Here is a 61,108-nt window from a genome sequence, read left to right as displayed (position 1 = left end):
AAAGAAAGAAAGAAAGAAAGAAAGAAAGAAAGAAAGAAAGAAAGAAATTACAGATTGCTAAAGTCTTGAATCATTAATTAGGAATTTACTGTTAAGGAGAATACTGCATATTTGTTAGCTTCCTGATTGATTGTTTTCACATGAGTATATATATGTTTATATGGGTTCTGTGGGCCACTGGGGATTCCCAAACTCAGTTCCTTTGAAATGAATCTGGTGTGGTATGGTAAGCCTTGCGTTCTTGCTCACATTCTATTTTGTTACTTATCTTTCTCCACAGGGATATGCTATGGTCCAGAGATTTTTCTTAAGATCCTGCAATGATCCTCTACTTTTTCACAAGTAGGTGTTTGTGAACAACTAAATCCTTTATGTGGCTGTATGCTTCAAAGGTTAGGTATAAGCATGGTTAAGATCAATGGGCCACAATTGGGGCATTAGGTCCAAACAACTGGCTTACCATAAGCCTGCCATTGGCACTCTAGATAAACTCAAAGCTGATAGTCCATTATCTATGAATTTGTAGAACAGAGGTGGTTATGGGAGTTCTTTCTCATCCAATATGAAAAATTCCTTTTATTATAAAGTCACCTATTATAAAGGTTTCATCATGAAAAAAATAAAAAAGGCACTTGCATAGGGGAAGAAAATATCTCAAATACTACAGAAAGCTATAAAATGAAAAACTTCTCTTTCCCTCTTTCCTACCTTGGCCCACTCCCTAAAAGTTAATCATTATTGATAATATCCTATGTATTCCATCCCCCAGGTTTCCTCATGCCCCTTTCCAGTCAGTTCCCACTGTCCCTACTTCCTGCCCTCCCAAAGGCAGCCACGTTGCAGCTTGCTTGTTTGACTGACTCTATCTTGGATGTGATTTGGTCTCAGTGCTTACAGCTCTACCTTGTTCTTTTAAATAGTTGTATAATAGGGGCGCCTGGGTGGCGCAGTCGGTTAAGGGTCTGACTTCAGCTCAGGTCACGATCTCACGGTCCGTGAGTTCGAGCCCCGCGTCGGGCTCTGGGCTGATGGCTCAGAGCCTGGAGCCTGCTTCCGATTCTGTGTCTCCTTCTCTCTCTGCCCCTCCCCCCTTCATGCTCTGTCTCTCTCTGTCTCAAAAATAAACAAAAACGTTAAAAAAATTTAAATAGTTGTATAATAAACAGCTGTATAGTATGCATGAGATGGGTCCATCAGAATTCCTTATAGATAGACATTAAGAATGTTATCATACATGAAAAGATGCTCAACGTCACTCCTCATTAGGGAAATAAAAATCAAAACCACACTCAGATATCACCTCACGCCAGTCAGAGTGGCTAAAATGAACAGATCAGGAGACTATAGATGCTGGAGAGGATGTGGAGAAACAGGAACCCTCTTGCACTTTTGGTGGGAATGCAAACTGGTGTAGCCGCTCTGGAAAATAGTGTGGAGGTTCCTCAAAAAATTAAAAATAGACCTACCCTATGACCCAGCAGTAGCACTGCTAGGAATTTACCCAAGGGATACAGGAGTACTGATGCATAGGGGCACTTGTACCCCAATGTTTATAGCAGTACTCTCAACAATAGCCAAATTATGGAAAGAGCCTAAATGTCCATCAACTGACGAATGGATAAAGAAATTGTGGTTTATATACACAATGGAATACTACGTGGCAATGAGAAAGAATGAAATATGGCCTTTTGTAGCAACAGGGATGGAACTGGAGAGTGCTATGCTAAGTGAAATAAGTCATACAGGGAAAGACAGATACCATATGTTTTCACTCTTATATGGATCTTGAGAAACTTAACAGAAGTCCATGGGGGAGGGGAAGAAAAAAAAGAGGTTAGAGTGGGAGAGAGCTAAAGTATAAGAGACTCTTAAAAACTGAGAACAAACTGAGGGTTGATGGGGGATGGGAGGGAGGGGAGGGTGGGTGATGGGTATTGAGGAGGGCACCTTTTGGGATGAGCACTGGGTGTTGTATGGAAACCAATTTGACAATAAATTTTATATTAAGAAAGAAAGAAAGAAAGAAAGAAAGAAAGAAAGAAAGAAAGAAAGAGAGAGTTACCATAGGGGTGCCTGGGTGGTTCAGTCGGTGGAGCATGTGACCCTTGGTCTTGGGGTTGTGAGTTCAAGCCCCACATTGGGTGTAGAGATTACTTAAAATTTTTGAAAAAAAAGGCTTTAAAAAGTTTTTAAGTTTTGATTAGTCTTGAAGATTTTTGTACTTTTTCTTACTTGCTACCAACAGTGGGTTCTTCCTTTTTGCTTAACTTGAGGCTTTAAGGCAAAACCAAAAACTCAGTTTTTACTATGGAGCCTTACAGACTGAAGCAACGTTAATACCACATACTTCTGAGAAGTATGATTTGGATTGTTCCTCTTCAGTGGTTTGCGGGACTTTGTTAAAATTTTTCTTTTTCATTTGGGTAGGAGTGGAGGAAACATTAGGACTTTTGTGTGTTTTTTGCCAGTCTCCAACTCTGATCATTTTCTACAGATTACCAAGTCTGGAGGGGACAGTCCCCTGTCAGGGGAACTAGGACGGTACATGCCCATTGTGGAGCAGACGTACTAGACTGTCAGAGATGGGGCCCCTTAATAATCAAACCGTGTAACTGTCCCTGGTAGGGTGTCTGGGAAGAAGGCCAAGAGCAAGATTTGTACACAGGAGGTTATTAAAGATGACTTCCCATCTAACTCTTGGAGAGGAGGGAGGGCAGCAGGATTGGCAGAGGTTGGCCTGGGCTGCAGGTGGAGTGAAGGCCTCAGCTGATCCTACAGCAAGAAGCTTTGGAGCTGGGTGACCCTTTCCATGGGGAGGACATGAGGCAGGTCTCTCCAGCCTTGGGTAATTTCCAGAGAGAGACTTCTCTTGTCCTAAACCCATTCTACCAAACACCCTTATGATTCCATTTCCATTTCCTCTGTGTTTTATCGATAGGAAAACAATGTTCCACGTAGCTGCATGGGAAAAGTCTGAACTTCGTAAGAGTTTTATCTTTATACTTGTTTTACCTCTGTATCATTCCAAAAGAGGGTTGGAGGTGGTGATGGAGGTAAATACAGCTTTTAAATTACTATATTAGCTGTATTTTATTGAGTCCTACTCAAGGCCAGTGTACCGGGCTAATTATTTTACATATTTTATTAATGCTCAGAACAACCCTGTGAGGCAGGAACTATTATCTTATAGATAAGGATGATCATTGAAGGCAGGGTGTCTGAGAAACAGATCAAGAGGAAGATTTGTACATAGGACGTTTATTAAAAATGCCTGTGAGATTACTATCTGCAGAAGAGGGAGGGCAGCAGGATTGGGAGAGGCTGGCTCATAGGCAATTCAAAGAGGTCAAATAGCTGGCCCAAGGCCACCCAGTTGGTTGACAGCAATGCAGAAGGTTGGACAGGCTCCAAGTCTGTTGTTTAAACCATTTGGTCCTATTGAGGATGACAGGAAGATAAGAGGAAACCAGAAGGGTAGGGCCCCTATCTAAAAAATGCACACCCTGAAGTTGTGCACGGTGCTGGAATGGTGCCCCAGAATTGATTCTAACTCCCTAGGGCTACAGCAGAGAAAGAAACACAATCAGGAACAAGATTCCCAGCAGAACCTCTGCAGGAAAAGCAAAGCCATGATGAAAGAAGTCAGAACAGCAGTTACCATTGTGGGCAGGGTATTGACTGAGAGGTGGCAAGTGGGAGGTTCCTGAGAGCTGGCATTGTTCCACGCTGTGAATCAGGAGCTGATTACTTGGGCTCAAGTACATAAGGACATTTTAAAAGTCATACACTCAAGGTTTATTCACTTTTGCATGTGTATATTGTAAGTAATGTGTATTTTGTACATTGTATGTGTGTATTGTGTATATTGTGTAAAAAAAAAAAAGGTAATTAAGGGACGCCTGGGTGGCTCAGTCAGTTGAGCGTCCGACTTCAGCTCAGGTCATGATCTCATGGTCTGTGGGCTCGAGCCCTGCATCAGGCTCTGTGCTGGCAGCTCAGAGCCTGGAGCCTGCTTCAGATTCTGTGTCTCCCTCTCTCTCTCTGTCTACCCCTCCCCAACTCACACTCTGTCTCTGTCTCTCAAAAATGAATAACGTTAAAAAGAAAAAAAGGTAATTAAAAACTGTGTCAAAAGTAAAACAACCCAGTTGATCAGAAGAAGTTCAGCCTTTTCTGGTACTGAAGCCCTAGAAAAATTCCCAGAGCCCCCAAAGACAGACACTGTTTGTGATGTGGTGAAGGCCATCTTTCTTAACCACTCCTATGACAAGTTCAATCAATATTGAGACTCTTGGGACTTTTCATTATTGTCCCTCAATGAAGGCAGTGGTGTGATGCTAAAGAATTTAGTGAAGACTTGAGATGTCCACAGTGAGCTCTGGGTAGTCTTTGTCATTATTGTCAATTTGGCCTTCCCAGGGCTTATGAGGGTGCCTGAATGGGATTGCTTTCTTAGCTCTCTCCAAGACCGTTGTAAGTCTCGGGCTGCTTTGGGTCTTGGGCTTAGACCCATTGCCATAGGGAAGCTATTGCTGCACACATACTGGGGGCATGGGGTGATTCCATGGCTGGGGAGCTGGGGTCTACTTACCCTGTCCAAATCTAGGTTGCTGAGACCACAGTCCCTTCTCTTACCTCATAGATGGTGCTTCCAGCCACCAGACCTCCGAGTCACACAGCTCCAGGGAGCACCGACCCACACACGTGAACATAGTGCAATGCAGAGACCCTGTCAGCAACGGCCTGGCCTCCCCGCACCCTCTGTCTTTGGAAGAAGGGGGCTTTCTGCTGAGGAGGGAAGGAAAGGCTCCACCCCAGCCCCATCGCTCCACCGTGGTTGTGCTGTGGTGGGGGCTTGGGGGGGGGGCACTGGGAAGCCCCAAGAGCACTGTGGCCTGTGTGGCTGCCAGGCAGAGATGCTCAGGACCTGCTAGCCTATCCTCCTGCCACTACTCTGAACCTTGAGTATTAGCCAACCAGACAACCAGCCAGCCCTCAGGCCTTGTTTCATCCAACCCCAGGCCATCATGGGTTCTGGAGTCCGTTGACCTGGATTCAAATTCTAGCTGCACACCCTCCTAGTGGGGCAAATTCCTAACCACTCTAAGTTTTCTCAGCTGTAAAATGGGCACAATGATTACATGAGTGCCCACCTCATTGGGTTGGTAAGGAGAATTGATGTACGCACAATGCATGGCACATCGTATGTGCTCAGCATGAGTCAGCTTTTGGCACGAATCTCTTGTCTGCATCGTGATCAGCATAAGAGAAGGATATGCCTCTTATTATGTAATAGAAGTGGATATAATATAGAAGTGAGAAAGCTGGGGTTTGTTTTTAAATAATTACTTTCTTTTTCCATGGTTACAAAAATGTGGGAGAGGGAAACAGGAAGATGTTGGTCAAGGGGTACAGAATTTCAATTCTGCGAGATGAATACACTCTGGAGATCTAATATACAACAATATGACTATGGTTAATGAGATTGTTTTATGTACTTGGAATTCGCTGAGAGGGTAGATCTTAAGTATTCTCGCCACAAAAAGAAAAGGAAACGGTAACTATGGGAGGTGAGAGAGATGCTAAGTGGTTTAACTGTGGTAACTATTTCACAATGTATATGTATATTAAATAATCTCTTATAACATATACCATTTCGAATTGTCAGCTATACCTCAGTAAAGCTGGAAAAAATGAGTTTTTTTTTTTTAATGTTCAAAGTAATACACATTCATTAAGAAACATTTAATGAAAAAGAAAAAAGTTTTAAAAATTATCTGCTATTAACTTTCTGGGATTTTTTCTTCTATTCCTTGCCAAAAACTATGTGTATATGTATGTATATGTGTGTGTGTGCATGTTTTATCAACTTTATGCAATACAGTATTATTAACCATAGTCACCATGCTGTACATTACATCCCCAGGACTTATTTATTTATAACTAGAAGTTTATATGTTTTGCTCACCTTCATCCATATATTTTTTTTAATTTATTTTTTTTTATTTTTATTTTTATTTTTATTTTTATTTTTTTTTAACGTTTATTTATTATTTTTGAGACAGAGAGAGACAGAACATGAACGGGGGAGGGTCAGAGAGAGGGAGACACGGAATCTGAAACAGGCTCCAGGCTCTGAGCGGTCAGCACAGAGCCCGACGCGGGGCTCGAACTCACGGAGTGTGAGATCGTGACCTGAGCCGAAGTCGGCCGCTTAACCGACTGAGCCACCCAAGCGCCCCATCCATATATTTTTTTAAACAAACTTTCTACTTAAAATTTTTTTTTTTGATTTGCAGAAAAGTTACAAGGATAATAAAGAAAGTTATACTTCACACCCAGTTTCTCCTACTGTTATCTTACATTGCTATTACACATTATCATATTTATCATATGAACCAAAGTTGATACTTTTTTTTTTTAAGTAAGCTCTACACCCTGTGTGGGGCTTGAACTCATAACCCTGAGATCAAGAGTCTCATGCTCTACCAATGGAGCCAGCCAGACACCCTGATACTTTATTCTTAACTGAAGTCCATACTTAAATTTGGATTTCTTGGTTTTTACGTATGTTCCATTTCTGTTCCAGGGTATCATCCAGGATCCCACATACATATAGTTACCATGTCTCGTTAGGCTCCTCTAGAATGCAAGAGTTTCTCAGACTTTTCTTGCTTTTAGTGAACTTGACAGTTTTGAGGAGTTCTGTTTAAGTATTTTGTAGAATGCCCTACAGTTGGAATTTATCTGATGTTTTCCTCGTGATTAGACTGGGGTTATGGGTTTTGGGGAGGAAAACCATAGGAATAAAGTGCCATTTGATCACATCATATCAATGGTACTGTCAACATGACTTTTCACTGTGGATGTTGACCTTGATCACCTAGTTGAGGTATTATATGTAAAGTTTTCTTTTTTCTCCCCCTTTCATATGGTATCCTTTGGAAGAAAGTCACTATGCACACCCTATCCTTTAGGGGTAGGAAGTTCTTCTCTATGTCCTTAATGAAATAATATTTACATATATTGTTTGGAATTCTTCTGTCTTTTTCTACTTATTTATTTAGTCAATCATTTATTGGTATCAGTAGGATCTTGTGGGTATTTATTTTATACTTGGAGTTATAAGCCAGTATTATTATGCTATTTATTTTGTTGCTGGACATTGTTCCAGTTTTGGCTATTGGGAGCTCCTTCGGTTGCCATGGACATATCCTTGTATGTTTTTCTTTGAGTACTTCCTTACTTTCTGGCACTAGCAGATGTTCCGTATTTATGTTGTATATTCCATGCCCCAGCCATTTCTCCAAGGAGCTTAGTTTCTTTTTATTGAGGAATGGTATTGGAAACCAAGATCTGGGCACTGGGTGTCCTCACTGTACCTGGGTGTTGTTGCTTCTAGGCTCTAGGCTCTCTCAGTGGACAGAACTAAGAAATATATATGTATATGCTAATAGCTTTTTAGTGGATTCATTAGGATTTTCTATCTACAGAATCTTATTAATTACAAGTGGGAGATAGTTTCACTTCTTCCATTTCAATCTGGATACTTTTTATTTATTTATTTTTTCTTGCCAAGTTGCATTAGCTAGGACCTCCAGCACATGTTGAATACAAGTAGTGACAGTAGGCATCTTTGTCTTGTTCCTGATCTTAGGGGAAGACATTCAGTGTTTCAGCACTAAGTATGATGTTAGCTGTGGTTTTTTAATAAGTGTTTTTTATCAGGTTGGGGTAGTTTCCTTTCATTTCTTGAGTGTTTTTTGGTCAATGTTTATTTATTTTGAGACAGAGACAGAGTGCAAGCAGGGGAGGGGCAGAAAGAGAGGGAGACAGAGAATCTGAAGCAGGTTCCAGGTTCTGAGCTGCCAGCACAGAGCCCGACACGGGGCTTGAACTCACAAACCGTGAGATCATAACCTGAGCTGATGTCAGACGCTTAACCCACTGAGCCATCCAGGCGCTCCTGTTGAGTGTTTTTACAATGAAAGGGTGTTGAATCTTGTCAAATCTTTTTCTGGATCTATTGAGATGATCATGTGGTTTTGGTCTTCTATTCTATTGTTATAGTATATTATATTAATTGATTTTCAGATGTTAAACCAACCTTGTACTCCTGGGATAAATCGTGCTTGGTCATGGTGTATAATCCTTTTTATATGTTGCTCATTTCAGTTTTCAAGTATTTTGTTGAAAAATTTTACATCTATATTCATGGGAGATATTGCTCTGTTTTTTTCCTATAAAGTGTTTGGTTTTGGTTTGAGGGTAATACTAACCTCATAGAGTGAGTTCGAAAGTGTTCCCCCTGCCTTTATTTTTTGGAAGAGTTTGTGAAGAATTGTTGCTCTTTCTTCCTTAAATATATGTTAGAATTCACCTGTGAAGCTATATGGGCCTGAGCTTTTATTTGTATGGAGTTATAAAATTTCTATTTCAATTTCTTATTATAAGTTTATATAAATTTCTATTTCGTCTTCAGTCAGTATCCATAGTTTGTGTCTTTCTAGGAATTTGCCCATTTCATCTAAATTGTCTAATTTGTTGGCATACAGCTATTCCTAGTATTATTTTATAATCTCTCTTATTTCTGTAATGTTGGTAGTGATGTTCTCTCACTCTTGATTTTCATATTTTGAGTGAGTTTTTTCTCTCTTTTAATTTGGTCAGTTTAGCTAAAATGTTGTCAATCTTGATTATCTTTTCAAAGGACAAATTTTGGTTTGATTAACTTTATTGTTTTTATATGTGTATACTAATCTGTGCATACACATACATCCATAATTGTTACTATATTATATCCATCTGTGACTATATTAAGCTAAACACAGGTTCATACTGATATCTCCAACTCCAATCTAGTATCACATAATTCATTCTAGCCTTTCCCCTTGCCCATCTGTAACTTCATACTGCAAGAGTAGTAAATTTGGCTCCCATTACCTGCCACCCATTTACTTATTTGTTTAATCCCAGTATATGCGTATAGTGGTTTCAGGATTGTTAACCCATATCTGCATAGGAAATAACTTTATCAATTAAAGTATAGTGCTCAGGTAGAGTTCCTTTTGCCTTTGGTCTTACAATCTCCACTCATTTCCAAAGTCATTTAGGTCAACATCCACTCTCTTCAGTTAAATTATTATCATATATTTTAATAACAGATTCTTTTATCATAGTCTACATTCTACTCTGGGATTTCCCTGACCTAATTTTTTTTACATTAAGGTTGATTCCTTGTGCTATAAAGTTCTGTGTGTTTGAAAAATGCAGTCTCATGTAACATACAGAACAGTTTTACTGCCCTAAAATGCAGTTCATCTATTCAGCCCTCTCCACTCCCCACACTCCTGGCAACCACTGATATGTTTTATATTTCTATAATTTTACCTTTTTCAGAATGTTATATAAATGGAATAGCCTTTTAAGATTGGCTCTTTTCACTTAGCAATATGTGTTTCATTTAGCAATGTTTTGTATGTTGTTGCATGAATTAATAGCTCATTCCTTTTTATTTCGGAATAGTATTCCATTGTATGGGTGTACTGGAGTTTTTTTTTTCATACCTTCACCTTTTGAGGACTATCTTGGTTGCCTCCAATTTTTGCAGATTATGAGTAAAACTGCTGTAAACGTTCATGTGTGGATTTTTGTGTACATAAGTTTTCAAATCTGTTCAGTAAATGCCTGTGATTGCCATATTGAATGGTAAAACTATATGTAACTTTATAAGAAATGGCCAGTCTGTCTTCCAGAGTGGCTCTACCATTTTGTATTTCCACCAGCAATGAATGAGAATTCTTACACACTATGACAGAGGACTTTTCAACTAAAATGACTCCAAATCTAAATTTACGGCCCTCTATTAATCTTGCTCTTTACTGCTCTGATGGATCTAAAGCCGTGGGAAACCACAGGAAAGTAAGGGTGTGCCTGGGAGGGAGATACAGCCCCTTTGATTAATTTTATCAATCTCTTTGCCAATGGGTAAACTTATAAGCACCAGATGTCCAAGGACATCTCATTCTGCTAACAGTAAAGGACTATAGTCGCAAAGAGGAAAGGTTCTTTCTTTGCTAAACTGATAATCCCAACCTCTCATGTGAGATTTTCTCCAGGCCATGTATATTTTGCACCCCTTTCCAATAATCCAGATGGTACCGTGCTATAGGGAACTACAGATATTATATTTCTAAAACCAATACTTTCGTTAGCCTTTTTTATTTTGTTGTTGATAGTAGGAAAAGTATAATTTGGGTTGAATATCTTAGGATAAGATGGTCCCTTTCTTATTATCTTTGAATTCTAACTGGAGATGAATCTTAAGATACAGCTGTGATAGGAGCAAATAGTCCTGGCTTTAATGAGACTCAGTAGGACTGACAGGTACTAGGACACATTTGGGGAAAGGGGGTCAGGATGATCAGTGAACAGGAAAGACAAAAAGAATAATAATTTATTGGGGTGCCTGGATGGCTCAGTCTGTTAAGTGTCCAACTCTTGATTTTGGCTTGGGTCATGATCCCAGGTTGGGGGATCGAGCCCCGTGTCCGGCTCTACACTGAGCGTGGAGCCTGCTTAAGATTCTCTCTCTTTCTCCCTCTGCCTCTCTCCCCTGCTTGCATTCTCTCTCTTTCTCTTTCTCTCTAAAATTAAAAAGAAAAAGAATATGAATAAGAAATTATCTGGGGAAGAGGGAAGGAGCCCATGGCAGAAGTGGATGAAGGGCCCCCTGGGCCTGAAATAGAGAAAGATGAAGGAAGTCGGTCTAGAAAGTCAGGAGGGGAGAACAATTGGGGTCTGATTTGAATGGAAGCTGAGAGTGAGAAGTTTGGGGAGAAGAATCTGGGCTTCAGTGAGTTTAGGAGTCATTCTGACCTAAAGTTTTGACAATAGCATCAGCAACAGCTAATACAGTTGATGCCCCTCTAAGGTGTCCACACCATTCTAAACACTTTACTGCATTATCTCGCTCAAACCTGTGAGATGAGCACTATTTTATAGCATTTTAGAGAGAAGAGATATGATTGGGGTTTGGAGAACTTAAGATACCTGGAGATAAGTACGTATCCCTAAGACACTTATCTTAAGATGAGATTTCAATCTGAGTTTTTTGGTTCCAAAGGTGACTTCTTTTTGTCTATGGGCTCTTGAATACCTTCTGTGCTTTAGCTGTGGGGTATCAAAGTGCTCATGGCCTGCCCAGATGGAACCTTCCAGATTCCCCAGGCCTTGTTACCTCCAGGAGGCCCCCTACATCCTCCTGGCCAGTCTTCCCTCCTCTGAACCCTCAGAAATCCTTGTCTAACAGGTCCCTGGCAAGCACATGTTGCCTTGAGTTTCAGCTTTTGCATTTATTATGCAATTCCTGAATTTTTCACAATCTGCTTTTTCATTTGTTTTTTCCCCCCTAAACTTTTTTTCTTTTCAAACAGACTTTGTTTTTTTTTTTTTTTAATTTTTTTTCAACGTTTATTTATTTTTGGGACAGAGAGAGACAGAGCATGAACGGGGGAGGGGCAGAGAGAGAGGGAGACACAGAATCGGAAACAGGCTCCAGGCTCCAAGCCATCAGCCCAGAGCCCGACGCGGGGCTCGAACTCACGGACCGCGAGATCATGACCTGGCTGAAGTCGGACGCTTAACCGACTGCGCCACCCAGGCGCCCCCAGACTTTGTTTTTTAGAACAGTTTTGGATTTATAACAACACTATGAAGACAGTACAGAGTTCCTGCCTAGCCCCCACACTCAGTTTCCCCCATTATTACCTGTTAGTGTGGTGCATCTCCCTCTTGACCATTTTCGACACACTTATGTACATATCAGACAACTTCCAGAAACACAGTTTTGTTTGGAGTGTCTCAGCCTCCTCCTCACCACTTACAAACCATCACTCGACACAGGCCAAATATCATGGAGCCGGGCCAACGTGAAGTCCTTGCTCTTCTTCCAGGACAGTGATTTGGGGTGACATGCTGAGGTTTCAAAGCAGGACGTGTCAATATCTCTTTTCCTTCCTCGTGGAAACTTGAAACTCTCCCAAGAGTGAGCTCTGACAACAAACAAAAACAAAGATGGAGGTGCTGGAATCTCTTCTATGATTTTCACCAGCAGCACCCATTTTATGATTATCTCTAATTCAGGGCAACTTGTTTGGAGAAGTCACCCAATGAACAGGCTGGTTTTGTCTGAGCCCAGGAACAAACCAATGCCAAAGGAGTGCCCTTCAATAAACACTTATCGAGCACCCACCAGGTGGCTCTGGGGAGAGTCCCCAGAACCGCCCTAAATCTGTAAAACACAGTGTTCTGGAGCAGGGAAGACAGGAGGCAGAGGACCCAGCTTTGGGGAGGAGGATGTTGGGTTCTCTCTGGGACAGGTTGGATTTGAGTGGGTTATCCAGGTGGAGGTGTCCACAGGCACCTGGGAATAAAGATCTGGCACTTAGAGAGAAAAAGGACACAAACTGGTATTTGTACAGTGAGCAGAAGGAATCTCATTGTAGAGGTACAGATGTGAGCATGTGGGTAGCTAACCTTCAACTCATCACGTACCTTCTCTCAGATAATTCATGACATTTGCATATCTGTTGCCCCCCTTGTTTTATAAATCTTCTTAGAAATTAGATAATGATGAAGCACTTCTATAGATCCACTGTGCTGACCATTTTTCTGTTTTAAGTGATACGCAAATATGAAACAAGGATGCTCCTCTTAATGTTTCAAAGGCTTTTGATGCTGCAGAAGTAGAATAATAGGCTGCTGGAAGATAGATGAGTGATCAAAGAGAACTCAAGGGAAGCCTTTTTTTCTTTCTTTCATTTAAATGTTTATTTATTTTTGCGGGGGGTGGGGGGGGGACAGAGAATCTGAAACAGACTCTGTGCTGACAGCAGAGAGCCTAATGTGGGGCTCGAACCCATGAACCGTGAGATCATGACCTGAGTTGAAGTCAGAGCTACCCAGGTGCCCCTCAAGGGAAGCATTCTGAGGCAGCTGTTTATTGGCACAGTGCCTGACACACAGTAGATCCTCCATAAACATTAAATACACCATAAATAAGATAAGATGAATGGGAATGTGAACCCATAAAGGCTCACTCATTCACAGACTGATTTTCTCTATTCTGTGTACACAGGGAAAATCAGAGGTATGCTTCAGACAAGCAGCAGGGACTTGACAGATGGCCCCAAAGCAGCTCAGGCTTACAAACAGGACGATGTTATATAGTCTCTCTTGCAGAGGGATCTTGCACACAAGCCCAGATTGGTGCCCGCTGCCACTCAGACAGGATGCTGGTTTAGGGCTATTCATGACCCAGCCCAGTGCTAAGCAGCCAGAGAGAAATGGGTCAGGGCAAGGGCGGGCCTTCCAGGAGCTAACTGCACAGAGATATCCAGACAGGCTGAGTGTCTGAGGTCCTCAGGGGCAGAATCAGAGACTCACCCAAGGCTCGGTGTCTAGGGAAGGGCCTTGGTGGGTCAGGGACACCTCAGGTCTAGGCTACCCTGGGGCAGAAAGGATAGTCTTGAGAGCCCATTCCCAGGCAAGGCCCAACAATGCCACCTGCACTATGCCCGTACCAGTCCTCCACAGCTCCAAGTGTGAGAGTCCTGACACAGAGGCCACCTCCCTCTTGCTAAATCGGGTGAATAAAAGGAAGCAGGTCAAGGCTGGTGCCCCCACTACAGCCAACCTTTAACTCGACTCCAAAATTAGATTCCCAAATGTGGACGCTGTGGTTTGTTTCATCTCTTGTGAGTGTGTGATTGGGCTGGCAGGGCGGGCAGGGAGGAGTGATATAGTAAAGCTAAGAGTTTTTGTTTGTTTGTTTGAAAGATGGGGGTGGGGTATTCGTGGTGGTGTTTGATCATTTTCGAAAAATCCTACCCTTGTTCCAGCCCTGGCTGGGTCTGCAGGAGAGGGTGGTGTTCCCGGGCAGAGTCTGCAGGGACTGGCTCTCCAGCTGCTCTTTCCTGGAGTAACTCAGTGAAGTTCACAATAGGTCATTCCTCTAATTCAGTTTCAGAAACTCAATTTTTATCAGTTCCCCTATGGTTATTAAGAAATCTGCTACCCAACGGCACAAAACACTGATTCATCAGCCGTCTTCATTACTCTGTGCGCAGCAAGAGGGCTGCTGGCAAGGCTGAATCTTCATACTGGAGTCTAAACATCCTCTCAGGAGGGAAAAGCCTCAAGAATTAGGATGAGTGGGTTGTTTGGCAATTGTGGAGTTCCAGCAAAGGAGCTGAATGGTCTTAAGGGCTGTTTTATTTAAGCTGTGATCGCCCCAGGAATTGCCCTTGTCCACGGAAAAGCTTGGTAGAATATAAGCTGCTACAGTTACAGAAAACAGCTGCCAAGCAGAAACCACTTTCAAGTCAGCTGGCCACACAGTGTGCCCTCCCTGTGGGGCGTGCTGGAGAAGCAGGCTAATGAAAACCTCTTTCCTCTACAATCTACTCAAATGTGTTCTGAAGCAACCTGGGCATCACCAGGGAGCTTGTTAGAAATGCGGAGTCAAGTCACAGGCCCCCACTGGGAACTTCTGAGTCAGAATCTGCATTTTAACAGACCCCCAGGAGACTCACATGCACAGTATAGCTTAAGAAGCCCCAGGCTATCGTCCAGGCTCCATGTGGATCTCAAAATCTACTTTAGTTTGATTCAACCTCAACACCTGCAGGGAACCTGCTTTTTCCTTAGTAAAGTTAAGGGTGGACCTGGGATCTCCCTCCGTTAATGCGGACAGCACTGGGCTCAGCAGGAATGCCTCCTGTTCCCTGGATTCTCTTTCCCTTTGGAGCTCTGCCACTGCCTACATTTGAGTCCTGTGTTGGACTTCATTACACAAGCCAGTGGGTCCCTTCAGATGCTTCTTTGTTTGAATCCAGTCTCAGAAGGGTAATCTTATGAGGTTTAGAAGTGGTTTATCAAGGGGCGTCTGGGTGGCTCAGTTAGTTGGGTGTCTGACTTCGGCTCAGGTCATAATCTCGCCGTTCGTGAGTTTGAGCCCCTCATCGGGCTCTGTGCTGACAGCTCAGAGCCTGGAGCCTGCTTCCGATTCTGAGTATCCTTCTCTCTCTGCCCCTCCCTGCTCAGGCTCTGTCTCTTTCTGTCTCTCAAAATAAAGGTAAAAAAAAAAAAAAAAAAAGTGGTTTATCATGACTACATTTTAGCTTGGCTGCTTTCTGCTTACCTGGTTGTGGGCTGTGGACCTTCATGTCATCAGTTAAGCAAATTCAAAATCTCACTGTAGCATAGGTTACTTCTGGGAAATGTTCTGAGAGATTCTTATTCCAGGCACACTGCACCTAGTGAGCTTGTCTTTATATCTTAGGGTCTTTTATTTTGTGCCGGTGACATCAAATTCCGTTACAAATTGGACTCAAACCTTCCTAAGATGAGTATGGTTGTAAGGTCCAGGCTGGAGTAAGTTACTCTACTCTGGGCACAGAGCTTCGACCATCTGCCTGTTGGACAGTATTTCAAAATTCCAACTTAAGATGTAGCGAAAGGTGGTTTTCAGATAGAAGATCTCAAAGATCTGAAGCTAGGCTATACCACTGAAAAAGCATGGCACTTGAAGTCAATAGTTTTGTATTCTTTGTGCTTCCATTCGTTCACCTATAAAATGGGTATGGTGCCTATTTCACGGGATCGTTGGGAGGCTAAGATACTGTGTGTGACACAGTAGAAGCACCCCACCCAGCGCCTGGACGGGGTCTGGGCTCAGTGAATGTTAGTTGCTCTAGAACCCTGGCTCTGGGACACAGCTTCCCTACCATTTAAGAGACTGTGTGAGATGAACCAGGGCAAACCGGGCCAGCCCTCACAGATGTAGCCACCAAAAAGTTGCCTCCTTGACCACATTTCCATGTATGAGAAATAAAAATTTCATCACGATCATTTTCCAAACCAAGGGAACACTTGTCTACTTGTCTATATTAAGCTGAAGAAACCAAAAAGTTTCTGATGATACGGTATTTTTCCCGAACACTGGATGTGCTGACTTGGGAGTTAGATTTAATCATCTGCTTGCAAGTGTCTTCTGGACACATATGTTCATTTTCCCTGTTCACATCAGCAGCCACCGAGCACGTCACAGTGTTCTTTCAAAGGCCTCTTTAGGCAATGTTTGGCCACATGGCATACAGTTTACCATAAGTGTTCTTGTTTAAGATGCCAGATGTCCACCATGGAGGAAGAGAAACTCCCAACAGGAGTGAAAGAATTGCAAAGTACAGATGTCCAAAGGAGGAAGATGAAAATAAGAAACACTAAACAGATGTGCTGATATTTTGGAAACAAAGTTAATATGATTCTTTTCATTCAGTAACTCTCCTTATCAAAGGTAGCATACATTGGGAGAATTTAAGGAAATCAGGATCTTGCAAGGACAAATATGAGCACACCGCAATTCTGTTAAACATTTCTGGAGCATCAGTTATACTACAAAATCTTGTGTTTAGAATGATCTGAGATTTCCTCCTCAACATGAATATGAATCCAAATTTTGAAATGCAATTAAAGCTGAAATGAAAACTAGATGGATTCCCCAGACCCCCAAATATTGGATCTTCTCAAATTGTCCTACTTGGACAGTCTCTGAACCTCTTTAGTAAAGATTCTGCCTCGGGGAGAAGACTGTATGTATACAGTCAGCTGTGCCATGATTAGATACGTAAAGAGATAGTAAAGTGGAGTTGTTTAGAGCTGGGTTCAGAAGCTAGTTTGCCTAGGTTTGAATTCTGCTTATCACCACTTATTAGCCATTATGACCTGGGGCAAATTCTTTAACTTCTGTAGAATCCTAGTTTTTACACCTAGAAAACAGGGATAATGTTAATTGTTATTTCTAAGGATCATTATGAAGATCACATGAACTAATCCTAATACTGTAAAAGGATTAGAGTTGTTCCCAGCGCCCAGTAGATGCTCAGTAAATCCTAGCAGCGATTGTTCTGTTATCACTCGGTGCTGATGGCAAGGACACTCCCCGATGCAAGCAGGCTACGCTCCTTTCCATCATGAGCTGACTAGACTGGTGATATACTGGGACAGACAGTCTTGTACAGTGTATCAGACTGCAACAATGTATGGATATCACATTATCCATGGAAATGAGAGAAATGTGGGCTACTCGTACAATCAGCAAGTACACGGCAAAACTAGATTTTCAACTCAGGTCTCTCTGCTCCAGTGGCCAATCTGTTCCCATTAAACCCTGTTGAAAGGTCAACATGAGTTGACAGTGTGCAGTGATTGGTAAGGTAGTGAATGGGGTGGCAGACAGATGGCCTTTGTAAAGGCGGTAGCCTCTAGGACAGAGGAATGTGACGCTGTTCCACCCAGACTGGTCAAACCACGCTTCCAGGAGTGACCAGTGGGTGGGGGAGATGTGGAATTGTGTCCTGTGTTAGCCCTTGGAAGGGATTAGGATATTTAATCTGAAGAAGAGAAGACAGCTGTGGACATGAGAGCACTCTTCAAGCAATAGCAAATGGAGAAAGTAGAGGGAGCGACAATTCAGTTTAATACAAGTAAAAGCTTTCTAACCATCTGAACTATCCAAAGCTCTCTGCTTTGGGAAGTGACAGATTTGCTCTCATTGGAAAGGTTAAGGAGAAGCTGGGTAATCACTTGATGGTATGAAGCAGAGGGATTTTGTTCAATTAATTCAATATACATTTATCAAACATCTGTTATAGGCCAGGGATGGTACAGGAGTTAAAGTTCCCGCCAAACTCGAAGCTCTATTTTGCCCAGATGAAACTAAATAGAAAGAACCTCATATCTTGCTCAAAACTCCAGCCGAGAACACTGGCAAATGGGCATAAATATCCTTATAATCAATTTAGAAATTAATCATTCTGAATTCTTAATTAATTCTTATTAATTCTTCTTTCCTTGCCCTGAGTAACTTTTGCCACTTGCTCTAAAATAGGAGCAAACTTTTCCATAGTAACCTGGCTATTGCTCTTACTCTATGTTCTCCTGTGTAAGCTTCCTTTTAGTACAGGGGAAACAAAAAATGATTTAGTCAGCAGAATTAGGACAGGAAACTGAAGGTTCCCAAGTACATTTTTAAAGAAAAAAAATGAAAAATAAAATGGAAAATAGTACCAGCCTCAAATATGTGAGCTGACAATCTACCTCCATTCTCTGGAATGCATCCTGTTCCAATGTGCAGAGCTCCACATTTTTATTTTATGACTCTGGTCCTAAAGTGATTGCCCTAGGCTTAGGATTCCAAGGTAAAGAAAATGGATACAGTTTGTCAAATAGGAGATGTGGTCAGGGCTGAATGTGGGTTAGGGTGGCTTCTGTGGTGGTTGCTGTGAACACCTACTGTGCGATAGGCAGAGCTCTGCTGTGATTGGCCAAAGTGCGTGCCAGGATTTGAAAGCATTTGAAAATAGTTTATGGGTGTTTTCTAACTCATAAAACCTCAACCAATATTTGCAGAAGTGTGGGGTGGTAGAAAGTTGAAACAGTGGGCAAAGTAACAGGGAAAAACCTTGGGAGTTGAAATTTAACTTTGAGCAAGTCATTTGTCCTGTACACTAACAAGACTTGTGCTCTGAGACAGGAGATGGCCTCCGAGTGTGGTTTTCAAACATAGGTCACAGCCCATTGAGATATCAATTTAATGGATTGAAATCAACATTTCAAAAATTAAACGGAAAGCTCCATAGTGTTTTGTACATAGCAAAGGTATTATTTCATGAAACTCTTATTTCTTGTGAACACACACACATAAACACACATACACACACAAACATATACACACACATGTATACGGAGTTGTGAAATAAAATTTTACCAAAAGTTTTAGCATCGAGTGCCATCAAAAATATTTGATCCTGGGGTGCCTGGGTGGCTCAGTCAGTTGGGTGTCTGCCTCTTAATTTTGGCTCAAGTCATGATCCCAGGGTCATGGGATGGACCCCACACTGGGCTCTGCACGGAGCATGGAGCCTGCTTAAGATTCTCTGTCTCTTTCCCTCTGCCCCTCTCCCCCACTTTCTCTCTCTCTCTCAAATAAAGTAAATAAATAAATAAATTGAATCTAAAAAAACTAAAAAATTTTTTGACCCTAAGAGACCCCATTTAGCATTTGGACCATAGATATGACACCAGAAGGAACAAATGGTTTTGGATCCTCTGTTAGTGAGTTGGCATATTAATGTGTTTTTTAAAATTGTGATAAAATATACATAACATAAACAGATTAGTTAATTAATTAATTTTTGAGAAAGAGTTAGTGGGGGAGGGCAGAGACAGAGCCAGTCACAGGATCCAGAGCAGGCTCTGTGCTGATAGCAGCGAGCCTGATGCGGGCTTGAGCTCACAAGCTGTGAGATCATGATCTGAGCCAAAGTCCAACACTCAACTGACTGAGCCACCCAGGTTCCCCCAAAAAGATTAATGTTTTTATTTATTTATTTAAAAAAAAATTTTTTTTTCAACGTTTATTTATTTTTGGGACAGAGAGAGACGGAGCATGAACAGGGGAGGGGCAGAGAGAGAGGGAGACACAGAATCGGAAACAGGCTCCAGGCTCTGAGCCTGACGCGGGGCTCGAACTCACGGACTGTGAGATCGTGACCTGGCTGAAGCTGGACGCTTAACCGACTGCGCCACCCAGGCGCCCTAAGATTAATGTTTTTAAATGTAAGGAACAAAGTACTAAAACGAAGAACCTCCCACCTCCAATTTGCATCCTCTTGTACCTTTGGGTTTATGATGACTTTCCCCCTCCTCTACTCACCTTTTTTTTTTTTTTTCTTCCTAGGTTCATGGTCTATAACTAAGGTAAGAGGTGTACATTTTGACTTTGATCTTATGGGACAAGCAGCCAAAATTCCCTCTTACTGCATCTGTGCCTGAGTTAGAGAGGAGAATGTGTCTACATGCAATTGTACATTTCTGTTAAAAATAGGTTATTAAAAACAGTTAAACAGAAAGATTAACTAGAATCTACATAGGCATATAATTTGGAGCAGGATTTAGAGAACTACAGGTATGTCCTAGTGGGCACATCAAAGCCTTATGTATCTTTTCAGATCTGGACATTTCGCTGTCATAGACCCCAGGTTGCTTTTATTTTTGCTTGTATTTAACATTTGCATCCTTGTTATCTGTCTTTTAAGTATAAATTCTGTTTCCCCATTTGTCTTCTGTGTCCCCTGTCTTTTCAGAGGTATAGATTTGCTTCATATCTGCTTATGAGTCTTTGCCTGACACACAACACTACTACAGTAAATGTTAATAATAATGGCAATTAATTACCTTTTCTTCTCAGCCATTACCAATGAGTCTTTTTTTTCCTGTAATCAGGATATTGAAAGCCGTTAAAGACAACTTTCCTTTTCTTAAGTAATAGTTGCTTAGAACTTTCCCATTTCCAGGCTTTTCCCCACTCTGGCCACATTTTCTCAAGTGGCTTGGGCTCTGAACTAGCTGCACATTATATCTGTATAACCGTGTGGTTTAAGGAACTTTCCTACTTTTTAATTCACTGGCGAAGGAAATAAAAGGGTGTTATCTCCATGTGGCCAATGGGGAAACTGATACATGGAGCCATTAAACCCATGTTTCTACACCACAATCGGTAACAGCTCTGAGACCAGTTGCTGACTTCTAGGCTGGGATGCCTTTTCACTATGTCAGTGGCTTTTCTGGCTTGTTTTTTTCCTGCAATTTCTTCACCAAATAGCAAGACTTCTGCTTTCATCTCCAGGTGAAGAAAAAAGGGAGAGGGAGAGAATTTTATAGCTGATGACTCCTGTACCCTTTTCTCCACCAGTAATTCCCCTGATGTGGCTGTCAGGTATTTCTGTAGACTAGGGTCTTTTAACATTGGCATGCCACAGGCTCCTTGTCACTTCAGAATCTTTGCGCAAATCATTCTCCTAGGCTGAAAGCCTCATTTCTTCCTCTTCATTGACCTAAAATCCTACACTAGTCTGCAGACATCTTCCATGTTACTTTTCTGCCTGACTCTGCTCCATCCCACCCAGGCTGACCCACCAACGCTGACCAAAGTCTATCATGTGCCAGTTTACTGTGTGTTTTTAGGAGCTTGCGCCTGCCGTATCTCATTTAAACACACAGAAACTCTGCAAGGCAGGTATTTTAATCCCATTTTCAGTAAGCATGACTAAGAGAGATGAATTTTGTCTGAATGACCCATCTGTATGGCAGGGCAAACATTTAATTACCTAACACCTGCTCTTCTTATAGTCCTGTGAAATATCCTCTTCCCATTTAAAGCCCCAGGCCCGTCTCCCATTCCTTAGCTCAGCATGGCATATAAGCCGCAATTGTCCAGGATGGAGGAAAAAATTTTCCTTTCCCCAAACTGCAAGAATTTCAGTTCTAAGGTCTCTTACGTCTGAAGAAGATTGGACCTTGAATAATAGCCATTTCAGTTAGGCCAGATAGTTTAAATAAAGATGATGAAAAGCTGATGTCATTGAAAGCATCCAAATTATTGGGTCTCCAGAAGTGGGAGCTAATGTTGTGTAATAATGGCAACCACAATGACAACAATGAAAATCAGATTAAAAAAATAAGATGTTGGACCATTTGTATGGAATACCAAACAAAGCAAACTTGCCTCTCAGTGGGTATAGATTCTGCAACAAAGCAAGACAAATTTATATTCATCTACTTGAAATTGCAGAGGAGGGAGAGCCTGCAAAGCTTCTAGGGAGAAAGGGGTAGTAAAGGGAATTTAATTCCATAGTGTCCATTGTTGCTAATAAAAGATATGAAATTAAAAATATAATTGACATACTGTTTAAAGTGGTGTCCTCTTGGTTGTTTCATTTTAGTGACTGTAAATTCTTTCAGGTTACCTTTAAAAAATTTTTTTTTCATTATGGTAAGTGTACTTTTTAATTCCCATTCCCTATTTCTCCCATCCCCCCTCTGACTCCCCTTTGGTCACCATTAGTTTGTTCTCTATAGTTAAGAGTCTGTTTCTTGGTTTGTCTTTTTTTTTCTTTTCTCATTCATTTTATTTCTTAAATTCCACATATGAGTGAGGTCAGATGGTATTTGTCTTTCTTTGACTTATTTTGCTTAGCATTATCATCTCTAGCTATATCCATGTCATTGCAAATAGCAAGATTTTATTATTTTTTATGGCCAAATAATATTCCATTTTATCTGTACACCACGTCTTCTTTATCCATTCATCTATGGATGGACGCTTGAACTCCTTGCATAGTTTGGCTATATAAAATAGAGGTGCATGTATCCCTTTGATTTTGTGTGTGTGTGTGTGTGTGTGTGTGGTAACCACCAGCAGTGCTATTACTGGCCCCAGGGTAGTTCTATTTTTAAATTTTGAGGAAACTCCATACTGTTTTCCACAGTTGCTGTACCAGTGAATGTAAAATTTTTAATTTGGATTTTCGTAGGTTCCTCCTAACCTTGGTCTCCTTAGCCCGTTTGTCCATGTGGCTGTAAGATTTTCACCTCGATTCTAGCCATGTTTGTTAAGATCCCACAGGGCAAGGAAAGGGAGAAGGGACTCAGCCGGCCCATTGTCGGAATTTCAAGGCGGCCCCTCCACAGCTAATTCCTATCCGTCCCATTCCTCGATTTCACTTTTTCCTGCGTAGACCCTCTAAAATGCAGCTATGTTTCTGCTTATAAGATTTAAAAACATTCCTCCCTGGGGCGAGATTTTAAAGAACGGGGGGCAAAGGGAAGGGGGCGGTGCGCAAACCTCGTGGTACTTCCTGAAATTTAGCGCAGAATTGGGGGAAGAGCCGGAGCCCAAGCCAGGAAACGGATTTGCATTTTAAAGGATTGTTCATTGTCCCTCAGGGCTCGGACCTGGAAAGCGCTTTATCTATGACCCTTTTATGGCCCTGCCCGTTTTCTCGCTTTGTACCTGTTTGTAAACTTGTCCAATCTTCTTGCCTGGACCGACTAGAGGCGGGGAGCGGGTGTGATTGTTGGAAAGAGTTTAAAAAGTGACAAGAACCCTATTTTGCACCCTATTGCACAACCTTATAATAACAATAATGGCAGTGAACATTAAAGGTCATCTACAATTATGCCCCCCTAATAAATGACTTGTTTCTGCTTTCCTTTTCATTCCCTCATGCATTAAACATTATGCAAAGCACTGTGCCTGTCTTGGTCCACGTGCATTTTTTACACATCCTAAATACAAACTTGCATTCTGCTTTTAATTCTTTTTCCTTTTTGCTTATCCTAAGCACTTCTGAGGCTGCAAAATATATACTCACAATATGTCTTTATTGGCTACCTAATATTCCAACTAGGGCATACACTTTAAGGAATTATTTCAGTGTTAAGTATCCAAGATGTAAAAGTAAACGCCAACACCATCACCCTTTGTACTGCAAGGCCTGGAGGTCGGTCAAGGTTAGACGGAGGGCTCCGGGTATCAAGGCTGCGGCCCGGGACGCGGCGGAAGGCGGCGAGGAGGAAGCCAGTGCTGGTTCCACGGCTCCTCCCGGCACCTGCAGGCTTGGCGCCTTTTCTCTCCGACCACGCCCCAACCCGCTCCTCCCCGCCCCTCCGCGCACACTAGTCGAGCGCCCTTGTCCCAGTGCGTGCTCACGGCTCGCCCAAGGCAGTCCATTTCCAGGGCACCTCTGGGGTGTACGTGAGGCAGGAAGTGACGCAAAGCCTGTGGGGGTCGGAAGAGGGCGGGGCCAGGTTATAAACAGCCGGTTGGGGGCGTACATCCCCCACAGAGCCTCAGCTTTGACCTGTAGCGGCTCGGGCGGTAGCGGCCGGAGGGGGAGACTGTGTGAGTGACGCGCCGATGCTAGAATCTCGCCGACCCTCCCTGGCCTCCCCTCAGCCTGCTGGGCGGGTGCGAGCGGTCTCCGGTGCGGGCCCCCTTGGTGCTGTCCAGCTGCATTGGGGGACCGCAGGGGGCGCGGGGAGGCTTGCGGAGACTTCGGGAGGAGAGGGCGGGATGGAGCGGGGCCCGCGTGCGGGACTGGAAGGGGCCGCCGCGGCGCGGGGAGCGGGCTGCAGGTGCAGCGAGGTGGAGCCGCGGTGCGGAGAAGGGCTGCCCTTCTCTGCCTTTCTGCGCCCTTCTCGTGTCGCCGGGCGGCGAATGGTTTCTCCGTTAAGGCACTGAAGGCGGGATGAGGGGTACCCGGCTGTCGCTCTGCGCCCCGCCATTCTGCTTCCGGCCGTTCCTCAGGCCACCCCGATCCCTTGTCCTCACTAGCTCGTCCTTAAAAGATACAGGACCTCGTGGGACAGCCATAGGCCGCGGGCGCGGGAGTGCGAGCCACGCTGCCGCAGCGTAGACTGGCTCTGCTGGGAGCACGTGGCTACTCCGGGAAGTTTCCCCAAAGAACTGCTGTCGGGGTGCGCGGGTGACCTTGAGCTTGTAGCCCTACGCTCTCTCGGCGCCTACCCTGATCGTGGTCTCACTGCTCAAAGTGACAGAGCTGTCCTCCACTCGGTTACGAGTGTGCCCTGGGAATTTGATGTGAGCTTCTGTAAGCCGTGCGTTTGAACTCCGGCACAACCTGATCTTTCAGCGATGCCGTTGGCTTTGTGTGTGGGTTCTCAGTTTTCCCTAGGCAGAAGCTGTTTGAATGCCGCAGGTGCTGACTCGAAGAATATTCCGATTGCTCTCCTTGTTATAAGATGGGAGATTCAGAAATAAGACTTCTACTTTGTGAAAGCTATGGTCTAGAGGCCAAGTGAAAGCTGTTTAGATTAGAATTGGCTTTCCCTTTCAGGAAATTAGCAGTATGGTTAAAGGGCTTGCTATATTGACAAATGTCTTAGACGCCCATTGTGTCACTTTCTAGTGGATAGCTTTCTAATGTAGTGGGTAGGGTGAGTAAGGAAATATTTTGTGACTTGACTTTTTTCGGTTAACATTTTTTCCTCTGTTTGTAGCGACCTTGGGTAAAGCAGGGAACTTAATTGTTTCTGCTTTCTCCCTTTTTTGGGGGGTGGGGTGAGAGGATTGAAGTAGGAAGTAGTTGTCCTCTTACAAAAGTACATGGATACCTGATATCTTTATTCCAGGCTTAGATAGGAGTTGGAATACTAGATGCTGATTCAGTTGCCTCTGAGCTAGGGAGTTTGACCTTACTGACAAAGACGTTTAAGGTGATTTCCAGAAGTTGTTGTCTACTGCAAAATTCAAGTTTAGTCTATTTAAAATACTTCTTGGCTCTTCTTTTTTCTGTTTTGGATTATCATAAATTTAGTATACTTCACAAGATCTAGAACTTAAAACGTTTTGTCATCGATATGAAATATTTTCCAAAAATCGACTTACAGCATAGCACCTTTTAACTTTTCTTTGATAGAATATGGACTGTTTTTGTGAAGTAATGGTTGTGAACTTAGCCTGTACTGAAGATTGTTGGGTAGAGACAACAACTCCGCTAACCCTGCCCTAGGTTGTGGCAGTTATTTGCCTCTGATAACGTACTTAACTATAGTGGAGCAAGGTGCCCGGCGAAACTTGAATCAGACAACAACAAAAGCTAGTTAAAAATGATCCTCTGAGGCCTTTTGGAACCCTTCTCTGGATGTGCCATTTGTCTGCTGTCTCAGATGAGCACTGTACAGGTAGACTGAATTGGACAATCTTTTTACAGAAAGCTGAATAGAAATGAAGATTCTCCTTGTTTTCCTCCATGGGGTTTCATTTTAGACCCTTAAAGCTAGGAAAGAGCTTGACCATCCTGGGTAGACACAATTATTATATGTGTCCTGGGGGCCCTGAAGAAGTTTTGTAGGTTCATGTCATCTTTTCATTTCTCCTGCAAATGCATAGGGAAACAATTTGTGAAACAGGTATCCATAACCAATTGCTTAAGATCTTGGAGCCCCACCAGGTAACCTTTTAAGTTTTTCTACCTTTTTTTAAAATTTGTTTGTTTACTTATTTTGAGAGAGAGAGCAGGGGAGGGGCAGAGAGAGAGGGAGAGAGAGAGAATTCCATGCTGTCATCACAGAGCCCAATGCAGGACTCGAACTCATGAACCATAAGATCAGGACCTGAACCAAAACCGAGTTGGATGCTTAACCGACTGAGCCACCCAGGTGCCCGTGAAGTTTTTCTACTTAAAAAAAAAAAATTTTTTTTAATGTTTATTTTTGAGAGAGACAGAGACAGAATGCGAGTGGGTTATGGCAGAGAGAGAGGGAGACACAGAATCCGAAGCAGGCTCCAGGCTCCATGCTGTCAGCACAGGGCCCCACGCGGGGCTCGAACTCACGATCTGTGAGATCATGACCTGAGCTGAAGTCGGACGCTCAACCGACTGAGCCACGCAGGCGCCCCTGAAGTTTTTCTCCTTTTTAAAATCTCCCTACTATCCATGCTTTGTCCTGTGATTCCAGAATAAACCAGAGTAGTGGCAGAGATGGGAGATGATTCCAGTTCCAAGTGCAAGGTTTTCATTGTATTCTTTTTTATGTAATTTCCAAATGATATGAGAAATGAACTTTACATACATTTAAATATGTCCCCATACTGTTGAGAAAATATCTTTCTTTGTTAATTATTCTTTGTATATTCCCTATCAAGTATAGGGTAGGGAAGTCAATCAGAGAAGGCTTCATAAAGATGTTCCCTGAGCTGAGTCAAGAAGAAAGGAAGGATGAGTAGAACAAAGGAAGGATGTTAGTAGAGGCAGGGACTGAATTCTGTCTCATTTTGGAGATAGTAGAGGGCAGCATTTAGTAGGTAGTGAAGTTCTCTAGAACAGAGAGCCTTAAAAGCAAGTAGAGGAACTTTGTTTCATGTGTGCTGCAAGGACTTGAGGCTGTGGCGCATTTTCCAAATGGAAGTAGGCTTGTCAGTAATAAACAAGTGACTCATTCTTATATCAGGTAAAATGGAGTAACAGTTTTGGGTATGTTATACATAGATGACCATGTATTTTGGTGCAAAGATCCCCCCACCCTCAGCTGTATGTATTGTGTACAGACTCCTGGTCTTAAGACACCCCAAAGTAGCTTAAGACCTCAAGGTATTTACTGTATTTAAAAAAATTAAATAGAAATTAATGCCACGTTTGAAGAAAGTAGGAATAAGATGATAGGAATTATAAAGAAGTTTAGAACTGAATTATGAAGAAGTTTAGGACTGTAGTCTAGCTTGTACCTTCGCCTGCCTCCTGTCTTCCATCCCATGGCTCAATTAAAAGACATTTCAGAAAGAAAAAAAAAAGACTCAGTTACTCCTTCCATTTCATGTTCAAAACATACACGGCTCTGTTTTGTTTACTTTAATTTTCATTATTAATGTGAGAAACTGAATACGTTTTCAAGTTATCATTGAGAGCACCAAAGATACACAAGGTGCTAATATGTACAAAAATCCAGTTGGTGTTTGGTTTGTCTCTTGTTATGGATTATCAGCAATGGTGGTGACATCGTGAAATAAGCTGTAATAAAAGATGTTTGGCTTTTAGATGCCATCTTTTAACAGAACTATGTAACTATAAACAGAACTGTTTATAGACAGTGATTATAACTGGTAGGAAAAGTTTCTCTGATGCTTCTAGAGTACATAAATTAGAGTGATTTCAGTTCAAAGAAAATTCAGTAAGGGGTTCTTTTCAATACAAAGCTTTATCATTTATGAAGTCATTTTGAAAGAATGACTCAATTTTTTTGTATATAAAACTTCAGGAGTAACTTTTGTAGATATCCTAGAATTACCGTGTTATTCATAGATGCGGGGTTAAATTATGAAGTTAAAATGGGAATTGCCTAAGTCACAATTTTTTCCTCTGACTTGATTTCTTTTATGTTATAGTCTTCATTTTGTGTCTGGATATTGAAATAGAAATAACATACTGGTGTTCTCAGTAAAAACTGTACTTAGATTTTAATTATACAAAATCATAATTACATGTTCTATTAATATCTGTTTATGCAGAATTGCAATCAACTCAATCTCATCATTTATTTAAATCCTTTATTTAGATCATTTATTTAAAAGTGTTGTCACTTTAATCTCAAAATTAATTTAAAACTGGAAACCTTGAGGAATGGCTGGTTCAGATCAGCATTAAACTTGTAAACTGGTTTTTCCTAGAAAAGGGTGATTAAAATTGGTTCAGGGTGGGGTCTTCTAGTTCTGGTTCTAGTGATTGGGTTTGTAGGGTTCTGGTGCAGTGATAATGGTAAACTTTTTGTACCAGATAGGGCAAGAGACTTTGCTTCTAAGAATATGATCTTGCTTCTTGGCTCTGGTAGTTAAAGCTTGGGGATTAAATTTTTGTTGTTGTTAATAGGTTTTGATAGGAGACTTTTCTAATGCCAGCTTATGTAATGTCTTTTATTTTATAGTCTGTGTATATCTCAGTTTGCTTTGTGACATGTGCATGTTAAATGCTCTGTTAAGTGTACTTGTAGTGTAGGAAAAGCCTTAAAATAGTATGAAATAAATGACCATTTTATATATCTCAACATAATATCGCTTTAAAACATTTAGAGGCACTCAAATCAAATTAATTAGAAAATCTGGATTTCACTAAATACCAGTGCTTTAACTTAACATAGAACTCTGTTGGTTATAGAAGTGTTTTTCACCTTTAAAATGGGTGTTAAGTTGCCTGGCTGGCTCAGTTGGTAGAGCATGTGACTCTTGATCTCTGGGTTGTAAGTTCAAGCCCCATGTTGGGTGTAGAGATTATTTGAAAATAAAAAAATCTTTTAGCAGTGCCTGGGTGGCTCAGTCGGTTGAGCATCCAACTCTTGATTTCGGTTCAGGCCTTGATCCCAGGGTCGTGGGATTGAGCCCTGTGTCTCTGTGCTGAGTGTGGAGCCTGCTTGGGATTCTCTCTGTCTTCCCTCTGCACCTTCCCCTGTTTGGGATTCTCTCTCTCCCTCTCTTCCCTCTATCCCTCCCCCACTCTCTTTCTTTTCTCTTTCTCTCAAATAAAAAAATTTTTAAATCTTTAAAAAATAATAAAATGGCTGTCATTTATTTATTTATTTTTATTTTTTTTTTTATTTATGGATAGTTGACATACAATATATAGTTTTAGGTACACAACATAGTGATTTGAAGGTTAAGATTAATTTCTTAAATTTCTGGAGATGAGAACAGAGTTTTTATAACTCAGTAACCCATTGAACTTCAGTTTTTGGAATATCAGTTTTCAGCCTTGAACAAGACACTGAACATCTCAGATGGTTGGCTTCTTTGTGTGTAAAACGGCATGGTGTGTTTTTCTTTTGTCTATTCGTTTTGCATCAGAGATCTATCAAATCATTTGTAAGAACTGTTCCTTTAATCAGAAGGATCATGTTTTCTCTCCTTTTATATTGAAGATGGTTTGTTACAGGTCTTTTTAGCATGACCAGTCTTGACTTAATTCTACTTTGGGTTTTTTTTTCCCCCCAGGTGCTAGTCTGTTGTATTTGTCCCTTTGACTACTAAATTCAGTTACTTAAATTTACCTACCATGGTAGGTAGAACCATGGTAGGAGAACTTGAAATAATAGTACAGTATATATCCATATTCATGTACCCTTTATTCCGATTCATCAATTATTAACAGTTACCACATTTGCTTTACTTCTTATACACTTTTTTAAAAATTTTTTTTAACGTTTATTCATTTTTTAAGATACAGAGACAAAGCATGAGCAGGGGCAGGGGCGGAGAGAGAAGGAGACACAGAATCCGAAGCAGGCTTCAGGCTCTGAGCTGTCAGCACAGAGCCCAATGTGGGGCTCGAACTCGCAAACTGTGAGATCATGACCTGAGCCGATGTCGGACGTTTAACCGACTGAGCCACCCAGGCGCCCCAATTTCTTATACGCTTTTAAAGTAATTTATTAATTTATTTTTAGTCTATTTTGAGAGAGGAAGTGAGCAGGGGAGGGACAGAGAGGGAGAATCCCAAGCAGGCTTGCACCATGAGTGCAGAACCCAGTGTGGGGCTCAAACTCATGAAATCCAGAGTGGGATGTTTAACCGACTGAGCCACCTACGTGCCTCTAGGTGCCCCTCTTAGACCCCCTTTTTTTTCAGACCATTTTTTTTAAACTAAACTATTTGAAAGTAAGTTATAAGTGTTAGGATACTTCATCCTTTTTTTTTTTTTTTTTAAGTTTTCCAATTTTTTTTTTTAGTAATCTCTACACCCAACATATGGCTTGAACTCATGACCCTGAGATCAAGAGTTACATGCTCTTCCAATGGAGCCAGCCAGGTGCCCCAATACTAAATTCTTAAATTCTTCAGCATTAATCTCCTAAGAACAAGGGCATTCTTTTCCAAAAACAGAATAAATCATCACACTCTCCAAATTAATATAATCAAATCGAATATATCACACTCTCCAGATCTAATCTGATACAATACGGTTATCCACTATGTAGTCTGTATTCAGATTTCTTATTTTTCCCAATAATATCCTTTGTAGTTGTTCTCACCTCCACCCCACTTCAACTCAGGATCTAATCAAGGATTATATTAAATTTAGTTTTCCTATGAACTAAATGTCTTTATTAAAGACCCTTTCTGGGAATGCGATAATATATTTAAAAGTAAACTTGATATATAATAATTTAGCGTGGTAATGAAAACCTCTTATAACTGGTACAATGGTATCTATTTTGTATTAAATTTCTGTTTTAATACTAGGTTCTTTTGTGTGGCAGCTCAGAATGATGGATCAAGCCAGATCAGCATTCTCTACCTTGGTAAGATATTTTAAGTTTTATTATTCCTTGTCACCAGTTTGTGAGAATATGAAATATAGAAGAATGGCTCTTACCCAATAAGCGTGAAGTAATATTCAAAGCTATCATAAAGTATTTTTTTATGTTGAAGTGGTGGCTTGGCGATATAACTCCTCCCACAAAGGGTATCTTCAGTCTTGTGTGGAGTTCACTATGGGAAATCTTGTAAGAAAATACAGGGTATTTCAAGTATGGTAGGAGGGGGACAGCCACATTGATAAGATGAACAAAGAAAGCTGATCAAAATGTATATGTTAGTAGACATGTAACAGAAACCCTGAATGAAAAGGCTGAATGAGATGAAAAAGGCCAGTGTGTGATCTAGCCCCCATCTACCATTGACAGAACTAGGTATCAGGAAGAATGTTGCTTTGAAAGAGGAACTTCTTTTTCCTTAAGAATATATAGCAAGTCATAGTAATGGTCCACTACTAAGTATAGTACCTAACCAAACTTTTGGTAAATGTTCCTCTTCCCTTTCTTCTCTTTCATGATGCTTTCTTTCTCTCTTTTCTTCAAATCTCAGTTTGGTGGAGAACCATTGTCCTATACCCGGTTTAGTCTGGCTCGGCAAGTAGATGGTGACAACAGTCATGTGGAGATGAAACTAGCTGCAGATGAAGAAGAAAATGTTGACAATAACATGAGGGATAATGGTGCCAGTGTCACGAAACCAAAAAGGTTTAATGGATTTATCTGCTATGGGACTATCGCTATAATCCTCTTTTTCTTGATTGGTAAGAGTGGCTATTCAAAACTTAAATGTTCCTTGGGAGTGACTCCAGGAAATCTGTTAATTCAGCCAAGCAAACATTTATTTTGTGCCCTTTTATGTGCCATTATGCTAGGCACTAGGAATACAACAACAATGACTAAGATTCTATGCCTGCCTTTGAGTTTGGCCTGGTGGAAGAAGAGAGACACATGAATCATTTCATTGTAATGTGCAAATGTTATACTAGAAATACACACAGGATATCTGTAGCATAGAAGCTTGGCCTAAGGATTTAAAGAAGGCTTCTGGGAAGAAAAGTTACCTATATTTTAAAAAGGTAACTATTTAGGGGCACCTCGCTGGCTCAGTCAGTAGAGCATGTGACTCTTGATCTTGGGGCCAAGAGTTCAAGCCCCAGGTTGGGTATAGAGATTACTTAAATAAATAAACTTCAACACAATTAAAAGGCAAGTATTTAAAGTTACTATAAAGTTGACTCTTGAACAACATGGACTTGAACTGTGTGGGTCCACTTATATGCAGATTTTTTAAAATACGTATGTATATATTTAATTTATTTTGAGAGAGAGCGAGAGTGAGTGGGGGGCAGGGCAAAGAGAGGAGAGAGAGAATCCCAAGCAGGCTCTGCACTGCCAGCGCAGAGCCAGATGGAGGGCTTGAACCCACGAACCGTGAGATCATGACCTGAGATGAAACCAAGAGTCGGACGCTTGACTGACTGAGCCACCCAGGTGCCCCTCAATAAATATATTGGAAAAGTTTTTGGAGATTTGTGACAATTTGAGAAACTTGCACACCAACTGTGTAGTGTAGAAATACTGAAAAAGATAAGAAAAAGACAGATATTGTAAGAATATGGCACATAACATATATAACATACAAATATGTGTTAATCAACTCTTTATGTTACCATAAGGCTTCCAGTCAACTGTAGGTTATTAGTAGTTAACGTTTTTGGAGAGTCAAAAGTTACATGCAGATTTTCTACTGTGTGGGGGTATACACCCCTAACCCCTGCATCGTTCAAGAGTCAACTGTATGATTTATTAGATTGAATGGTTTAAAATATAAAAAAATTGAGATTCATTATTTACTTTCCTACTGCTTACAATTTGATTAAAGCCAGTATTTTCAAGGCTTAGCTGAAAATATTAACAGTTCCTATAGGAATATATTGTCAGTTCTGAAACTTTTTATCCATAGGATTTATGATTGGCTACTTGGGCTATTGTAAACGTGTAGAAGCAAAGTCTGAATGTGAGAGACCAGCAGGAACAGAGTCTCTGGAGGTAGAGGGAACTGAACCTTCAGAAACAGAAGAGTACTTTCCTGAAGCACCTTCTCACTTATTTTGGTCGGACCTCAAAACAATGCTGTCAGAGAAGCTGAGTAACACAGAGTTCACCAGCACCATCAGGTAAACTTGAGCTACTTCACAAATTTAATCTCAGTCCCTAACAAATACTGATTATTCAGAGCAGTGAAACAAAACAAACATGACAGTCTGGAGGAAAGAGTTCTTACAGTAGGGGAGACTTCCCGTGTTTAGCTGGAGGGTAAAGAATTAGTAAAGAATTCAAACTTGTTGGATGGGGAAAAAATTTTTGTGAGGACACTCCTTTTTCTTTAAAAAATTCAGAGGTCTTTGATCTTTTTGTCATCTGGTCTTTTAAGCTTGTTGCCTGCTGTCAGACTTTCTTTGCTTTGATTTTCATCTCAACCCCTTGTAAGGCACGCTGAGTTTTGCTACCATCAACAAGGGCATCAGTAGCCTTTTTTATTCTTTAGATCAGGACTAACTTGACTGCCCGACTTGATATAGAGATGTATCATGTCTCTAGTATTCGTGATTTCTTCTGGTTCTCATTAATCCATATAGCCTTAGAAGTGTCCTTAAGGTTTCTGTCCTTCGATTTTGAAGACCTTCCTTAGACACATACATAACCCTGTGTAAAGAACGTATTCGTCGTTTACCTATTAGCTGGCTTCCAGTAGTTTCAGTGGTACAATGATTCTCTTAGTCTTAGATGAGGAATTTTGGCATTTTTACTTCATCTAATGAATACTTTTGTATATACCGTATACCAGGCATTATGGATAACGTAAGAGTGTAGTCTACCGAACAAAAATCAAATAACTAATATGATGTATATATATTTACAGTGAGACATAGGAGATCAGAACAAGGAGTAGTTTTGCTTCAAAGGTGAAAATTAAAGCTGTACATCTTGAGTTCACCAACAGTAATACTTTGATTTTGCTTACTCATTTCCCCTAAAATTACCCTAAGCACATATATGTGTTAAGATGGGGCTCTTGATGGAGTACTATACATTGGATTCAGAGGTTGGATAAAGCTGAAGTCATAAATTCCTTTAAATATTGGGCATAGTTTTTTTTCTTCTAAGTTTGTCTCTAGTCAACCTTGAAATTTGGGGTCATAGTTAACTTAGCTATGATGAATAGTATTGAGTTATTTTAAAACAATTTTCTTGATATTTGAGTTCATTGTTTATTTTAAATTAAATTTTAGTTCATGTAACAGTGACTTTTTTTCCTCTAGGCAGCTGAATGAAAATTCATATTTCCCTCGTGAGGCTGGATCTCAAAAAGATGAAAGCCTTGCCTTTTTCATTGAGAACCGATTCCGTGAGCTTCAACTTAGCAAAGCCTGGCATGATGAACATTTTGTTAAGGTTCAGGTCAAAGGCAGGTATGTTGAAAGATGGTAAACTTATTTTCTAGAAGTAGCTATTTTCAGGTGTGCTAATACAGCAAAGACTTTCAGAATAAATAATGCAAATCAGATGCTAAATGTACTAAAGCCATTTTTTTCCCAAGGCTGTCCTTAGCTTCAGCTTCATTTTAACTTAATCTTTTTTTGCCAGTGCTTCAAACTCAGTGACCATAGTGGGCACGAACAGTGGCATGGTATACCTGGTGGAGAGTCCAGAGGGCTATGTGGCATACAGTAAAGCAGCGACAGTTACTGTAAGTAAGGCGAAACGGTGCATGAGATGGTCTTCCCTGTTGAAGATCTCAGAAACTCATTGTCGTTACCTTTCTTAGGAATTTTGGTATAAATTTATTTTTTAAAATGTAACTGATCGTGAGATATTCTTATTCTCAGCCATCCTATGCCACAGTGAAAGTAAAATCCTAGGTCTTCTTTCAGGACAGCAAGGCTCTAAGTAATCCTACTGCTCTCTTCCTCTTGCACTCTGCTGGCCACTCCAACCTCCCCGGTGTTCCTAAACCACTCAAATGCAGGCATGCTTCCACCTCAAGGCTTTTATAAAACTCCCTTTCCTTCTGCGGGCCCACTCTTCCCCTGACTACCAATATGGTCTGTTCCCTCCTTTTGTGCAAGTGTCTTTTCCAGTGTTACCTCCTTAGGGAAGTCTTCCTTGATTATCTTGTTAAAAATGGCCCTCCTCCAATCACTTCCCTTTATCCGCTTTATTTTTCTTACTGGTACTTAACACCCCTGACATTACTCATTTGTTTCCACACTAGAATGAAAGCTACATGCAGGGCTAGAGGTTGGCTTCATGTACTGCTGTGTCATAGAGCCTTGGACAGTGCCTGACAGATGGTGTTTGTTGAGCGAATGCGTGTATCAAGATCTAACTTTATGGGAGCGCCTGGGTGGCTCAGTCGGTTAAGTGGCCGACTTCGGCTCAGGTCATGATCTCACGGTCTGTGAGTTCAAGCCCTGCGTCGGGCTCTGTGCTGACAGCTCAGAGCCTGGAGCCTGTTTCAGATTCTGTGTCTCCCTCTCTCTGACCCTCCCCTGTTCATGCTGTGTCTCTCCCTGTCTCAAAAATAAATAATAAAAATGTTTAAAAAAAAATTTTTTTTTTAAATAAAAAAATGATTCCACTTTATGTGGGGACAGATATAATATAAGTAACCATCTTGGCTGGAGTCCAGTCTTAGCTTGAATCTTTAATTTAGGCAAATATGGCCAAACTACTGCAGAAATTTAAAAAACAGTTGATAGATCTACCTAGGTTTTTCAGGTGTTAAAAAACAAATGTTAGTATGTCAGGGGTCAATTTATTGGATGCCTTTCAAGCCAGATGAAGTTTTACCTGTGCTATATCACTTTCCCTGACTACCTATAACCTAGGGGTTTGGAGGCGGGTACACTGTTCTGTCAGAAACATTGAAGGTTTTAGTTCACCTGCAAGCTTTCTATATTTAGGTTATTTGGTTGTCAGGATCAGTTTATATAGCTCTATTAATAGTTTAGGAATATTATGAGACAGCTTTTATAAACATCTAAAAATTGATCTATGCAAGACACTTTATTGTGATAGATAGTGTTTAACAATTTTCATACAGATTTCTTATCAGAACTTTCCGTTAAGACCTATTTTAATGTATGTCCTCAATTATCTAGCATTCAAGTGTTAGGAACTTTATGTAATTGGTGCAGCCAGGGCTAGCCTACAGTATTTATATTGGTATATGTCTCTTTGTTTATCATATCCTGTTAGACTTTCTCTCCCCACACAATATTGGAAGCAATGTAAAAGAGATTAAATGTCAAGAGCAATGCAAATTAGATTCAAGGCAGCATGTGATGATGTAAGATGTGACTATAGGAGGCCAGAGTCTTGATTCACTCCTAATAACTGACTAGTTTGACTAGAATTCTTACATCCTTTTAGGCTTTGGCCTCCTTTTATCTCTGTTTTCTCTATTGGGTTTGATCTGTAAAACTATCCTCTCTCAGACTCTATGGCTGTTCTAATACTGTAATGCTCATTAAATCTCATGTTTTTATTCTAGGGTAGACTGGTCCATGCTAATTTTGGCACTAAAAAAGACTTTGAGAATTTAAACTCTCCTGTGAATGGATCTTTAGTGATTGTTAGAGCAGGGAAAATCACTTTTGCTGAAAAGGTGAGTATAAGTTGTTAAATACACTGGTATCATACTATTCTTCCTTTAAGTGGTATCATTGATTATTTTTTTTTCACATTCTGGAAACCATCAGTCTTAAACTCTCATACCTAATAATATACTTGAATTTATTTTATATTTACTTATTTTTTAATGTTTATTTAATTTTGAGAGAAAGAGAGACAGAGCTCAAGCAGGGAGGAGCAGAGAGAGAGAGGGAGACACAGAATCAGAAGCCAGCTCCAGGCTCTAAGCTGTCAGCACAGAGCCCAGTGCAGGGCTCGAACTCACGGACTAGGAGATTATGACCTGAGCCGAAGTGGGACGCTTAACTTACTGAGCCACCTAGGCACCCCTAAACTTGAATTTATTAAAGTATTCAACAAATCAAATAAGTTCTAATTATCTAAACTGTAGGATACTTCCAGAACTATGGCATAGCCACTTGGAGTATTCTGTAGTCATTGTCTTTCGGTGACAATGAGGTAATCAGAAATGCTTCAGTGAAAGCAGTTTAAATTTAAAATAACAATATTCTGTTGTTACATAGAATTGCTAAATCATTGTTAAATTAAGGTGCTTTGTTAAGTTCTATATAACCAAATTTTATGTATATATGGAATATATATATATAACTTTTTTGAAAAAGAAAATTGAAAGTCAAACCTACGTAATAAGGGCCTAGAATGGAACATACTAAAAGACAGTGGTTGTGTTAGATGGGTTTTTATTATTTCTCTTATCTTTGAAACTCTCTTAATGAGTTAGTTAAGGGAAGTATTTTTTCTCAACATGTAAGCTATTTGCAACATTTGGGAGTTTCAGTGCAGTCCTCTGTAACCTTTTGTCTTAGCATAAAGCCCAACACTGTTCTTCTAACTTTGTGATTACATCTTCACTTCTGACCTTTACATGTTTTTCTTTAGGTTGCAAATGCTGAAAGCTTCAATGCAATTGGTGTCTTGATATACATGGACCAGGCTAAATTTCCCATTACTAATGCAGAGATTCCATTCTTTGGACATGTGAGTTCTTATTTCTTACGTAAATGGGTTTTTGGGTTCTACAAATTGTTGCTGGATTCCATCTGCATTAGTAGAAGTGTAACATGCCTTCCTTATTAAATACTCTTTTTTTTTTTTTTTTCTGGGAGGGTCTTAGCAGTAACAAGAAAATGGATTATGGGACTTTGAGACCTAGTTATTATTGCTAACATTACCTTTTCAATAGTGTCTTGAATTGAGGTTTGGCATATGCCGTTGCCATATAAAAACAAGAGTCACATATTTTAGAGCCACTCAGACCTTCATGGTTTGAGTTGCTAAACTAAATGTAGGCTATACCCTCATACTGAGTCTGAATCTTCTAAGGATTTCTTGAATAAATGTCTGACAGAGCACATTACTTTTTTGTTTAACTAGGCCCATCTGGGAACAGGTGACCCATATACACCTGGATTCCCTTCTTTCAATCATACTCAGTTTCCACCATCGCAGTCATCAGGATTGCCGAATATACCTGTCCAAACAATCTCCAGAGCCACTGCAGAAAAGTTGTTTGGGTAAGTTCTTACTTGAAAATTGTCTTTTTTGAAAACTGGTTTTATGAGTAGAAAGGAATAATAATCTCCTTAAGTTAATTTGATAACATTTTATTATTATTATTTTTTTAAAGTTATTTTGTTGGGTGCCTGGGTGGCTCAGTCAGTTGAGCATCCGACTTCGGCTCAGGTTATGATCTCTGGGTCTGTGAGTTGGAGCCCTGCGTTGGGCTCTGTGCTGACAGCTCAGAGCCTGGAGCCTGCTTCTGATTCTGTGTCTCCCCCTCTCTCTGCCCCTCCACCACTCATACTCTGTCTGTCTCTCTCAAAAACTAAATAAACATTAAAAAAAAAAAAAAAAGGTTACTTTGTTCTTGAGAGAGAGAGTGCGCATGAGCAGGGGAGGGGCAGAGAGAGAGAGGGAGAGATAGAGAATCCCAAGCAGGCTCCACCCTGTCAGCACAAAACATGACGTAGGGTTTGAACTCACAAACCATGAGATCATAACCTGAGCCAAAATCAAGAGTCAGACGCTTAAAAGTCTCCTCAATTTGATAGCATTTTAGATAATTGGCTGTAGTTTTCCATATTTGGCATCTCGTGGGGTGGATAGCTCTTACGCTGGTGTAGATAAACATGAAGTTTTTCCTCCATAAAGTGATATTAATAATTAGACATTGGATTTACAAACTCTGCAAGTCCTTGTTCAATTTACCCAGTGAATTCCTTGTGTACTATTCCTGGCATAGCTTCTCCTTGAGGACTTCCTGAGGTAAAGCACTTTGTTGCCCTTGGCAACCTATTCAGTTATTGGAAAAGAGCTGTTAGAATTCATGTTGAACTGAAATCTTATTCCCTGTAACACCGATTAGTTCTAGATTTTCTTCTTAGCAACAACAGTTCAAGTTTTCTTGTCTATAATGGAATATCTTCAGTTCTCATGACAGTTTCCAGATGCTTTACAGTCATGATTAGTCCTGGATATCCTCCCTAATGTATTAGTATCTGTCTTTAAAAATAGAACCCCGTCTGATTAGAGTACATGTCATTAGTTTTTATCTTGATCTAGACATACTTCCCACCTGGTATTGGTATAGAATGTAGATCTGGTCTCAGACACTTAGATTTTCTGTGTGATGTAGAACAAGTTATTCTAACCCCACTGATCATGTTTCTTTCACTTAATTGGATAGCTAAAATATAATCTACTTAGCAGGGTGACTGATTTCAAATGAAGAGCATTTACATGTAAGGACACATGTGTAACACCATGTGACTATTAACCATGCTATCTACGAGCATTTTTTTTTTTAAATTTATTTACTTATTTAGAGTAGTGCTCATGCGCAGGGAGGGGCAGAGAGAGAGGGAGAGAGAGAATCCCAGGTGGGCTCCATGCTATTAGCGTAGAGGCCGACATAGGGCTCCATCCCACAAACAATAAGATGACCTGAGCAGAGATCAAGAGTCGGACGCTTAATCGACTGAGCCACCCAGGCATCTCATAAAGCATTTTAAAAGTGGTGATTTTTTTATTGACTTATACCAAACTTCAAATCAGATCATTCTTACCTCCACCTACAGGTCTTCCCTAACCTGTGAAGCCAGCTCCCTTCCCTGTCTTATCCTTGTGTAGTGTGGGGTAATCATGTTTTGACATTTATGTAAATAGAGCAGTCATTGTTTGGGTAACATGAGGAATTAGACAGGGGAAGATACGTAACTATCAGCAGCATGAAAATATTCTTTTATAATTATGATAAGAATGTATAGGGGCGCCTGGGTGGCTCAGTCAGTTAAGTTCCGGCTTCAGCTCAGGTTATGATCTCGCGGTTCGTGAGCTCGAGCCCCACGTCGGGCTCTGTGCTGACAGCTCAGAGCCTGGAGCCTGCTTCAGATTCTGCATCTCCTCCTCTCTCTCTGCCCCTCCCCTGCTCATGTTCTGTCTCTATCTCTCAAGAATAAATTAAAAAAAAAAAAAAAGAATGTATACTAGTTAGTGTAAAGAGTCAGGAAACATGGGAATATACTCACGGGTTTTTATGTCAGAACTTCATTCTGAGTCCATCTTGGTATCTACTTCACATGTAAATGATAGCTGTGTCTCTGGCAGAAAGGCACATTTCAGATGAGGATAGGTACAGAAATTTTTTTAAAACATTGTTTAAACCAGGAGATAGATAACTGATGATTTTCAGATGATTGCCTACAGATCGGAGTAAGACACAAATGGTTAGCCACCAGGGAGTAAATTTTGTATATGTTTTCTTTATATGTCCTCTTAGCCTAAAACTTCACTGGAGAGTAAGGAAGATTGATTCTGTAAACCTGAGGGAAGCCATAATAATCAGAACTCTAATGTCTGTTTTCTACTTCTAGAAATATGGAAGGAGACTGTCCTTCTGCTTGGGAAACAGACTCCTCCTGTAGGCTGGAAACCTCACGGAACTGGAATGTGAAGCTCACTGTGAACAACGTGCTGAAAGAGATAAGAATTTTTAACGTGTTTGGAGTTATTAAAGGTTTTGAAGAACCTGGTAAAGACCCTTGGTTTTTTGTTTTGTTTTTTTTCTTTTGTTTGTTAGTTTGTTTCTGTTTTCCTAGTTCATAAGAATGGGGCCAGAAGAGAGAGTGCAGGAAGGCTGGCTTTGGCTTGGTTTTGTGGAGTGCTCTGGTCTGTCCTACAGTGAACTGTTTAGGTGTCAGTTTTATTGGGAGGTAATAAGGCCCTAGGAAATTAATTTGTCAAAAATTGACCACTGTGACTAGAGAATCTCTTTCAAGTTATTGAATATGTCATCAGTAAGCAAACTACTTCTTAAGGGGGCAGATAAACACTTTGCAGGATATACAGTCTCTGTTGCAACTACGTATTTAACTCTGACTAGCTGACTATGCTGACGCTGACGTTGTAGCATGGAAACAGCTGTAACCAGTACATAATGAATGGGCATGTGGGCTGTGGTTTATTGATTGGTCCTTGAAATATGCAGTCTATCTATTTAAGTAGAATCTAATAGTCACGTAATTTAGTAAGGAAAGCCCTTGGACTTTGGTTGCTTATTAACCAATTAAGTAGAAGTAGTCAATACAATCTATCTAAGTAGAATCTAAGAGTCATGTCATTTAGTAAGGAAAGCCCTTGGACTTGGTCGCTGATTAAACAATTAAGTAGTACAAATTAGTAGTCGATAAGTAAACTTAACTGGTAGTGTGGAAAAGAGTAATACTAACAAGGAAAAAGAGATTAGTATTGTCATGTAAATTTTTAATTCCTAGAGTCCTAAGTCAGCTATGAAGAAAGGTTCTCTTATCCTTAATGCATATATTGCATTTTTATCCTTCTTATAAACATGCTGATTCTAGAGTTTAAAGCTCAGTATTAAAAACAGTTTAAAAGCTGATTGTGTAATTTATCTTTTTTTTTTTTTTTTTTTTTTTTTTTAAAGATCGCTATGTTGTAGTAGGGGCTCAGAGGGATGCCTGGGGTCCTGGAGCTGCAAAGTCTAGCGTAGGAACAGCTCTCCTCTTGGAACTTGCACGGATACTCTCTGATATGGTCTTAAAAGGTAGAGTACAAATTGTGAGGACCCTTGAATATCTATTTGCTATATATAGTTCTAAATACTATATGCTTTCTCACTTTGGCCCATATTATTGTGGTTCACTTGTGCTGGACTCTGAGTTTGAGCACAAAAGCAGATCATTTTTGTTGGATCTGCCTTTGACTTTGAAACAGCTTTCCATGCAGTGTCTTTGCACTGGGAATCAACTTTGATGAGACACTCAAAAATTGTTGTACTGGACCCTAGCTCTTAGTCTGACATATTCAGAATGACATGGCTAATCTAGCGTGGTCCCTAAGAAATCTATTTTATTTTATTTTATTTTTTAATTTTTTTTTTCTTCAACGTTTATTTATTTTTGGGACCGAGAGAGACAGAGCATGAACGGGGGAGGGGCAGAGAGAGAGGGAGACACAGAATCGGAAACAGGCTCCAGGCTCTGAGCCATCAGCCCAGAGCCTGATGCGGGGCTCGAACTCACGGACCCCGAGATCATGACCTGGCTGAAGTCGGACGCTTAACCGACTGCGCCACCCAGGCACCCCAAGAAATCTATTTTAAAGCAAGCAGTGGCAGACCTCTGTACTAAGTTTCTATAATTTTGGTATAAAATTATAATATGTAACTTGATGTGTTATGTTTATAGACATAATACTGGATACGTTTTTATATATTTATAATATATAAACACTTTCAAGCCTTTCTCCCTTGGTATTTGCCACTCCTCTACACACACCCACACACACATACAAACCCCTATCACATTCTTGAATCCTTGGGCCGTGGGTAAGTTGCAGTGCTTATTAACTTTTGTGGAAAAGTACATAATACAGAAAAATGCATACCCAGGAAAAGGGGAGGTTTGGAGGGGAGCTGTCATTAATGTAATTTCTCTGTAAACTTTTTCATAACTTAAATTTGTAAGTATTTACTCTGTTTGGTAACAATTGTAAAGTAACCCTATGTTTTCAGTGACTGACTTCTATGCAGATTCTTTTCAGAGAAGAGACACATTGTAGTTACACTGCGATTTCAAGTATCTCTTGGTGCAGAATTTTAGGGGGGCTCAAAGAATGGAGTTGAAACAAAAGTGACTTCCTGTAAAAACTGGTTTCTACTATGTGTTTGAAATCTTATTTGCAAATGTTCTCTTCTTCTTTTTTTGTAGATTACCTTTAAAATTTATTCTTATTTTTTTTTTGTTCTTTCACCTGGGGCCTCAAAAGGGAAAGAAATATTTTTGAATCTGCTGTCTTGAGTTAGAAATTTCTGATTTCCTCTGAAGTCAGTTGCCTACCTATAACCTTTCCCAAGATAAAATTAACTTTTTTGCTATCTTTTAGGTGGCTTTAAACCGAGCAGAAGCATTGTCTTTGCCAGCTGGAGTGCTGGAGACTTCGGAGCTGTTGGTGCCACTGAATGGCTAGAGGTATTATTTGTATAACACTCATACCCAGAATGGGCACCTGAACTTGCCCTTGGCTTCATTTGTCCTCCAGAAACCAGACTTTTAGATTTGATTACAGTTGATCCTGAACAAAACAGGTTTGAACTGTGCAGGTCCACTTATAGTGGATTTTTTTTTTTTTTTAATAAATGCAGACTAGTCCTTTAAAAAAGTGTAGTAATGGCCCTCTAAATGCATTTTCTCGGGCGCCTGGGTGGCGCAGTCGGTTAAGCGTCCGACTTCAACCAGGTCACGATCTCGCGGTCTGTGAGTTCGAGCCCCGCATCGGGCTCTGGGCTGATGGCTCAGAGCCTGGAGCCTGTTTCCGATTCTGTGTCTCCCTCTCTCTCTGCCCCTCCCCCGTTCATGCTCTGTCTCTCTCTGTCCCAAAAATAAATAAAAAACGTTGAAAAAAAAATAAATAAATGCATTTTCTCTTATGATTTTTTTAACATTTTCTTTTCTCTAGGTTACTTTATTGTAAGTACAATATGTAATACATATACAAAATATGTGTTATCTATTTATGTTATTAGTAAGGCTTATGGTCAACAATAAGCTATTAGTAGGACAGTTTTCAGGAGTTCAGAAGTTACATGTGGATTTTCAAGTGCATAGTGGGGGTGGTCATCATCCCTAACCTCCCACGTTAGGGAAGTCAACTGTATATCATTTTTGCCTTTGTATATTTAGTGTTAATAGACTCTAAATTTAAAAAGAAGTCCCTAATAATAGCTACTCTATGTGACAGGTTAATACATATTAGTCCATTTAGTATTTTTCCATCTCTTTTAGGGATACCTTTCCTCCTTGCATTTAAAGGCTTTCACTTACATTAATCTGGACAAAGCTGTTCTTGGTAAGTATCCTTTTCATCAGCTTAATGAATTCAGATAAACTATTTACAAAACAGAAGAAAGCTGGGGCAAGCGAGTGGCTCAGTTGATTAAGCGTCCAACTTTTGATTTCGGCTCAGGTCATGATCTCATGGTTTCTGAGTTTAAGCCCCAAGTCAGGCTCCACACTGGCTGTGCAGAGCCTGCTTGAGATTCTCTCTCCCTCTGCCCTTCTGCTGCTTGTGAGCTTGCGCTCTCTGTCTCAAAGGAAAAAATAAAACTCCAAGAAACAAACCAGAAGAAAGCTTTCTTTTTTTTTTTTTTAAATGTTTGTTTATTTTTGAGACAGAGACAGAGCATGGATGGGGAGGGTTAGAGAGAGGGAGACACAGAATGTGAAGCAGGCTCCAGGCTCCAAGCTGTCAGCACAGAGCCCAACACGGGGCTCGAACTCGAGGACCATGAGATCATGACCTGAGCCGAGGTCAGATGCTCAACCGACTGAGCCACCCAGGTGCCCCCAGGAGAAGGCTTTCTAAAGCAATACTTGTCTTTTTTTTTTTTTTTTTTTTTTTTTTACAATTCACATTGTCCATTCCCTGATCAAAAGACTAACTTTGCTTTCTCTTAGTAGTCCATTAAATTATAAAATAGGTGCAGATTGCCTTGTCTAATGCAGTCATTCTCATTGTGGTCCTCAATCAGCGGCATTAAGATCACCTGGGAACTGTTAGCAGTGTAAAATTTCAGGCCCTACCCAGACTTTTCCACTTAGAAACTGGAACATAAATCCAGCAGGCTATGGTTTAACAAGCACTCCAGGTGATTGCGATAAACTAAAGTCTGAGAACCACTAGTCTGAACTATATTTTAGACCAGAAGGACCTCAACTGTACAATATAGAGTGATGCTTCTATAGACTAATTCACATCTTGCTAGATTGTGGTATCACAAATAGAAATACCAGATAAACTAGTTCTGAAAGAGTTTGAATGTTATTAAAGGTACAGATGTAGCCAGTGGATGAACTGAGAATAGTAGAATATCTCATTTGAAAGAAAAAGGAAGGAATTTGATCTAAACCTTGGGGCACCTGGGTAGCTCAGTCAGTTGGGTGTCTGACTCTGGACTTTGGTTCAAGTCATGGTCTCCTGGTTCATGGGATTGAGCCCTGTGTCAGGCTGTCAGTGCTGTCAGCTTGGAGCCTGCTTGGAATTGTCTCCCTCTCTCTCTGTCCCTCCCCTACTTGTGCACGCATATGCATGCAATGTCTCAAAATATTTTTTAAAAATTGAACTAAACCTTTATTAGATGAGTTGTCATTGCCATCTTACCTATACAGCAGAATGTATGGAATATAGCAAGAGTAGCTAGCAGGTAATTGCCCTAAGATAGGTAAACTGAAAAAGTACCAAGAAACAGATCGTTAACATATGCAAACTCAGGAGTAAGATCTTCAGTCAATTAGAGTTAGCATTTACTAAAGAACTTGACTCTTAAATCACTTCGTCTACTTCTTAAAGAGTATAGTCATATTTGCCACTGATCTAGGTTAATGTCTTCCTTTTTTGTCAAGTACTTTTAGTTGTTGAAGTAGCCATGTAAAAATCACTTGACTAGAGGGGCGCCTGGGTGGCGCAGTCGGTTAAGCGTCCGACTTCAGCCAGGTCACGATCTCGCCGTCTGTGAGTTCGAGCCCCGCGTCAGGCTCTGAGCTGATGGCCCAGAGCCTGGAGCCTGTTTCCGATTCTGTGTCTCCCTCTCTCTCTGCCCCTCCCCCGTTCATGCTCTGTCTCTCTCTGTCCCAAAAATAAATAAACGTTGAAAAAAAAAAATAAAAAAAAATCACTTGACTAGAGAAGAAGCAATGTTTAAATAATCTCTTTGCAGGTACCAGCAACTTCAAGGTTTCTGCCAGTCCACTGTTGTATTCGCTTATTGAGAAGATGATGAAAGATGTGAGTGTATACCTAATTACAAAATCTATAACTTAATTTTCTCATTTACATAAAGTGAAAAGCATTGATGTTTAAACAATCATCATAAATAACCAAGTACAGGAATTTAGAATAAATTCTATAGTAGCATTATTTAGGTCATGCTCTTAGCTTATTTGCTCTCAGTCTATTGAACTGTGTGAGGTGAGGGTAAACTGCCCACTGGGGGTTGTCTACAGAGTCCTAATGCTAAGGAAGCTTTAAATTTTTTTTTTTTAATGTTTATTTATTTTTGAGACAGAGAGAGACAGAGCATGAACGGGGGAGGGCCAGAGAGAGAGGGAGACACAGATTCTGAAGCAGGCTCCAGGCTCTGAGCTGCCAGCACAGAGCCTGACGCGGGGCTCGAACTCATGGACTGTGAGATCATGACCTGAGCCAAAGTCGGACGCTTAACCGACTGAGCCACCCAGGTGCATGGAAGCTTTAAATGAACTTGAGAATGCCTAGCTGGCTCAGTTGGTAGAGCATGTGACCCTTGATCTAGGGATTGTGAGTTTAAGCCCCATGTTGGGTATGGCTTTAATTTTAAAAAATTAAAAATATGGGGCACCTGGGTGGCTCAGTTGGTTAAGTGACTGATTTCAGCTCAGGTCGTGATCTAACAGTTTATGAATTTGAGCCCCACGTCAGACTCTGTGCTGACAGCTCAGAGCTTAGAGCCTGCTTCAGATTCTGTGTCTCCCTCTCTCTGCCCCTCCCCCCACTCGAGCTCTGTCTCTCTCTCAAAAATAAATATTTAAAAAAATTAATGAACTATACCTAATACTTAAATAAGAAGGCCAGATGAAATATTCACTGGGTAAAAACAAACATGCAAATGACCGTGGTTTTGCAATAGGAAGGAATAAGATTTGGCTAATGGGCTTAGAGGCCATATATTGGAATCATTAAAGATGGAGGAAACAAGGGTCAGGAACTTGGCCTTGATCCTATGGGAAACTAGGAATTGCTATCGAGTTTCCAGCAAGGCAGTAATGTGCAGATTAGGCTGCAGTAGTATAAAATGTGCTAGAAGGAAAAAGCCAGAAATAAGGTAGGCATCGTGAAGGCTAGAAAGGGCTTTTAAAACTGTGCCACCTTTAAAATGGTTAAAGGAGGAAAACATTTTTTCTCTTGCTGTAACTAAAGGAACTGGCAGCATGAGCATAGGAGGAATAACTTTAGAAATTGGAGATTGTTTTAGCTGTCTTAAATTTTTTTCAAGAAGAAACAATAAAAAATTTTTTATAACTGTTTACAGATCGAAGTATGTTTGTGACTAGCCTGAATGTGTGCAGAAAGATTCATTTTAGTGACAAATTAATTTTTCCTTTTATAGGTGAAACACCCAGTTACTGGGCAGTCTCTTTATCGGGACAGCAATTGGATCAACAAAGTGTAAGTTGAGAAAAGTGAATGAACAACTAGTAGTAGAAAAGCAGAATCATCCAGTAGCCCCTGCTATGTTAGGTAGAGATCTAAACCTATCCTTGCAGTGAGCTTACCACCTATACAGTCATTTTAAGAATTTATTTGGGGATAGGGGTAGGGTTGCATGATAGCACAGGCTGTTCTTCAGAAAACCTAGAGACACATTCTTGCTTTCCTTGCAGTGAGAAATTTTCTTTGGATAATGCTGCTTTCCCTTTCCTTGCGTATTCTGGAATCCCAGCAGTTTCTTTCTGTTTTTGTGAGGTAAGTATGAAGAACTGTCAAGTTATATCTTAGCCCTTTCATCAGTTTTGAGACCAAATTTCCTAAAGTACTTGAAATGTTGTCAGAAGTTATACACCTGCAGTTATTACATGCTCCCTTATTATCAGTCTTAACGTGGAATTATTCTCAGCTTAATTAGCATTGGAATTTATTTGCTAAACCATCTTCACTTAGGTATGATGAGTTTTAATAACAAGGCTACCTACTGGACAGTGTGGGTATAGACTATTTCCACCAAATAGAAAGTTCAGCTGGACATTGCTGTTCTTGATACCTGTCGAAATACGGTTCTAGACGTTTGTCCAAAGATGTTAATCTCCTAAACCAGGTACAAGGTTGTTGTGACACAGAACTTTGAACTGACCAAGTTGTAGGAAAGCAAGATAGGCTTGTTTCAGGAGTCATCAGAAGGCCCTGAAAGCCACGATGAGTAAACAAAATGATGAAGGCTTCTGCGCTGAAGCTGGAAAGCCAGCCCTGTAGTGGGCTTTCCCAGGGCTGAAGAGATCCTAGAGTTAATGTAGGAGGTCAGGGTGGAAGCTGTTGACTTTGGCATCAAATTATTGATGCTCTGGAGGCCAGGTCCTCACAAGACTTCTTATCACTAAGTGTTTTGGCCTGGAACTAGGAGGGGAAAGGCTTGGAGCTAGGGAGTGATGTAAGATCTGGATTCAGAGATTAACATAGGTGGAACTCCCTTCACCTTCTGCTAGAACAGCAGTATGGATGGCATTGAAATAGCTGGTCACAGTATCTATTTAGTACATTAGGAAGAACTGGATGTCAGGTGCTACCGTTGTGGAGGTTTATGGATGATTTCTTTTGACCTCCAGAAGGTTTCTTAAAAACTTCTCAGATGTCAAAAACCTAGCAGGTAATACAGAAGTGTATAGTCTGAAAGTGAATAATTGAGGTCAGATCAAAGGATTGGCAGTGAAATTGTCACCAAGGACAAAGATAGGGAATAGAGTTGAAAAAGTAGTTACTTAAGTTGTCTAATCAAGGTGGAGAGAAGTTGTGAGCATCAGACATGTTTGTTAGAAAGGTAACATGTATGAATGGATCGAGTGCTGAATCATTAGGAAGAAGGTAAATTCAGGTCTAAGCGTGATGCTTTATATCAAAAGCACACTTCATACATGCTCTCTTCTTTCCTTATTTAATGAACCAAACTTCCCAGAGAAGAAAACAAGGATACAACCTCAAGAAATTCGGCTAGAAATCTTTTCAGGGTCTATGATGTGATGGGACAAAGATTCTATAGAATCTAGAAGAAAGTAGTCATTCAAGGAGTAGGTCAGATTCAGAGGAAATAACAAGAGTGATATTAAAGTAGTGGATGTGAGATAAAATTGGAGTAGGTATGTATTAGAAGCAAGGGATGAATTGCAACTGTTATCACCTTGAAGGGAAAATGAATGTGAGGTTCCTACTCTTATGACCCTCCTGTGAGTACATTAACCTAGCTTTGTTTTTCAGGACACAGATTATCCTTATTTGGGTACTACCATGGATGTCTATGAGAAACTCATTCAGAAAGTTCCTCAGTTGAACAAAATGGCACGTGCAGCAGCAGAAGTAGCTGGTCAGCTTATAATGAAACTTACCTATGATCTTGAATTGAACCTGAACTATGAGATGTATAATGACAAAATACTTTCATTTGTGAGGGATGTGAGCCGATTCAGAGCAGACATAAAAGTAAGTACTAATTAAAATCAGGTTCTTGTTGCTGAAATATCAAGCAATTATGATGTTTAGCTATTCCTGAGAAAGGACATGATGGGTAGCCAAAGTACATTTTAAGGGAACTGATATATCATTTTTCTTAGATTTTTAACTCATTTGAAAGTTGAGAGGTTGTGGGTTATAAATCTAGGATATACCACACTAGGTATTTCAGAGTCTAGAACTATGTTAACTTTTGTTAAGGTATGTTAAGTTTTTGTAATTCCAAGCAACCTGTGAAGAGAATCCAGAGAATACAAAGATCTCAACCATGACTTTGAAACTATGAGTTTGGGCCATATATCATATATGCCTTTCAGGGATGTCACAGCTAGAGAGAACACAGTCAGTAATTACAGTCCTACTTAGTGTTCATCCTACGTGCCTAGTATTCAAATACTTGATAAAACCAAATTAATAATGGGGCACCTGGTTGACTCAGTTGGTAGAGTGTGTGCCTTGATCTCAGGGTTGTAAGTTCGAGCCTCACGTTGGGTGTAGAGATTACTTAAAAGTAGAATCTTTTAAAAAATCAAATTAGTATTAATATGTGGCTTCTAACTGGTTTTATGGTACTAGAAGTCAATTTAACAGAGATCCCTTAAATGAAGCAAATCACTGATAAACAAATCTTAATGATTATGGCTTTCTTGAAACTTGAAACTAATTGTAACTGATCAGAAAGTGGGAATTGGGAGACAGATCACTAGACTCTGAAGTTCACTGAACCAAAATGTTTTCAAATTTTCCCCCATAGGGAAATTGAACTGGAAACAATATACTACACAGGATTATATATTAAGTTAATTATGTTAAATTTCTCCAGGAGGACGGCTTCCTTATGAGACTAGGAGTGGAAAATTGTGCCATCTCTTGGGCTCAAATATGAGCATACCACTCTATAGAGCTTGGGGCCTCCTGGGCAAGCTGCCTAAGTCTACCATTCTCTGCATCTTGAGCTTGTCCACAAGCCACCCCCTTTTACCAGAACCAACTCCCTTGCTATCACTAAATTAGAAAGGTATATAGTATAACATCCTTAGAAATACAACATCTACTAAAGAACGTAATGTCTCTCTGCTTCAGGAGATGGGTCTGAATCTACAGTGGCTGTATTCTGCTCGTGGAGACTTTTTCCGTGCCACCTCCAGACTGACAACAGATTATAGGAATGCTGAGAGAACAAACAGATTTATCATGAGGGACATCAATGACCGTATCATGAGAGTAAGTAAACTCCTAAAAATGGAAGAACTAAAGATTGTTAATTTTTAACTGGTGGGCCTTGCATTTCTAAAAAGCAGAGTAGTAACTCCAGGAGCCTAGCATCATTTGCTGCTTTAGAACTGAGCACAGATTTTTAACTCTTACTTATTAGCAAGATCTAGAACCAGTATATCTAAACTGGAAGTCCAAGAGACATTTGTCCCAGTATTAACCTTTTTTAAGTTTTAAGAAACATTTTTAAGAAGGAATCATTAATGATTTTTAGCTATCATTTTCTCTGTATTCCTCTTCTCTAATTCAGCCCTTAACTGCTTCTATCTTAATCTGCCTGGAAGAGGCAGAAGACTCGATTACAGTAGAAGCTTGTAAATTTTCCATGTATATGCTTCAACTAAAAAAAACCAATATAATTAGAGTTCACTTTTACAAAAGGATAGACTATACAAAAGGATTGATTGATTATAGTTTTAATGTTAGAAGATAAGTAGCCTGGTCCTCCACATTGCTAAATTGGGGGAATTTTCACATTTCAAGTGAGAAAATGGCCGTTGTTTTACTGTGTCAGGCCCTTACACCAAAAGTCCCAGCACGGTGTAAGTTCTCATGTATGTTTTGTTTCCGTAGGTGGAATATCACTTCCTCTCACCCTATGTATCTCCGAGAGAGTCTCCTTTCCGACATATCTTTTGGGGCACTGGCTCTCACACTCTGTCAGCATTACTAGAGCATCTGAAGCTGCGCCAGGAAAACATCAGTGCTTTTAATGAAACACTGTTTAGAAACCAGTTGGCTCTAACAACTTGGACTATTCAAGGGGCTGCAAATGCCCTCTCTGGTGACATTTGGGACATTGACAATGAGTTTTAAATGTGGTACCCATAACTTATATGAGAACAGCAGGGTAGTGTGATTTTTAGACTTGTGCTGGTTGTGCTAAATTTTTAGTAGGGCTACAAAACCTAATATTAAAATTCTACCCAGCCATCTTGGTACCACTAGATTTCTTTAGGCAGCAGCTTTTAATACAGGGTAGGTACCTGCACTTCAAGTTAAAGTGAATAACCACTTAAAAATGTTCATGATAGAATCTTTTCTCTGATTATCTCTAAAATTTTAAATGTGTTGTATGGTAACTGCCTCTTTCTTGTTAGAGTTATGACAAAGTCAGAACCAGTTACGTAAACTATTGCTCTAAATCCTAAGGACATGAACCGGTATCTTCTAAGTGCGAGGGAGGTGGTGTCTCCTGGACGCTGGAAGTGGTAGCTTAGTGGGATCCTCCACCTGCACTTGATGCTGGATAGGAGATACCAGGTTGTAAGACTTTATTCTCCAAATGAGATCTATGCCTTCCGTAAGGATTTAGCTGGTTTCCACATCCCTGAATGAAACAGTTAACTTTCAGAAGAGATGGGACTTGTTTTCTTGCCAGTGAGGTCTGAAACAGAGGTCCTTCCGCTAGATAAAGTGAGGTTCAACTGTTTATCACAGGAGTAAGGCCTTAATGTGTTAACCTCAAGATTATTTATGAAAAGAGGAGACCAGAAGCCAAAGACCTAGATTTTCTTTTCCTCTGCCCCTGCCCCATAAGCCTTTGTATTAGTTTTTTGTCGTCTTTGTGTTTCCCAAAGTATTTTGAAAGAAAACCAGCTTTAGGTGTTTAATTTCAAACTCAGTTTGTCAGACTTTAAAGAACACGCTGCCAAATTTTGGCCAAAGTGTTAATTTTTTGGAAAAGCTTTCTATCATTTTGGCACTGAGATATTTATTGTTTATTTATCAGTGACAGAGTTCACTATAAATGGTGTTTTTTTTATAGAAGATAATTATCGGAAGCAGTGCCTTCCATAATTATGACAGTTATACTGTCGTTTTTTTTTTAATAAAAGCAGCATCTGCTAATAAAACCCAACAGATACTGGAAGTTTTGCATTTATGGTCAACACTTGAGGGTTTTAAAAAACGGCCACACGCCAAATAAAATTATAAAGCTAAATATTGGTGAAGAATTCAATTGAATTAGGAGTTGCTAATCAAGTTAGAATTTTAGTCAACCAGATAAAAATGGCAGTTCTTAAAGGGAAGGAATTGTGACTAAGTTATACATTAATGTCACTTAAAGGCTGTGATACTCATACATGTGAAATTTTACGGCTCAATTTATCCAAGGTGTAACTTTAATTCGAATTTTGCAAAATTTCCAGTACCTTTGTCACAAACGTAACTCACATTATCGGGAGCAGTGTCTTCCATAATGTATAAAGAACAAGGTAGTTTTTGCCTACCACAGTGTCTATATCGGAGACAGTGATCTCCATATGTTACACTAAGGGTGTACGTAATTATCGGGAACAGTGTTTCCCATAATTTTCTTCATGCAATGACATCTTCAAAGCTTGAAGATCGTTAGTATCTAACATGTATTCCCAGCTCCCTATAATTCTCTTTTAGTTTTAGTTGCAGAAACATTTTATGGTCATTAAACATTTGGTGGGTGAATTCAACCACTATAAAATAAAATTACTTCATTCGAGAGTCTTTGTTTTTAAACCTAATGTAGTGTTTTATTATATTTGTGGTTTCTCCAGGTCTTCTGTTTAGTGGGATGGTAGTCCACATTTACAATGTTTGCTGTTGACAAATGAATTTAACTTTATCCCCTTATTTGCATGTCATGTCCTGGAAACTTAGTTCACACAAGTTTATATCCAGAATTGATCTTTTAGCTTAAATCAGGGGAAACTTGTATAGGAGACTCAGGGGGCTGGGGGAGTGAAATGTGTAGGGAAGCAAAGCTTGCAAAAGGATCCTTGATCATGTCTCCCTACCCGTTAGTATATGGTGGTTTTAAGTTAAACAGAGATGTGAACAAGTAAGTTTGAAGCTACATGAGTAAAGACTTTATTTTCTAGTCCACCATCATTATAAACCTGATAATCAGTTGTTTGTTATAGGGCAGTTCACCCTAAGAAACTGCCACCTAAGAAAAAGTCCATAGACTTAACGTCCCTTACCGAAGTTAACATAGGTCTAGATTATTACAGCCTCACTGAATTGTTTCACCTGCTCATGGTCTATTTAGTCTTCACGGTGTTTTATCTTGAACTGGTGTTTAGTGTAGCTAAGTGGAAAGGTCATAGCTGGGATTCCTGGTTTGGGTATCATGCTTTACCACACTTTAATGAAAGCTCAGTAACTTCAAGACATACTATGAATATGGGCATACATTTTACAGCAGTAGATCTCTTCAAATACCTCTTTTCTGTAGTGAGGATTGAGTTATTTCTAATCAAAAAAGCCAGTAAGTGGTAAGAGGCGTAATATTTCTGAATGAAATGTGTATCTGACTAGTGACAACCTGCTGGACTTCAGATTTTGTCTGGTTATAGATATCAGGTGCATTGTGAAGGTAAAGGATAAATGAGCTCTATCATGATTCACTATTCTATAACTTGCATGACCTTTACTGTGTTTCCTCTTTGAATGTTCTTGAAATTTTAGTTGGCTAAACATGGCTTATTAGACTTGCCAACCTACTGCTCATCGATATCTTTGTAAACAAATGATATGCCCTTATAATTGTGTCCAAACTGGTATGTGCAACAGTGTGGAAATTCCTTATCTGATTTAATAAAATGCTTGAACACGGAGTTGTCATTTTTTAAAAAATAGATTATATTGTTTTAGGGCATTTTTGGGTTCACAGCAAAATTGAGCGGAAAGTGTAGAGTTCCCATATACTCTTCTGCCTGCTCACCCGTGGCCCAGCTTCCCCCACTATCAGCATCTCCCAGCAGAGTAGTACACGTTACAATTGAACATACATCAACATATCGTTATCGCTGAAAGCCTATAGTTTACATAAAGTCCACTCTCAGTGTTGTATATTTTGTGAGTTTGAACAAATCTATAATGAAACATATCCACCATTTATAATACAATACTGAATGGTTTTATTGTCTTGAAAATCGTCTGTTCTCTGCCTCTTCATCTTCCTCTGCCTGATCTCTGGCAACCACTGATCTTTTTACAGTCTGTAGTTTTTGCCTTTTCCAGAATGTCACGTGGTTAGAATCATACAGTAGGCAGCCTTTTCAGATTGGCTTCTTTCACTTAGTAATATGCATTTAAGGCTTGATAGCTCACTTTTTTAAAAGTTTATTTATTTTGAAAGAGTGCGCACGCAAGATAGAGAATGAGTGGGGGAGGGGGAGAGACGGAGGGACAGAATCCTAAGCAGAATCCTAACCAAGCTCAAACTCACCAACAGATCATAACCTGAGCCTAGCAAGATCAAGAGTCAGATGCTTAACTGACTGAGCTACCCAGGTGCCCGATAGCTCACTTCTTCCTAGTGCTGAATTTTATTCCATTGTCTGGATGTAACTTAGTTTATTTATCCATTTATCTGGTGAAGGACCTCTTCATTGCTCCCAAATTTTGGCAACTATGAATAAAGCTGCTCTAAACAGTTTTTACGTGGGCAGGTGTTCAGTTCATTTGGGTAAAGACCAAGGAGTACAATTGCCGGATCACATGGAAATAGTATGCTTAGTTTTGTAAGAAATTTCCAAACTGTCTTCCAAAGTGGCTGTACGATGTGAATTCCTGTAGCAGTGAGTTCCTGTTGCTTCACATACTTGCCAGCATCTGGTGGTGTCCACTGTTTTGGATTTTGGCCATCCTAATAGGCGTGCGGTGATAATCTTGTTTTGATTTCCGTTTGTCCCATGACATGATGTTAAGCATCTTCGTATATGCTTATTTATCAGCGTATGTCTTTGGTGAGGTGTCTGTTCAAATCTTTTGCCCCTTTTTCTAGTTGGGTTGTTCATTGTTGAGTTCATGTTGCTTATTGTTGAGTTTTAAGAATTCCTTGTATATTTTGGATAACCATACCATCATTTGTCAGATACATGTTTTGCAAACATTTTTTCCCCAGTCTATGGTTTGTCTTCTCATTCTCTTGACAATGTCTTTTACAGAGCATGAGTTTATAAATTTTAATGAGGTCCAACTTAATTATTTCCTTCGTGAATCAAGCTTTTGGCATTTTATCTAAGTCACTGCCAAACCCAATGTCATCTAGATACTCTCCTGTGCTGTTTTTTAGTAGTTTTACAGTTTGGCATATTACATTCAGGTCTATGATCCATTTTGAATTCAGTTTTGTAAAGGGTATGTGGTCTGTGTCTAGATTCATTTTTTTGCATATGGATGTCCAATTGGTCATGAGTTTTTGTTAAGAATACTCTAGTAAGACTCTCCCCTCTGAAAACATGAGCTAAGTAATTTTAAATGTCCTTAAAAAAAATTTTTTTTTTAAATTAAAAAAAAAAAGGGGGGCGCCTGGGTGGCTCGGTCGGTTAAGCGTCGTGACTTCAGCTCAGGTCATGATCTCACGGTCCGTGAGTTCGAGCCCCGCGTCGGGCTCTGGGCTGATGGCTCAGAGCCTGGAGCCTGCTTCCGATTCTGTGTCTCCCTCTCTCTCTGCCCCTCCCCCGTTCATGCTCTCTCTCTGTCTCAAAAATAAATAAAAACGTTAAAAAAAAAAAAAGTCCTTATAGCTACATTAGAAAACTAAAAAGAAATATGTGAAAATTTTCTATATTTAACTCCATATATCCAAAATACTGTCATTTCAACCTGTATGCATTAAAATTACTGCCAAGATATTTTATACTCCTTCAGAGTTAAGTCTTCAAAATCCATTGTACTTCTAGCACATCTCAATTTGGAATACCCGCATTTCAAGTGCTCAATAGCTACTTACGGTGAGTGGACACTGCTGCTGTATAGCAAAAGGCATAATTGGTAGGGCTTGCTTGCTTGCTTTTTTTTTAATAGGCTTTCTGTGCAATTACCAAAACCATCATACGGTTTCATCTCATCACTACAAGTGCCAGCTGGGATCCTTCAGTATGATTGCAGGAATTGCAGCCCCTAGAATAGGGAGGCTTTTTAATTGCTTCACCTGTGTCCAAGCTTGCCCTTGTGAGAATTAGTAGCCACATGCATATCCTTGAGGAAGAAGCAAGACAGTAATGAAACTGCTTTGTTCTATAGAGGGGAAGTGCCTACATGAAAAGATGGTGAGTGAGGAGACAGGCCTAAACAAATATATTTGAAGACATCTGTTTATTTATAAGATACACTTCCCTTGGAATATAATACATCAGAATGGCTTCCTTACGGCTACCAATGGGTTTACTTTTTTAGGTGGTTCAGTCAGAGCCTTTACCATTTGCTACATCTAATGCATCTCACATGGATTTCTTTGACTAGTTAATACCTTTTTTGAAAATCTGTACATACTAATTAATGGTCAATGTACAGAACAGTCTGATTGAAAACTTTTTCTTCTTGTTTTTCACAATTTCTCCCTCTTTCCACAGTCACCAGTTTCCTGCGTATACTTTCAAAGTAGTCTCTGCATAAGTGAGAATGTCCATGAAACCTTGATAAAAGCATACACGGGAGGGTGGTTGTTGGTTCCACTATCACAATGGAAATCCCTGCAACCCAACCCTCCGACTGCTTACAGTGATAAACTGGTTAAAATAGAAAAAATTCTCTCTCCCTGCCCCTCCCCCACTCTCAAAAATAAATAAATAAAACTTAAAAAAAGAGAAGGGGAGGTGCCTGGGTGCCTAAGCATCAGACTCTTGATTTTAGCTCGGGTCATGATCTCACTGTGAGATTGAGCTCCATGGGCTCCACGCTGATAGCGCAGAGCCTGATGGGGATTCTCTCTCTCCCTCTTTCTCTGCCCCTCCCTTGCTCCTGCACCTGGGCTCTCTCTCTCAAAAATAAAACTGGGGCACCTGGGTGGCTCGGTCGGTTGGGCATCCAACTTCAACTCAGGTTATGGTCTCAGAGTTCGTGAGTTTGAGCCCTGCGTCGGGCTCTGTGCTGACAGCTCAGAGCCTGGAGCCTGCTTAGGATTCTGTGTCTCCCTCTCTCTCTACCCCTACCCCCCTCACACTGTCTTTGTCTTAAAAATAAACATTAAAAATTTTTTTAATAAACCTTTTTTAAAAATAGAAAAAAAACAAGAAAACCACCCAGGGACTTTATAAAGTAAATAAAAGCAAACAGACTGGAGGGTAGTAAAACCTGAAGTGTTTGACAAGAACAAAAAGAAGAGACAAAAAACTAATAGAATAATGGTATGCCAGAGTTCATTATTGACCTATTAACATTCTAATTAAAAGTCTGTTAGTGGGTTAGGGGGAAAAAAAGCTCATTCATATGCTGCCTGTAAGAAACACTTTATTTTTATTTTTTAAGATACTTGTTTTTGGGAGAGCACAAGTGGGGGAGGGATAGAGAGAGGGGGACAGAGTCCCCCTTCATGCTGACAGGCTTCATGCTGACAGGCTTGATGGCAGTGAACCTGATGTGGGGCTCAAACTCACGAACTGTGAGATCATGACCCGAGCCAAAGCCGGAATGAGTTTAAGGTTAAAAGATGGAAAAAAATAGAATAGGCAAATTAGCATAAGACTAGAGTGGCTATATAAATACCAGGTAAAACAGACTTCAATACAGAGATTATTACCATGGATAAAAATTAGGAACATTTCATAATGATAAAAGGAACAATTCATTAAAAAGATAGTACAAGTATAAATGTGTATGTGCCTAATAGCCTTAAAATACGTGAATAAAACGTTTAAAGAATTGAAGGAAGTAACTGACAATTTTGCCATAGTAGATTTTTTAAAAATTAAAAAAGAATTTTTTAAATAGGCTCCATGCCGTATGTGGGGCTTGAACTCATGACTCTGAGATCAAGCGTCACATGCTCTGCTGACTGAGCCAGCCAGGCACCCCACTGTAGTAAATTTTAAACACCCACTTAGTAGTCAATAGACAAATCAGGACAAAAGATTTGAACCACTTTATCAGCCACCTCAATCTACTTGACATTTATAGAATGCTACGTCCAACAACTGCAAAACACATTTTTTTAGGTACGCATGGCACATGCATCAAGATCCAACGTATTCTGGGCTGTAAAACAAGTGTCAATGGAAGTATTGAAATTATACATAGTGTATTCTCTGACCACAGTGGAGCAAGAAATCAATGACAAGATATCCAGAAAACCCCCAAAACATCAGGAAATTAAGCCACGTTTTTTAAAGTAATTGATGGGCCAAAGATGAAATCACAAGAGAAGTTAGACAAATTTGAACTTCATGATAATTACGATATAAAGTATGCGGATGCGGTAAAGCAGTAGAGATGCGCTGCTCACTACAGTAGCCGCCAGCCACACATGATCAAATTTAAATTAATTAGAATTAAAGGTTCCAAATCCTGGGGCACCTGGGTGGCTCAGTCCATTGAATGTCTGACTTTGGCTCAGGTCATGATCTCGCAGTTTGTGAGTTTGAGCCCCACATCAGGCTTGCTGCTGTCAGCCTGTCAGTGCAGAGCCTACTTCAGATCCTCTGTACCCCCTGCCCCTCCCCTACGTGCACTCTCAAAAAATAAAAACATTTTTTAAAAATCTAAAAAAAGGTTCAAATTCCTCAGATACACTGACCACATTTCAAGTGCCCAGTAGCTACACATGGCTAGTGGCTACTGTATCGGACAGCAGAAAATCGAATATTTCCATCACTGCAGAAAGTTCTATTAGTCATGGCTTAGAGGGAAACTTATGGTTTTAAATATACCAGAAAAGAAGAAACCTTTAAAATCAATGACCTGTTTCCACGTTAACAAATTAGAGACAGAAAAGCAAGGTAAGCCCAAATGAAATAGGACAAAGGGAAATACTATACAGAGCAAAAATCAATAAAGTGGAAATCAGACAATAGATAACAAAGCCGAAATCTAATTCTTTGGAATGAAAAGCACAATTGAAAAACCCCTAGCTGGACTGATGAAGAAAAACATAGGGGTGCCTGAGTGGCTCGGATGAGCGTCTGACTCTTGATTTCAGCTCAGGTCATGATCCCAGAGTCGTGAGACAGATCCACGTTGGGCTCTGTGCTGAGCATGGAGGCTGTTTAAGGTTCTCTCCCTCTGCCCCTCTCCCCTGTTTGTGTGTTTTCCCTCCCTCTCTCTCTCTCTCTCTCAAATAAATAAATAAAAAACATATAAAACAATCACCAATGTCAGGAATGAAAAAGATTACCACCACAAGTTGTTTGGACATTAAAGGAGAATAACGGTATGCCATGAGCAACTTTATGCCAGCAAAATTAGACCACTTACACGAAGTAGATACATTTATTTATTTATAATTCAACTTAACCAAAATTAACATAAGAAAAATCAGGAAATCTGAATGGCTCTGTATCAAAGAAATAAAATTTATCAAAACTTTCCAAAAAGGAAACTCTAGACTCAATTTCATTGGTGAATTCTACCAAACATTTAGGGAAGGAATACCACCCATCTTACACAAACTCGTTCAGGAAACAGAGGAAGAGGAAACTGTTGAGGCTAATACAACATACCAAAGCCTAACAAAGACGTTACAAAAACTACAGACCGATATTATAATGAATATAGATTCAAAAATCCTAAACAATACTAGCAAATTGAAAACCAACACTGTGTAAAAGGATTATATGCCACGATCAAGTAAGATTTCTTCCAAGAATGTAGGCTTAATGCTCAAAAATCAATGTACCCAGCAATATCCCACCTATGTATATACCTCAGTGAGATGAAAACATATGTCCACATAAAAGCTTACACGTGAGAGATCATAGTAGCATTATTTCTAATAGTCAAAAACTAAAAACCCAAATGTGGTATACACATACAATGGAATATTACTTGACAATAAAAAGGAATGAAGTGAAGTAATATCAAGTAATATCATGGAAGATGGCAGAGTAGGAAGCCATTCCTTCACGTAAATAGCTATTGAGCTGGCAAGACCTGTCTGAAGTAATTATTTTGGAGCTCGGGAGTCTAGTTGGATGCTTGCAAAGTCCAGGGTAGAGCTTGATGAAGAGGATAGTAAATTTCAGTAAATTCTAGTCAATTTTAGCCTTTCTTGTAGTGGCTACTATCCCCCACTTCCCAGCCTCAGAGCAGAAAGCTGAGAGGAGGGATGGTGGCCCGTGATCCTGGTGCAGCTTCCTGGAGCCAGGGTAGGCAATAAGGATCTTGTCCTCTAAATATCAAGAGTTGTGCGTTTTGACTGACACTTAGTGCTTTTGATCACTGCTTTTGAGCCCCTGTTGGCTGAAGTGACTTACAAGGGTTTTAAAGAGACATGATTTCTCTTTGGGAAACAGACATTTAAGGAAATCTTTGTCAGGTCACTGGCTGACTGCAGAGATAATAACACAGAAACTTGAATGACCACACACAAGCAATACACACTTTGCAAAAATAGTTTGGAAATGTCACAAACACATGGCTTTAATCCTTAACAAGCAAGATTTAACAATCTCTGAGGAGTGAGAATTAGATTTCCAGAATTACCACAACATAATGCTCAGTATGTCCAATTCTCAGTAAAAAGAACAAAACAAAACAAAACAGGAAACAGAAAGTACAGCCCACGGTGGGGGAAAAAATTGACAGAAATCACTCCGGAGGAAGCCCAGATACTGGAATTACTCACTAAAGATGTTAAATCAACTGCTTTATTTTTTTTTTTAATTTTTTTTTTCAATGTTTATTTATTTTTGGGACA

The 61,108-nt window shown here is 40.1% G+C and overlaps 1 protein-coding gene across 3 annotated transcripts; it reads left to right on the top strand.

The window, feature by feature from the left end:
• The first annotated feature begins 19,801 nt into the window (after positions 1-19,801).
• On the top strand, positions 19,802-54,086 carry TFRC (transferrin receptor). 3 transcript variants are annotated; one of them, XM_040484841.1, is made up of 19 exons: positions 19,802-19,821; positions 30,653-30,711; positions 31,277-31,487; positions 32,690-32,903; positions 34,050-34,199; positions 34,375-34,477; positions 36,284-36,397; positions 37,324-37,422; positions 37,819-37,958; positions 40,317-40,474; positions 41,387-41,506; positions 42,847-42,932; positions 43,746-43,809; positions 45,677-45,744; positions 47,105-47,163; positions 47,379-47,460; positions 48,961-49,182; positions 50,296-50,436; positions 51,061-54,086. In XM_040484841.1, exons 2-19 carry the CDS (start codon positions 30,676-30,678, stop codon positions 51,301-51,303), a joined length of 2,310 nt encoding a protein of 769 aa, XP_040340775.1. In that variant the 5' UTR covers positions 19,802-19,821; positions 30,653-30,675; the 3' UTR covers positions 51,304-54,086. The 3 variants fall into 3 exon arrangements, with proteins under 3 accessions (XP_040340775.1, XP_040340774.1, XP_040340777.1); XM_040484840.1 differs by lacking the exon at positions 19,802-19,821 and adding an exon at positions 23,718-23,806; XM_040484843.1 differs by lacking the exon at positions 19,802-19,821 and adding an exon at positions 23,786-23,804 and having other exon boundaries at positions 30,670-30,711.
• The last annotated feature ends 7,022 nt before the right edge of the window (positions 54,087-61,108 follow it).

The sequence above is a fragment of the Herpailurus yagouaroundi genome, unplaced genomic scaffold, assembly GCF_014898765.1.
Source record: "Herpailurus yagouaroundi ecotype Mexico unplaced genomic scaffold, PumYag 162, whole genome shotgun sequence".
In the NCBI taxonomy this organism is placed as follows: Eukaryota; Metazoa; Chordata; class Mammalia; order Carnivora; family Felidae; genus Herpailurus; species Herpailurus yagouaroundi.
This window is presented reverse-complemented; position numbering and strand designations above follow the sequence as displayed.

Excerpts from the sequence above, each read along its gene's own strand:
- TFRC (XM_040484841.1), top strand. The coding sequence starts at position 30,676 with ATGATGGATCAAGCCAGATCAGCATTCTCTACCTTG. Across the intron at positions 37,423-37,818 it reads AGATTCCATTCTTTGGACAT|GCCCATCTGGGAACAGGTGA; the intron begins GTGAGTTCTTAT and ends TTGTTTAACTAG. Across the intron at positions 41,507-42,846 it reads CTCTGATATGGTCTTAAAAG|GTGGCTTTAAACCGAGCAGA; the intron begins GTAGAGTACAAA and ends GCTATCTTTTAG.